Source organism: Salvia hispanica, chromosome 2 (genome assembly GCF_029641045.1).
Source record: "Salvia hispanica isolate PSC_SH4W2 chromosome 2, Shi_PSC_v1, whole genome shotgun sequence".
Lineage (NCBI taxonomy): Eukaryota > Viridiplantae > Streptophyta > Magnoliopsida > Lamiales > Lamiaceae > Salvia > Salvia hispanica.
This window is the reverse complement of record NC_142693.1, coordinates 58,937,351-59,009,439: the sequence shown is the minus strand read 5'-3', so window position 1 is coordinate 59,009,439 and position 72,089 is coordinate 58,937,351. Positions and strand designations below refer to the sequence as shown.

The following is a 72,089-nucleotide window of genomic DNA, read 5'->3' as shown; positions in this document are numbered from 1 at the left end:
TATTACACACTCCACCATCTCACTTCACCATCTCACTTCATTTATTACACACTCCACCTCTCACTTCATTAATTACACACATCACCAATTCCTTAAAACCCGTGCTATAACTGAATGTGACTATAAATGTGGGACGGAGGGAGTACATCTTAATTTTATATACTATCAACAGGGAAGTACTATGGTGACACCATAGTTAGAGTGACAACATAACAATAATGATATCCGCCAGATCCTTTATATAGACGCACAAGATTAATTTTCAGAAACAGAGTATGGATTGCTTGTTAGTGTATCATATAATGCTTGTTTGGGTATTTTAGGAATTACAAAATATTTTAAACTGCCACATATTTGGTATATCCCACTAATATAGGGCGTTTTTTTTTTCATAATCAATTTTATAATTTTCAGCGTCCTTCTCTCTCCCCACTAATCGATTAATCTCCGATCAGCAATTCCTAAAACCTAATCGTCTTCTAAGTCGTCCTTCTCTGTACTCCATTACTCCAACTTCGACATTGTTGATTGCGTCTAGTGAAGGGGGCACTGTCTACAAGTCGTAGCTGGTTATCCGACGCTATTGATTCCTACTCCAGCGCGAGAGGGTCAGATGTAGATTTGATTTTCAGATCAAATATATGATAATCTGTGTATGCAATATTTTGATTGGTTATTGCTTCTAATGGATGGATAATTGCTACTGCAGTTTGGCCATTTATGAATTCTTAGTTTCCTATTCGTTTATTGCTTGATATTAGCTTGATAATTGCTTGATAATAGCATTATAATTGCTTGATATACATATTGTTATTTGCATGCCTGTTATGTGACATACTTGGATTTTACATGGTTTTAGAGGGTGGTTTTGTATGAATTGGAGCATATTTCGTCTATTATTAGGCGTGTTTATATCTACTTCTCTATTATGTTGGTATGTTGACCATTTTGTTAAGAATGTGTAGAAAAAGGTACAAAATATGTGGATGTGCAGCAGCCTTGGTTTGAGACAATATTTACGGGAGATTTTAAAGTCCAATCAGCCCCTAATGCATACCAATCTCTTCGTCTTCGAAAGAGCTTCGCGTGGGTATCTCGCACGCCTCAATCGGAGTTCGGTAGAAGAAGTTATGGCCGTTATACGAACACTGCGCTGTCCAGAAAATCTCACCCGGCCGGGTGAATTATTACCCTATAATTCCACCCGGCCGGGTGGCGTAATTATGCCTGCGAGATTCAAGAGTACCAAAGAAGTCCCACCCGGCCGGGTGAATTTCCAGTGGATTAATTCCACCCGGCCGGGTCCGTCAATCTGACGTTTTTCAAAGCAGAAACGCTATTTTTGAAGAGGGGAATAAGAAGGAAGAATTAGGTCAATTCTAGGATTCTCTACAAGCGACAAAACACATCTCTCTCTTGGTGAAGAACTCTTGGAAGAAGATTGAAGATTCAAGCTTCAATTCTTCCGCCAATTGCAATTCGGATCATGATTTCCACTGTTTTTCCTTGTTTCTATTTGTTTTCTACCATGAACATGAGTAGCTAAACATCTTTTATGTAGAATTCTTGGTGAAGATGCATTGATTTATAGTTTTAATCCAATTGACTTCGTTTTTATCTTGCTCTTGCAATTGTTTGAATTATTCTTGTGCTTTTTCCTAACAATTGCTTGATCACCAATTGGGAGTGTAGGGTTTCTTAGACTAATCGGGAGATGAAATATTTAACCTTGAAAGAAGAATTATTCACACCTTAATTCAATAAAACTCGGGAGAGTTGAGGTTTTGAGTGGGATCTTTAATCTAATCGAACTATTAGGAGTTAGGTCTAAGAATTAGAAGGGGACTTCAATTATTACACCTAATCTACGGATTTCTCACCTCGGGAGGGGGTTTAATCTATATTTGTGATTGATTCCACAATTCTGGAGACTTTAAATGGTAAATCGATTTCAATTGGGTTAGACTATGAGTTGTGCATCGGATCCTTGAATTCTGCATATTTCTTCATCTTTATCTGCAACTTGTTTCTTTGTTCTCTTGTTTAAGTGTTTTATTTTAATCTCTGTTTTTATATGTTTTTAGTAGTTGTTAGTTTAAAACCAAACTTCTCGATCGTCTGGATAGTAGTTGAAATTGGTTCGTGGTACTTAGGTTTACACTTAATTGTCTCTGTGGGATACGATATACTCTTGCTTGCTGTTTGCTACGATAGCCCCGTACACTTGCGGGTATTATTTGGGTAAAATAAAGTTGAGTCAAGTTTTTGGCGCCGTTGCCGGGGATGATTTTTGTGTTATATAGCTTGATATCGTGATAATAATCAAGACTACTACTTCAGACATTACTGCTTTATTTTTTTATTTTTTCTTTTCTTTTAATTTTTCGAGTTCTCACAATTGTGTTTCTTATTCAGGTGTATGCACACACGTTCTAAAGGCTTGCCTCTAGAACCTTTCGACTCTGAGATCGAAGCATCGAACCGGAAGAGGAACGCATATAGGAGACTCACAAGGAAGATTCAAGCTTCTTCGCCAAACCGCGTAGGAGCATCTTCAGATCGGAGGGACCTCTCACCTATTCGATCACCAGTTCAGGATCATCTTCAGCTTGATCCCGATTCTCCTTTTCTGATGGAGAACGAAGAAGGGAACAACAACGGAGGCAACAATGGCCCACCACCCCCTCCTCCCACTAATGCTGAGCTCCTACGACAGCTGGAGGAATTGCGTCGACAGGTTAATCGTGAACCAGCTGTGCCGGTGCAGAATCAATATGTATACCACGGAGTGGCAAACCCAACTGTATTTAACAATATTGACGCCAACAACTTTGAGCTGAAACCAGGACTGATCCAGATGGCGGAAAATAATGCTTTTAGGGGAAAATCCTCAGATGACCCTAACAAGCATATTACCAAGTTCATTCAGATCTGCAACACGACGAAAATGAATGGAGTGACAGATGATCAGATCCGATTGAGACTGTTTCCTTTTTCTTTGGAAGACGCGGCAAAGGATTGGCTCGAGAGTTTGACACCGGGGTCCATTAGAACATGGGACCAGATGGTCCACAAATTCCTGGAGAAGTTCTATCCCCCTAGTGAGGCTATTAAGAGGCAACACGAGATCATTGCCTTCCAGATGATTCCTGCGGAGACTATTAAAGATGCATGGGGGAGATTCAAGGCCCTGCTGAAGAGGTGTCCCAATCATGGCTTATCCCCAACAGTGCAAGTCATTACATTCTTCAAGGGATGTATACCTGAAGCACAACGGGAGTTAAATCTCAGCGCGGGAGGTAATCTTCTCAAGAAAGGAGAGGAGGAGGCGATGGAGGTGATTGAAGAGCTTGCATCCAGTGATGAAGGATGGAGCAATGAAAGGAGTAAGGTGCATAGGGTGGCTTCTACCACGGATCATGATACAATGAGCACCTTATCTGACAAGCTGGATGCCTTAACCATGAAATTTGACTGCATGGCGATGAGGCAACCGTCACAAGAGCCCCAAGGAAGTATGGAGGATGTGAATTACGTGCAGCAGGGGGGCAACATGTATTACAATAACTCACGCCCGAACTTTAATGGTGGAGGATACAACCAGTATGGGAACAAGGGGCATCCAAATCTCTCTTACGGGAATCCAAATAATGCTCTGCAGTCTCCTCCGGGATTCACAGTCTCTGATGGGATGGTGAACGACCCCAAGAAGATGACCACGGAGGACATACTCAAGTCCTTCATGCTACAATCTAATAAGGTCATGGAGCAGAATAATCAGAGGATGGAGAAGGTCGAGACAGATGTACAAGGAATGGCCACTCATTTGAAGAACATTGATATTCAGATCAGCCAGATTTCCCAGACTGTGAGTACTCTTACTCAACCGGGAAAATTCCCTTCTACCACCATTGTCAATCCCAAGGACTGCAAAGCTATACATCTGAGGAGTGGAACAAACTACGAGGGACCTTCAATGCCATCCGAGAATAAGGGTAGAGTAGCAGAAAAGAGAGCTGAAGAGGAGGAATTGGTCGAAGAAGATGAGACCGTGCAAATTTCTACTCCACCTAAGGAGAACACGACCATACCTTCACCCACACCACCTACAGCTCATACTCCAGCTGAAGTGAGGATCCCTTATCCTCAACGTGTTCAGAAGAAGAAGACAGATGCTCAGTTCTCGAGGTTCTTAGACATCTTCAAGAAGGTGAACTTGAATATCCCATTGGTGGAGGCACTTCAAGAAATGCCTACATATGCAAAGTTCCTAAAAGATGTGCTCTCCAAGAAGAAGAAGAAGTGGACTGACTATGAGACGGTGAACATATCTGAAAACTGTAGTGCCATAATTCAGAAAAAGATGCCGGCCAAGCTTAAAGATCCTGGGAGTTTCAACATCTCATGCGTCATTGGAAATGACAGACAGACAAAGGCACTTTGTGATCTGGGGGCGAGCATAAATTTGATGCCATTATCGTTTTTCAGAAAGATGAAGATCGGCACTCTCAAGCCGACTACAATCACACTGCAGATGGCAGATAGAACCGTCACATATCCTAAAGGAATTGTTGAGGACGTTCTTGTGAAGGTACACGACTTCATATTTCCCGTCGATTTTGTAGTGTTGGATATGGAAGAAGACGTGAATGTACCGCTTATCCTGGGGCGTCCATTCCTTGCAACGGGAAAAGCATTGATAGATATAGCGAGGGGAGAGCTCACTCTTCATATGGGAAACAAACGCCACATCTTATCTATCTACAATGCTATGAAGAGTCGTGAGGAAGAGGAACTGGTTACGAAGAAGGAGTGCAAAGCTGTGCATGTTGTAGAAGTCCAAAAGGCAAAAGAAATTGCGTCCACATTTGGGGATTTTTCTTTGCCGCAGTGGATGTTTGGATCATGTGGTGGATCAATTTCTAAAGGAAAGACTGCATCAAATGCCAAAGTGAAGGAGAAGAAAACAAAAGCTGAAAATTCACCCAAAGTGGAAACCAAAATTTCTGATGGAGCTCTGAAGAATACTTGGTGGAAGAAGAGATTGGCGAGATCCTATGCTTCCAAGATTGGCAGAAAATCCAACACCACCATTTATGGCGTGACATGATGCAGCTCATGGAGGACGTCGAGCCAACGACGATAACCAAAGGCACTGTAGGGGAGGTAACCCCTAGTAGGTAACTTTTAGTTTTATCGTTTTAGTTTATTTTTGGTGTGTTTTGTGTTGCTTTCATACCATGTAAGTCTCTCTTCTCCACCAACTTTTCAAACTTATTCTTGCATAGCTTTGAATAAGTTTGGGGGGATGATATGGTGGATAGGGATACTAACGAGGTACTTATCTTATTGCTTTAGATTGATTAGTTGTCTTTTGTTGCTTTTTATTTTGTTTTAGGATAGAATTGTTTTGTTTGGTTGTGATTGATTGAAAATTTAGAGGCTTGAAGTGAAAAAAATTTGGTTTCTTGGGGTAAAGACTAGTTGTTAATGATAAAAACATCATCCATCTTTTAAGCTATCATGGTCTTTGACTTAAGAGTTTGAGTAATAGGTGCATAAGTAACGAATTGCTTGTTTGCCTTGATTCATGCTATTACCTGAGTGAGATTTGAGCCAAAACTTCTTTTTTATGTGATTTTTTATCATATGTTTGTTGTTGTTTCTAGAACTTGCTCCTAATCATATTAAATCTACATAGTGAATGTGAATTTAGGAGATGACGTTAGGCATTCTTTGTTCTCCCCTTCACAAGTGTATATATTTTTGTCTTAATCCCTAGTTAGCCCTCCTAGCCTAAAAAGTGTCACAATGTCAAATATTTGTTAAGTCACCGTCAAGAGTGATAAGCCTACAAACTTGGAAGCACATATGGGGCGTTGTAAAAAAAATAAAATGTAATGGAGGTATAAGCTAGACGAAGTCTAGAGGAATAAGGAAAAAAAAACAATAAATTTGTGGAGGTATAAGCTAGACGAAGTCTAGAAGAGTTATTGGTTGGGTTTCTAAATAAGTGGGGACCGGATGGGAGGAAGAAGTTCGACAAAGTCTTACTTATCTGAGATTTGTTATGAGAAATGGTCTTTTGTTGGGATTTGTAATATGAGAGTACTTGGGCTTCTCTTACTTCTCAGCCACTTTAGCCAAAATGTTCCCTACCGTCCAAAAAGCCACATTACAACCTTAATAAAGTCCTTTCTGATTTTAGATTCACTTTCACATTCTAGTAGAGAAGATGTTTGATTTTGAGCAAGCATATGGTAAACACTACTTGTATTTTGATTTGAGAGTATTATTTCTATACATACACCTTTGAGAGTGAGATACACATACACATATCTTGAGAGAAGCATGAATCCAAGGTGATATACGAGTTAGTAGTAAAAGTGCACTCGACGGCTTGACTTTATAGAATTTGTATTGTGATATGCTCTTGTCTTCCATACTCTTTGAAACAATGATGATGTCTAAATCCCTTTAAATCCAAGTCTTCTTTTAGTTCTTTTTTCTTCATTGCTCGAGGACTATCAATTATGTAAGTTTGGGGGAGTTGACATACTTGGATTTTACATGGTTTTAGAGGGTGGTTTTGTATGAATTGGAGCATATTTCGTCTATTATTAGGCGTGTTTATATCTACTTCTCTATTATGTTGGTATGTTGACCATTTTGTTAAGAATGTGTAGAAAAAGGTACAAAATATGTGGATGTGCAGCAGCCTTGGTTTGAGACAATATTTACGGGAGATTTTGAAGTCCAATCAGCCCCTAATGCATACCAATCTCTTCGTCTTCGAAAGAGCTTCGCGTGGGTATCTCGCACGCCTCAATCGGAGTTCGATAGAAGAAGTTATGGCCGTTATACGAACACTGCGCTGTCCAGAAAATCTCACCCGGCCGGGTGAATTATTACCCTATAATTCCACCCGGCCGGGTGGCGTAATTATGCCTGCGAGATTCCAGAGAGTACCAAAGAAGTCCCACCCGGCCGGGTGAATTTCCAGTGGATTAATTCCACCCGGCCGGGTCCGTCAATCTGACGTTTTTCAAAGCAGAAACGCTATTTTTGAAGAGGGGAATAAGAAGGAAGAATTAGGTCAATTCTAGGATTCTCTACAAGCGACAAAACACATCTCACTCTTGGTGAAGAACTCTTGGAAGAAGATTGAAGATTCAAGCTTCAATTCTTCCGCCAATTGCAATTCGGATCATGATTTCCACTGTTTTTCCTTGTTTCTATTTGTTTTCTACCATGAACATGAGTAGCTAAACATCTTTTATGTAGAATTCTTGGTGAAGATGCATTGATTTATAGTTTTAATCCAATTGACTTCGTTTTTATCTTGCTCTTGCAATTGTTTGAATTATTCTTGTGCTTTTTCCTAACAATTGCTTGATCACCAATTGGGAGTGTAGGGTTTCTTAGACTAATCGGGAGATGAAATATTTAACCTTGAAAGAAGAATTATTCACACCTTAACTCAATAAAACTCGGGAGAGTTGAGGTTTTGAGTGGGATCTTTAATCTAATCGAACTATTAGGAGTTAGGTCTAAAAATTAGAAGGGGACTTCAATTATTACACCTAATCTACGGATTTCTCACCTCGGGAGGGGGTTTAATCTATATTTGTGATTGATTCAACAATTCTGGAGACTTTAAATGGTAAATCGATTTCAATTGGGTTAGACTATGAGTTGTGCATCGGATCCTTGAATTCTGCATATTTCTTCATCTTTATCTGCAACTTGTTTCTTTGTTCTCTTGTTTAAGTGCTTTATTTTAATCTCTGTTTTTATATGTTTTTAGTAGTTGTTAGTTTAAAACCAAACTTCTCGATCGTCTGGATAGTAGTTGAAATTGGTTCGTGGTACTTAGGTTTACACTTAATTGTCTCTGTGGGATACGATATACTCTTGCTTGCTGTTTGCTACGATAGCCCCGTACACTTGCGGGTATTATTTGGGTAAAATAAAGTTGAGTCATTATGCCTTAGTATACTCGCTTGTTTATGCCTTAGTACTTGCTTGCTCTATGGTTGCTACATTTTGGATATGTAATTCCTTGCTGAGAAGTTGCTTGTTAATACGTTATTATCTGATTGCTTTGTAGTTGCTAAATTTAGGGAATAAAAAGAAAGACATTTCTGTGCTTAATAATATGACATATTGCTTGTTTATAACTTATAGGATGCTTGTTGTATAATTGACAAATGTGGGTTCTTATCCTTGATTGCTTGACTCATGTTTGATTAAGTGACTTTTGCTTGATATGCCTGTTAATTGTTCAATGTAATTAATTAGATTGGTAATTGCTTCTTCAGTACTTTAGAATTGCTTGTCCATTGTGTTAGAATTGCTTGATACAATTCATTGGATCGATAATTGCTTGTTTAGTATTTTAGCATTGCTTGTCCAGTGTGTTAGAATTGCTTGATAAACGTATCGCTTGTTTGGTGTGTTATAATTGCTTGATAAGCATTGAAAATGTGGGTCAAAAGACAATTCTTTTTCAGTGTGTTTTAATGGCTGGGAATGCGCTTGTTAATACATTAGTATTTAGCTATTTCGAATTGTATGCCCGTTGGAATTGCTTGATAAATGTATTGCTTGTTCAGCGTGGTAGAATTTCTTAATAAATCGGTTGCTTGTTCAGAGTGTTCGAATTGCTTGTTCAGCGTGGTAGAATTTCTTAATAAATCGGTTGCTTTGTTCAGAGTGTTCGAATTGCTTGTTCAGTATGTTCGAATTGCTTGTTCAAGCTTATTAATTGCTCCTTTAATGTTCGATTTAAAAAAACATTGAAAATATGTGAAAAAAACATGTGCATGATAAGTGTAATTGTTTACATCGTGCAACACATGACACAATTAAACAATGGCTAAGAGAGGAAGGCAACTGGAGTCTCTGTAGAAGAGGAGGACTCTCGAAGGAAATCTACAGAAGATCATAATAAGTTCGTGGATGACGTAATGAGTGAGACAATACACCACTATGAAGAGGCACAAAAGAAAGGACGTGTTGATGTTGAAAAGATGGTTGCAGAGTATCCCGGACCTTGAATAGTGAATGATATTGTTTTAGGACAATGAACGTCACTGTGTTTTGTATTAAATTTTTTTGAATAAACTAATTCTTGATGGTCGATGATTGTTGGTTTCTTTTGGAGTATACATTGATGGTTTTTGGATTTCTTTTTTGTTTGGTGTAGACATTGAATGTTAAATACGCATAAGACATGATTTATAATGGTAAACAAATTTTGACACATTGGTAAGCAAAACAAACTCTTGTAGCAAATTCTAATACATTGGCTAGCAAGAAATACGAATTCTGAGTTGATTATAAAAAACTTCAAGCACTAATCTGTTTAAATCATTGGTACTACCAAGCACTAAATTATAAATTGACATGCAATACATTTTAAATTGACATGGCATGCAATATGTGATGCAATTAAATTATAAAGAAGAATATGGAATTAATGGCAAGATATATTATTTCAGATTATGAAGCAAGCAATCCAACACATGCAACCAAGCAATTACATATTCCGAGACAAGCACTGATTGAAATTTTATGATAGTATGTGAAAAAACTTGTTACAGACAAGCAATGCCGAGGAGTTTCTCTCAACTCTTTCGGTGTCTACATGCGGTCTTCCAATGAAATAAAAATCTTCTTCCACTCTTTTCCTCTTTTCAGTATCACGGAGTTGCTCTCAACTCTTTCCCAAAATCTAGCATTACATCTTAAAACTGACATGCAATTTAATACCCATAAGTAAGCCATGTCACATATTTAAACAAGCAATATGGCATACAAAATCTATATGGAGAAATAAAAACAATCAATCAATAAATTACAATCATTCTTTAAATCTGAATTCCATGAAATTTAATTACAAATACATAAATTTCATTTGCAAGCTTATGAAATCAGAGAATTTCTTCAATCGTCTAGGAATCCCCAAACACTGACATGCAATTTAGTAAACATAATCAAGCAATATAACATATTCAGTCAAGCAATCTGATAGACGAAATATGTAAGGCAATACAAACATTTAATCACTAAATTGTAGTAAGTTATGAAATATAAAACCCACGATTCAATTCCCGATACATAAATTTCATTTACAAGAGAAGATACAAATTCGTGAGTCCAATAACATATCTAATTCGCAAAATTCAGTCATCTATCAAAATCCTTGATCTGTAATAAGCAATTTAACAATCACGTGATTATAAGTAAATATTTACCGTTTGCGAAATTAGTGAATTGGACTTCAACAGAAACATTATTCTCCATGGATTCAATGAAGATGGAAGATTTAATGAAGAATTACAGAGATTGAATATCTGCGGAATTGAAGGAAGAATTACACAGATTGAAATAAGTAGAATGAAAGTAGCGCAAGCGATTGAGAGAACAGGAGATTGAAGGCGATTTTTTGCTTAAGATTTGATGGATTAACTACTGAAATTGAAGAAAGAAATTGAAGAAAGAGGGGAGGAGGAAATACTGTGATCTACGTTTGGAGAGAATCTGCTAGAATGTTGATTTCCAATTATAGCCTTTTGCATTATTTCTAATTTTTTTATTTAAAACCCAAGACTGCCACATGGCAGACTAAGGATGAATCTGGTTGAGAATCTAACGGTTCTAGTTAGTGGTACAATGTCAGTTAAGTTAGCGTTGTCATTTTAGCAATTCCCCTATCAACATTCATAAAAATAATTACTCCTTTAACTAAAATTAGTATTTATCTATTTTATAAATATATAAATTCTCCATTTAATGAGTTTAACCTCATTTTTTACTAACAATACTTAAAACTCATGTCCCCAAGTTATTATCAATGGACGAGGTAATAGTTGTTTTATAGTAAAATATAAATAGAATAAACTAGCGAAATATAAATAGCTATTGAAGTCATCTGCCCGAAAAAAATTGTGGCGGCCGACCTAGGGATTGATGGTCGTCACAGCTCCCTGATTTTCACCTCATTTCATCACTCCTTCACTCCAGTCTGATCTTCTCATCTCAAGCAAAAAATGAATCCTGCTGGTTTTCAATGAATCCCGACGGACCTCTGATGTTCCCCGGCGGTTCCTTCTCTGGTGGTCCTTCCTTTGTGCTCCCTTTGTCCCATAAAAATAAGGACGTTTTCCATTTTGGGATGTACCATAAAAATATGTCATTCTATTTGTTTTAACATCTTTCTCTCTAATAAGATGGGCTATGTTCTCCACTAATAATATTATAATTATTTTTTCTTTCTATCTTTCTCTTACTTTACTAAATGTGCATTAATTTTTTTGTCGTCCCAAATGTCCATATTTATATGGGATGGAGGGTGTAACTTTTTTTATTAAATTAAATATGTTTTGGAATTGCCTTTTATTTATGTTAGTTTGCTATTCCATTTTATTTGATACTGGTAAAAATGAAAATAGTGGTGAAATGCCCTTCATATGCTTGATGGTATTTTCGTCCAAAACAAATTCGAAATAATGAAAAAGTAGTGCAAATGATATTACATCGAAATTAATAAACATTAGAAGACATTTTCAAATGTTACGGACCAAAATTAATACGTTGGGAAAGTTCGCCAATATTTTTTTTTCAAGGATTGTGTGGTCAATGTTCAATAACACGACATAGTTTACTATTATAGGTCACTATACAATATAGGTTCCCGCTATACTTAGTTTTTGTGAGCTATGCCTAATCTCTTGAATATTAAGGTCAGCTATGCAAATGCCTCACCAATTTCCTTTTGCTACATATGTTGATGAAATCTCATCGGATCCACATAGCAAAAGCAAAATATCATCGAACATTAAATAATCTCACTATCAATGGCGGATGCAGGTGTCAGGTATGCATTAGTCACAGGTGGGAACAAAGGAATCGGTTTGGAGATATGTAAGCAGTTAGCTTCCAAAGGAATTACAGTGATATTAACTTCAAGGGATGAGAAGAGAGGCCTTGAAGCACTGCAAATGCTCAAGGACTCTGGTCTCTCTCATCATGTGGATTTTCTTCAACTCAATGTCGTCGAAACTGCAAGCATCGCTGCTGCTGCCCAATTCCTCACCACAAAATATGGGAGGCTTGACATTCTGGTATCAATTCATTGTATCAATATATCTAATCATATTCATTTTTGAAAGCAATTTTTGTGCAGGTGAACAATGTAGGCGTATTAGGAGTAGGACTGGAGGGAGATGTTTCAATTCTTCAAGAGGTGGTAGAAGCAATTGCTGAGGCTGTCTTTGCTAACTCAAAGGCTGAGACGTCGATGAAAGCAAGTGGAACTATAATCCAGACATACGAGGCTGCACAAGAGTGCTTGCAGACAAACTTCAACGGTGTAAAGAGAGTGACAGAAGCCTTCATCCCTCTCCTCCAACTATCTGATTCACCAACTATTGTCAATGTCTCCTCCATAGTAGGCCACCTTCAGCACTTGCGGAATGAGCGCGCGAAAGCCGTGTTGACCAACGAGGCGGGGCTGACAGAAGAGAGCATTGATGAGGTGGTGCAAGAATTCCTCACTGATTTCAAAGAGGAAAGATTGGAAGAGAACAAATGGCTGAGTCATGGTGCGGCCTATCAAGTCTCTAAGGCAGCTTTGAATGCATACACAAAAGTGTTGGCTAAGAGGCACACTGATTTCATCATCAACAGCCTCTGCCCTGGCTTTGCAAGAACGGATTTAACTGGCAATCTCGGGGCCATCAGCGCCGAGGAGGCTGCTCAGAGGGTGGTGAAAGTGGCGCTGCTGCCTCGTGGAGGGCCGTCGGGCGCCTTCTTTTATGACAAGGATGTGTATGGTGTTGCAGTGTTGCTACTTGATGGATAGTGACTCTGTGTGGAAGACTAGTCATCGCCATTATAGTAAAGGATGAATATATGATATACGGATATACCTTTCCCTATAATATAAAGTATAAAATGCTCTATAATTTATTAACAATATTTAAACCTTAAATAACCATAGTATATTAGTATTAGTTGGTGTTTTAGTATTGGATCCAAGCATGTTTTTCTGAGACGAGTCATAGAAATGATCGAATGGAAAAGAAAACACAGATATCCTAGATTCTTAATCTTAAAATTTATCAGTAATTGAAGAATTGAATTTGGGGAATCAATTGTTGTAATATTATTGCTCACTTTGAATTACAGAGTCTACAGCCTTTTATAGGCAAAATACCAATTTACATATGGTAATACAATCAAGGAGATCCTATTCTATTTTCGGAGAATGATCAATTAGAATAAATCATATTAATGCTATGATTTCTTTCCAACACTCCCCCTCAAGTTAAGTGATGGGATTTTCAATACTTAACTTGCCCAATACTTCTCTAAATGTTTGGAGTTCACTGCTTTAGTCAGAATATCCGCCAACTGATCTTCTGACTTAACAAACGGCAACTCAACAATCTTAGCTTCAATTTTTTCCTTGATGAAATGCCTATCTACCTCCACATGCTTTGTTCTATCATGCTGGACAGGATTCTCGGAGATGCTGATAGCAGCCTTATTATCACAAAATAGCTTACACGGCTTGGGTATGTCAAGATCAAGTTCTGTCATGAGTCTCTTCAGCCAAAGTATTTCAGTGAGACCACTCCTGATTCCCCGGAATTCCGCTTCGGCACTTGAGAGTGCAACTACCTTCTGTTTCTGGCTTCTCCAAGTGACTAGGTTGCCTCCAACGAAAGTGAAGTACCCGGCAGTGGATTTTCTGTCATTCGGGTTTCCTGCCCAATCTGGATCAGTAAAGCCATTAATCTCCAAATGCCCATGTTTCTCGAACAATATCCCATGTTCGGCAGTGCCCTTTAAGTAACGAACGATCCGCAGTGCAGCTTCCCAATGATCCTCCTGTGGTGAGTGCATAAACTGACTTACTACCCCACGGCATATGCTATATCTGGTCTAGTATGGGAGAGATAGATAAGCTTCCCAACTAGTCTCTGATATCTCCCCCAGTCGGTGAGTCTTGCTCCTTCGAGAATCTGTAATCCATGATTCTGTATCATAGGAGTGTCGGCTGGCTTGCAATCTATCATCCCAACTTCAGCTAGAAGATCAAGAATGTACTTCCTTTGATTGATGAAGATTCCCCGATCTGATCTTAAAACTTCAATTCCCAAAAAATATTTCAGGAGGCCAAGGTCCTTCATTTCAAACTCCTTGAATAGATTCTTCCTTAGTTCGCTGATTTCTTCTTCATCATCCCCTGTGATGATCATGTCGTCAACATAGATGATAAGACATGCGATCTTCCCATTCTTCTTCTTGATGAACAATGTATGATCCGAGTTGCTCTGTTTGTAGTCATATTTCTTCATCACTTCAGTGAACCTACCAAACCATGCCCTCGGAGACTGCTTCAATCCATACTTCTTGAGTTGACATACTTCCCCGGGCTGGAACTCCTCAGTGAACCCCGGAGGGGGAACCATGAATACCGGCTTTGGTAACTCACCATGCAGAAATGCGTTTGTCACATCAAACTGGTGGAGGGGCCAATCCTTGTTCGCCGCAATTGAGAAGAGAACTCTCACTGTATTGATCTTTGCTACTGGCAAAAAGGTCTCCGCATAGTCAACTCCATATGTCTGAGTATACCCTTTTTCCACAAGTCGTGCCTTGTACCTTTCGATTGAGCCATCTGGTCTTCGTTTGATTGTAAACACCCATCTACATCCAACGGCTTTGACTCCTTTCGGTAGCTCTCCTTTTATCCAGGTATTATTCTTCATTAATGCTTTCATTTCAGTGAACATGGCTTCCCTCCATTGCCTATGCTTCATTGCCTCTTCTGCGGTTTGTGGGATTTCCTTTTCCTCATATAGTGCCGCTTCAAAGGCTCGAGCAATCTTGGTCAGATTTCCTTGCACAAGTTTTGCCACTCCATATCGGCTCTTTGCACCAATCTTCTCGGGAGAGTGTCTCTTCGGGGGATTGCTTCGAGTGCTTCTATATGGAAGGATGTATCTCCCAGTATCACTAACAGTGTTATATGTTGGGGAAAAACGCAGCGGAAATTGCAATAACAAATAAATCCACAAAATAATCTATTTAGGTGATTATGTGGATCGATTCAATTTCATGCTTGAACATGTAGAGACATATTATTGCTCAATTAATCACATAATTTAGAATTAAATTATGATGTTGAATACTTACAATTATGATTCTCCAAAGAATCGAAGTGGCTCGCTACTTCTCCACGTGTAGATCTTGAAACTTGATATTGATTGCAAGACCAAAGATCTTCGAACCTATGGCCCTTAACTCTATAGATCTAAATTCCTTGTGGGAGGAATCTTTTAGAAATTATAAGGATCTTGAAGGAGAAGACAAGAAAACCAAGAACACACTTAGGAATTTCGATTCCTCTATTAGAGAGAGAGGGTCGAAAATTCCAAGTGTGGAGGCTAGGGTTTTGTGTTGTGTTATTGTTTCCTCTCCTTAAATCCTTATTTATAGAGTTTATGATGGGCTGGGTTAGGGATCTATGGGGCTTGGATTGGGCCTCCCCAATTGGACCTTCTTTACTAATTAAATTATAACCCATAATTCAATATAAGGCCAATGGAATATTTCTTGTGCCACTATCGAAGAAATACTGACCGCCCATCCAATCCGTGATTACAAGCAATCCGGGTTAACCTCTTTAATATATTATTTCCCGTGTCTAAGACTTTCTATATCCATTAACTAATTTGTAGTCTGCTATAGACTTTAAATTAATTAATATCTTTTTATTTCCAAGAGTTTGTCTAGTACGAGATGTATATCAAAATATACTTTTCCTTTTCTATATATTCTTGGATTAAATCCAAACCGGTCGGGTTTTCGAATAATAGAACTTCTCTAGAACACCTCTTGAGGATATATTCAAACCACACAGGCACACGATTCAATGTAATAATAAAACTGACACCATACTAGTTATTAATTACTACTACCCAAGATATCAGGAATAATGGATTGCGAAAAACCCGCACCTATTGATAAGTCAAAACAGCGTATGATTAAATAACGTGTGTCCTATATTATTACAAAGATTAGGAAATATTAAATCTCCAAGACATCATCTTACAGTAGATAGCAACAAAGACGTGTCTATGCTTAAGATCCATTCAATGCTATACCACACCAGTATCACTAGTCATTCTCAAGGTAAAGACGACTTTCGGATGGACACTGCAACCTTTCACGATAGGTAGCCAAGGCCTATATAGGTTGTGAAAAAGTTTTACTTCTACAAGGTACCGGTTGGGCCACCTATTGTGATGACCTGTTCCACGACCGAACCTTCAATGTAGAAGACTTAGACTGATTTTACTTTTCGGCATTTTAATTATATAATTTAATATATAATTAGATACGGTCAATACCCATTAAAGTAAAATACACAGTATGAAGAAAACATTTATTATTCTCATTAAATGAAGAGTGTATACAATATACAAGCAATTTATCAAATTCAAAATAAACTCGAAAAATGCTTTTTAGTATATATGTTCCAACATTATCCCCATTCTCTGCACTGTTAGTAACAACTGTAGTAATCTTCTCAGTCTCAGGTTCGGGGTTTACCTCAGATATTCTTGGAGAAGGATCGGGAGGCAATGGTTGAGGAGACTCTTGTGGAGAGGCTTGCTTGGCGGCAGTGACAACTGCCTCTGTTTGATCCCCAATCAAAGGACTTGGAGGTAGCACAAACCAACTTAGACAGTCCCCGTGATTAATTTTAGGATTTTGCTCCCCCTGACTGTTAAGGTGGTGTGAGTAAAAGAACTCAGTTTCCAAGAAATTGCAGTTTATGGTGGTGACAATTTTCTTAGTGGATGGATCAAAGTATCTGTACCCTTTCTGGTTTATCCCATACCCAACCAAGGCACATTTGGTTGCACAAGGGGAGAATTTGGTTCTCTCGTGTTTAGGAATGTGGACGTAGACTGTACACCCAAAAACTTTTGGTATCATGCTAAGGGATTCAGGTATTTTGGCTTGCGTGGAAAGAATATCGAGAGGAGTTTTCTTGTTCAGGATTTTTGTGGGCAATCTGTTGATAAGGTAGACCAAGGTTGCTATAGCTCAGGCCAAAGAAAGGATGGGCCTTTAGATTCAATCATAAGGGCACGAGTAACTTCTAAGATGGTTCGGTTTTTTCTCTCAGCCACCCCATTTTGTTCGGGTGTATAAGCACATGAGGTTTGATGAATAAGACCTTTTTCTCTAAAAAATTCAAACATGGTGTTGTTGACAAATTCCCTTCCGTTATCAGACCGAAGGATTTTTATGGGGGTTTGGAACTGGGTTTGAATCATATGGAAGAAAAGGATAAATTTATCGGTCACCTCAGATTTGTGTTTTAAAAAATAAATCCAAGTCATCCTAGTGCAATCATTGATAAAGGTAACAAAATATTTGTAACCATTCCCCCCAATAATAGGTGCAGGACCCCAAACATCAGCATGCACTAGATTAAACATAAATTTCACACGAGTATCTGAAGGTTTAAAAGATTGTCTGTGGCTCTTGGCCAAAACACATGTCTCACAACAAAAAATTTTAGGAAGTGTAAAATCAGGAAACAAAAGCTTAAAATAACCAGGGGAAGGGTGTCCTAGTCTTCTGTGCCACAACCAAGCCTCTTCTTTCGTGGATCTGTGAACCAGCATCGCACTACCATGTTGAGCTACCCCATCCACATAGTAGAGTCCTTGGTTCTCAGTGCCACGCCCAACGATCTTCTTCGTCTGAATATCCTGTAAAATACAAAAACTCGGATGCATTAGGAGTGTACAGTTCAACTCTCTAGTCACATGACTCACAGACATCAATCTCTGAGATAAACTCGGAACAAATAAGCAATTTGACAATCGAAGATTTGGAGAAATCTCTATAGTTCCAGTTCCGGCCACTGTAATTAGTTCCCCATTCACAATCCGAATAAAAGTTTTAGTAATTTCACCAAAATCAATAAAATCAGCTCTCTCCGGAGTCATAGTATATGTGGCCCCACAATAAAAAATCCAACCCTTCCTATTTATTCTATCACCATTTTGCACGTTAAATGCAGCGGAAAAATTTATCAAGGGTGCAAAACGATTCTTGGTAACAATAACATCATTTTTTGGGGCCAAACTAGAATTATCAACTTTTGTAGGTGATTTATCATATATCAATAAATCTGGGGGCTTAAATCTAACATGGGGTTTCTGACGGAATTTAACCAAACTTGGAGGAGTAAATTGAAAATTGAAAGTATTATTAGGCTTTGGTGTTAAACCAAACCCGTTACCTCCTGAGAAACCGCCGCCTCCCCATTTCGTCGCCTCCCCTGCTCCGGCTCTCTCCACAAAATTTCTGACCGGGACTTCACCGCCTCCGCCGCTGCTGTTACTGCCGCCACCACCAGCGTTAATTTCGGTGTTGTTCCCGTCGCCAATTGAACCTTCTCGTTGTGCGATTTGGGTGTTTTGCCGCTATCCCGTCTCTGCGATGTTGGCGGCGGCGAACTTCGCCTGAGCCCGTGCCCTCTGCCTCTCGTCCCACCATTCCGGGTATCCCACCCGTAGGAAGCAATTCTCCCTTGTGTGTTTGTTCTTCCCACAGTGGGAGCACCATAGCTTACTCTTGTCTGGTTTTGTTCTGGTTTGGTGGCTGGCGCCTCCGGCAGGTGGCGGTCGCGGTCCATTCCGGTTATTCGGCCGGTCTTTTTGTGCTCCGAATCCGTATCCTATCTCCCCCGATGATGCATCGGCGCTTCTCGCGCTAGAGGGGTCTCCGGTGAGTGAAGAGGATGCCGGTGGCATGATCTTCCGTCGAGCCGCTTCCCTCTTCACATACACATAGGCTTCTTCGACTGAGGGGTATGGTTCCAGTTTGAGTATGTCTCGCCGGATCCCGTCGAATTCCCCATTCAATCCAGTGAGAAATTTAATCAATCGCTTTTCACTTGAAAATTGCCGGAACTGCCTAACTCCTTTATCACAGCACGTCACCGGCGATTTTTGGGTTTCGTCGACACTTACCCACAAACCGTGGATTCGACGGTAATACGTTTCGAGATCCATATCCCCTTGTCTAATTGAGATTACCTTGTCTTCCAGGTCATATATGAGGTACGGATCAGCCTTGCTCTCGAAGGTGATCTGTAAGTTGTCCCACAGCGCTTTGGATGTCTGGTGATGGGCAAAATCAGCGAGAATATCGGTTTCGATATTGTCGACGATCCATGAGAAAACCACGAGAACAGTCTCCTCCCACTCGTGGTATCCCTTGCTATCTGGTTCGGGCGGTTCGTCAGTGATATGGGAGAATCCCCTTCTACTCCCTATCGCGACCTTCATCAGTCGTGACCACAATGGGTAGTTCCTCCCGCTCAATTTGAACGCCACGGTAACGTTCCTGGTCGTTCTTAGTCTTGATGTTGGTTCGGTTGTTGTTTTCTCCTCCTCTGAGTCTGACATCTTTGTGTATAAGGGTTGGGATTGATACTGTGTTTGGTTTTAGTTTTGTTGGCCGAGAATTGGATATGAAAAAACAGGGGCTATGATGAAAGATTTCTGAGCCGGAATTTCTCCTGCTCTGACGCTATGAAGAATTGAATTTGGGGAATCAATTGTTGTAAATTGTTGTAATATTATTGCTCACTTTGAATTACAGAGTCTACAGCCTTTTATAGGCAAAATACCAATTTACATATGGTAATACAATCAAGGAGATCCTATTCTGTTTTCGGAGAATGATCAATTAGAATAAATCATATTAATGCTATGATTTCTTTCCAACAGTAATAATAATATTATAAAAACTCACTATTTATAAATATTTTGAAAATCCAAAAAACTCAAAAGTAACTAAAATGAAATTATAGAGATTAAAAATAAAGTCAGAAAAAGAACAAAACGACTATTCCGCCCTTTAAACGATGTCTGGTAGTCAAAATTCCATCGTACGTCATGGTGTAACAATATCTTTGAATCCTAAGTCAATTTCACAAATTCAATATGAATTTCAAGTCATTGTAATACGGTTGATGACTTCAAGTCGATAGACCGTGTCCACTATTAGAGTTGGACTGAGTTTTTGATGGGCCGACCATATTGATCTGTGTTGGGGTGAGCCAATCCAACTCAATTCACAACTCTACAAGGAACTGCCTCATCAAGAGCCCAAAATAATGAAAGACATGATTAAACAACAACTAAAGAGATAAATTGTAAAGCTTACTCACCTATAATTCTCTTTATTTCTATGTAACATTGCATACATTAAAGAAAATCATCCAATTTTTGAAATGAGTGAACTAAAAAAACATCTATATACTCCTTATTTGAAATTATAGAACAGAATGGGGGAATGAGATGTATTTCTATTTCAATTCCAATTCTAAATAACCTTTGGGGTTGAAATTATACACATGGCTACAATTTCATAGTACTGCTACTATATGTCCCTATCAGACAGATATAGGTAATATGTTCCGTCTAAAATTATGAGTTTTTGTAAGATATGAATAGGCTGGCCTTATCATTAATTTGACTATTGTGTTGTACTATTGCCTCACCCACTTTTCCTTTTGCCACATATATACTAGTAAGTAGGCTTCTGAAATCTGATCACAGCCACAAAGCAAAAGCAAATCTCATCGAACTAATTAATTCACTATCAATGGCAGATGCAGGTGTCAGGTATGCATTAGTCACCGGTGGGAACAAAGGAATCGGTTTGGAGATCTGTAAGCAGTTAGCTTCCAAAGGAATTAAGGTGATTTTAACTTCAAGGGATGAAAAGAGAGGCCTTGAAGCACTGCAAATCCTCAACCACTCTGGCCTCTCTCATCATGTGGATTTTCTTCAACTCAATGTTGTCGACTCTGCAAGCATCGCGGCTGCTGTCCAATTCCTCACCACAAAATCAAATGTTCATTGCTCGAGATTTTATATAACTTTATTTTGTGGATTGATGGATAGAGAACCGTTAGAAATCCATGCAATTTTATCCTAAAATCAACCGGTGATATATAGGAGGAGTAGCCAATGAGATTTTACTTATATGGTTTTAGTTTTCTCTTGGCACCGTGAAAACTACCATGCATTCCTTAAACCTTCAAGGTTAACCTTGGAGAGATTGGACTTTTTTTATCGGTTGGACCATTGATCCAAATCTAAAGCCAGCTATTCTTTGGGGCGTCATTTTTTTTCGATTTCAATCCAGATATACTCTTGGATCAGTTAAATTTGTCCTACAGTCACCATGTTAGAAATTCATGGATAAACTTATTTTTTGAATGCATATTATGTTTATCTTGAAAGCAATTTTTGTGCAGCTGAACAATGCAGGCATACTAGGAGTAGAACTGGAAGGAGATATTTCAATATTTCAAGAGCTAGTAGAACCAAATGCTGCTACAGTCTTTGCTAACTCAGAGGTTGAGACGCCGCTGCAGCTTAAAGCAAAAGGAACTATGATCCAGACATATGAGGCTGGAGAAAAGTGCATACAAACAAACTTCTACGGTGTAAAGAGAGTGACAGAAGCCCTCATTCCTCTCCTCCAACTATCTGATTCACCAACTATCGTCAATGTCTCCTCCATCTTAGGCCACCTTCGTCTCTTGAGGAACGAGCGTGCAAAAGCTGTGCTGAGCAACGAGGCGGGCCTGACTGAAGAGAGCGTGGATGGGGTGGTGCGAGAATTCCTCAAAGACTTCAAAGAGGGGAGATTGGAAGAGAGCAAGTGGCCGAGTCACGTGCCGCCTATAAAGTGTCTAAAGCGGCTTTGAATGGATACACGAAAGTGTTGGCTAAGAAGCACGCTGATTTCGTCATCAACAGCCTCTGCCCTGGCTTTTCCAGAACGGATATTACTAGCAATCTCGGCGCCATCAGCGCGGAGGAGGCTGGTGGGAGGGTGGTTAAGTTGGCGCTGCTGCCCCGTGGAGGGCCGACGGGGGGCTACTTTATTGACAAGGATTTGTATGGTATTACTACTTGATGGATAGTCATTGGATGTATGTGGAATTCTTGCAATCACCAGTATAGTTAGGCTAAATTCTATAAATGGGGTGTTCTGCAAAAATCGTTCCACCAATAGGTAGGTTTTTTTTTTATTTCTGGAAATGGGTGTTGCGCATTCTAAGAATGCGTATTTGAAATACGCATTAGAATCCGTATTTCAAATACGTATTCTTAGAATGCGCAACTAAGCTGAATCGGCAGTCAACAGAAAAGTCAAAATTAAAACTACTCAAATACGCATTCTTAGAATGCGTATTTCAAATACGCATTCTAAGAATGCGTATCTCACGTGAATTAAATTGGGCAAACCGGCCAGAACAGAACTCACAACAGACACAACCTTCTGCTGCTTCTTCGCCGCCGCCGTCGCTCCTCCCGTCGACCTGCCGCCGCCGCCGCCGCTCCCGTCGACCTGCCGCCACCGCCGCCGCTCTCTCCCCCTCCCCCCACGGTATGTATACGTACCTCTGCCTCTATCCCCTTGTTTCCCCTTTGCTTAGGGTTTGTGCAATCTTTTGTAATTGATTTTTTTTTTTGGAAGAATTGAAACAAGAATGTGTGCATTGTGAGATTAAGTTTGTAATTGTCTTTATTGTGCATTGTTAGTTGATGATGAAGCTTTGTTTTTAGTATATGTGAATTGATTCTTTAATTGAGATTTGAATAGCAAATAGAACAAGCTAGTTCACTTCATACATGAAATTAATGGTGGAATTGGAAAGAGTAAAAAAAACAATCTTTGGGTTTCACTGTTCTGGAAAGCCCGGTTTAATTCAAGTGAGATACGCATTCTTTGAATGCGTATTTGAAATACGCATTCTAAGAATGCGTATTTGAGTAGTTTTAATTTTGACTTTTCTGTTGATTGCCGATTCAGCTTAGTTGCGCATTCTAAGAATGCGGCGTATTTCAAATACGCATTCTTAGAATGCGCAACACCCATTTCTAGAAATTAAAAAAAAACCTACCTATTGGTGGAACGATTTTTGCAGAACACCCCATTTATAGAATTTAGCCCTATAGTTATGGTTGCATATGCCTTTTCCTATAAAATCAGTAGCATGATTATGCTCAAGAATTACTATATTAATGTTATAATTTCTGGTATAATTACTACATAATCGTGGTATTATAGTATTTACCAGCTTTCTCTTCCCAATAGACACCATCGTTGATCATACAGCACACAGAAGCCTTAGAACAACAAAAACACAATTATCGATTTCTTAAATTCAAAATTTGTTATTAATAATAACTAATAATAAAAACGGACGGTAAAACAATGAAACGCACAATTGATTTGTGGTTTAAATATCCTTAAAAAAGAACTACTATCTCGTTGCAAATTAAATACTCCCATCACTCCACAAATTTTAAGAAATATAAATAGAAACATAATACAGTACATCTTATTTTTATATACTATCTACATTCATAAAAATATGATAAAATGCAAACTTATATATTGTACAAACTCAAAACTCCTCAACACAGCTTCAACACAGTTTCAATATAATATCAACACAATATAAAATTTCAAGATTTTAATGTCAACACAGTATCAACACAATATCAACACAATATTAACACAACATCAATCATTGACTACTGTTGAAATTCAGTTGACATTTTCCTGTTGATGCTTTTTTGTGATCTGTTGACATTTTTCAGTGGTCCAGATCATAGTTTTGAGTTTGTACAATATTTAGAGTTTTCATTTGATCACATTCCCATAAAAATAATTATATTTTTATTCTTTTTGGCCATCAACTAAAATTAGTATTTATCTATTTTATATAAATATAAATTTTCTATTTAATGAGTTTTCATTTTTTACTAACAATGTCACCAAGTAATTTTTAATGGAAGGGGTGATAATAGTTTTATAGTAAAATATAAGTATAATAAACTAGTGAAATATTGAATTTATTAAAAATAATAAAAATGTAAATAGGAACATTTAATTATGGATATTAAAAAGGACAATATAATCTATAATCTATCTAAAATGGAAGTTTTGGTGATATTTACAAGAATGCCATTTTGATTTAAATTTTATATATTTTTAAAATTTGTCAGTTTATAATCGTATTTGCATTATGTTGACTCATGTTAAGGAAATAAATTATCATAATTGCATAGCAGGAAGAGGAAATAAAAATTCCCATTTAGTGTTTCACGAGTAAAAGCATGATTAACTCTTTTAATGTTGGACAGTTACAAATATTGGCCTAAATGTAGTACACGATTTGATAGATTAAATTCATGCGGTTATCCAAATATTTAAGGGGTTTAATTGTTAGAAATGAATGTAATGGGATTATGGGACATGGCCATGGTGTCGTTTCTATACCTCTTGAATTACTATAAATAGTGGTATAGCGGTTGATAATGGTTTGGATGGATGATTGCAAAATGTCTTGCTGGTGCAGGTGCTGAAATTCTTGTCGCAACAAAGTTAAGAACTCGAACGCAGTGGTAAAGTCAAGAACTCGAACGCAGTGGTAGCACAGAAAGATGGCCTTCATGCCAGCACTTGCATCGCGGCTATTACGACTGGCCCGGTTGGCATAAGGAGTAGGATGCCGCGTGGATCATGAATCCATCGAGAAATGGAAACGGGATTGTTGTGTTGATCCTACAAATTGTGCAGTTTATATTTTTCAACATGAAATTGTTTAGTTGCATGTTTATTCTTTCGTGCGGTAATTAGAGTTTTATTTCTCAAGCTCAGAATCTTTATATATAGTTTTTCTCTTAGAAAAATTCATCCAGTTTCATTAGTAAAAGTTATGTGTATTATGGAACATATAATAGATGTTTTAAATTTTTTTATTTGCGTGTAGGATGCATGGAACTGCTCCAGTGTGTTCGACCTACCAGATTGTCACCTTACTTTGGATGCAGAATCGAAATGGAGTAAAATATTATTTTTACATTTGAGATGAGTATTGTTTATTTTATATTTCAAAGTACAAAATTTTTTAAATGACCTCAGAGTTTAGAGTTTAGGGAAGATATTCTTTTAAATTTATGACAACTAGATGAAATTTTGTTTAACATGTAATTCAAACAACTTTATTATAAAAACTTAAATTATCAATGATTTATCAAAATTATTATGCAAAACCTTCACACTACGGTGAGTTTAAGCTTTTCAAAATATGAAACAAAATTTATATTTATTGTTATCATGAAACAATATATTTATATTTATTGTTATCATGTTAAATTTCATATGAAACAACTTCATGGAGTAGTATTTATTTACTTTTACAGTTTGAACATTATAAATTTTGAGGTTAATTATTTCATATGGATAGTCTTTTAGTAATGAACTATATATGTTGTTAGGATAATGATAGCTCCTTCAATAGTATAAATCCAAAAATAATCTTATTAACATATGTGCTTTTATTATTTTTATTGTAAAATTATTTAATTTTTTGTTTTTAGTTGTCTAACAAAATGTTATGATAGGAGTATTTATTTATTTTAAAATTGCATATAATTGTATCGTTTCTCATTTTAGTTACCACGAGAAAATTAAATATTTCGTGTAACACGCGTGGGTGATACTAGTATATTTAATGACTAAGGATAGAGTAGTTGGTTAGCCTCCATTCGCTTCCTAGCTAATCACATCGATTGAAAATTTTAAATTATTATAATAATCTATTATCAGCATAGAAATTGTTTATTAAATGATAAATCGTGATGTAAATATAGGAAAGAAAATCAAATAGGAGTACAAGTATACAAGTATTAAGCACAATAAGTAACATGTTGTGATTCGTTCGCGATTCGACTTTTTGGGAATTTTGTTTGGAAACGAATGTTATTATGGTTGTGATTCAAAGTTCAACACATGCAATAACTTCAATATATGACTTGCTAATTTGTGGAAGTATGAATGCAGTGGAATGACAGTCGATCGGGGGCCTACTTTTATGATGTGTATGCAATAACTTGATTGATAGTCGTTGCGTATATGTGTGGATGACTTAGCATCACCATTGTAGATTTATAGTAGGGGCATTTGGCAGTAGCGTCTATAAATAATATAATCTTTTTTTCTAACTTTCTCTTACTTTACCAATTATCAATAATTTTCTTGTCATCCCAAATGTCTATATTTTTATCCATTGAGGGAGTAACATTTTTTATTAAATTAAATATGTTTTGGTACTGCTTTTAATTTATGATATTTTGCTATTTTTTTTAATCCAATATTTTTTTTTTCAGGGACTCTGTTCAATGTTAATAACAAGATATAGTTTACTCTATTATTATAGGTCACTAGACAATATAGGTCCCCACCATACTTATGAGTCTTTGTGAGCTATGCCTAATCTCTTGGATGTAGTCAGCTATGCAAATGCCTCACCAATTTCCTTTTGCTATATATGTTGATGAAATCTCATCAGATCCACATAGCAAAAAACAAAATATCACCGAACTAAACAGTTTCACTATCAATGGCGGAGGCAGCAACTAGGTATGCATTAGTTACCGGTGGGAACAAAGGAATCGGATTCGAGGTCTGTAAGCAGTTAGCTTCCAAAGGAATTACAGTGATATTAACTTCAAGGGATGAGAAGAGAGGCCTTGAAGCAGTGCAATCCCTCAAGGACTCTGGCCTCTCTGATTATGTGGTTTTTCATCAACTCAATGTTGTCGATTCTGCAAGCATCGCTGCTGCTGCCCAATTCCTCACCACAAAATATGGGAGGCTTGACATTTTGGTATCATTAACAATAAACAACATATATCTTCATATTCATTTTGAAAGCAATATAAGTACTATGTAGGTGAACAATGCAGGCAACTATGTCAAAAAATATTAGTCTTGTGACGTGTGTGACAAAGTAGGACATTAACTAATCGGACAAACAATATAAGTACTATGTACTAGGCAACTCTACCAACTCTACTCCTCTTATGATGTCAAGTCAACTCGTTAGCCTAGCGGGAGGTGAAATACAGATAAAATGCATAAAAATTAATGTCACCATATATATAAATTAGTTGGGTAAACTAAAAGGTACGCCCTCTGTTCGCGAATAGGAGTTTCATTATTCCATTTTATTCCGTTCATGAATAGGATTCTCGGTTCACTTTTACTATAAATGGTATATAGACCTTACATTTCATTCACATTTCATTTAAATTTAAATGAGACTCATATTCTCTTAATTTTTCACCCACCTTTTTTAATATTTATTAAAATTTGTGTTGAAAATAAATGAAACTACTACTTGCGAACCGAGGGAGTAATTCTGTATGGTTTACATTGGACACGAAATTTTACTCCAAATAAACACTTTTAAAGAGCTTAATTTATGGATCGGCCCGCTTCATGGATTACGATATGTCAAACAATATCATATATGAGGGAAGAATTCAACACAATGAAAGCATAATCGGCATCAATCATGGTAAAATCATATAAACGTGATGAATAGGAAGGTCGTTTTTTACTACCTTAGAGCATCCGCAATGGTCGGCTAGCGACCGGCTAGCCGATTCGTCGCGCTGGCCGATCGGCTAGCCGAACCATTGCAGTCGGCCAGCGCAAAATCGGCGAGCGGATCGGCGTGGGCTCGCCGATCGCTCGTCGCTGGCCGAAACGCTGGCCGATCGGCTAGCCGCCATTGTGGAGGCCCGATCGGCCAGCGCCGATTTTCGATTTTTTTTTTATTAAAATCATATATAAATGCGATTTTCGTTTTATTTTCATTTGCACCACTTGTTTTAACGAGTTTTCTCTCTCTCTAACTTTCTGTTCAAGAGCATCATCGAGCGATAGATCACGCAGGTGGTAGCGGTAGCGGTAGTGGTGGGGATCCTGAGGAGTACGAACGGAGGATGAACGAGGCTATGGAGGCCTACATGAACCGCGGGATGGAGCGGTACATGCGTATGGTGGAACAGCAGGCGATACCTCGCCCTCCACGAGTTGTCCACCACCGAGCAGTGATTGATCGGGATCACGCCGCTGCACATCAGCGGCTGTACGACGACTACTTTTCAGAGAACCCGCGGTTTCCCGCCAACATGTTCCGGCGGCGTTTCAGAATGCGCAGGGAGTTGTTTATGCGCATCGTTAGGGCATTGGAGCGTCAATATATGTGTTTCCGCTTCAGGCACGATGCGGCTGGCAGACCCGGCCACACCCCTATCCAAAAGTGCACGGCGGCAATCAGGCAGTTGGCCTACGGAGGCGCGGCAGACATGTGGGATGAGTACCTCCACATCGGTGAGACGTCAGCCCTGAAATGTCTGAAGGAGTTCTGTGGGGGCGTGATCAGCATTTTCGGTGAGCAGTACCTTCGAAGCCCTACTCCCGAAGATTGTCAGAATTTGATGCAGATGCACGGGGAGAAGCATGGGTTCCCCGGGATGTTAGGCAGCATAGACTGTATGCATTGGGAGTGGAAGAACTGTCCGACTGCCTGGAAGGGGGCCTACACGACCGGCTACAAGTCAAAGAACCCCACAATAATCCTCGAGGCTGTAGCTGATTACCGGCTGTGGATCTGGCATGCGTATTTTGGGGTAGCCGGGTCGAACAACGACCTCAACGTCCTGAACTCGTCTCCCCTCTTCAACGAGAAGTGCCAGGGCGTCGGTCCAGCCGTCTCATTCGTGGCCAACGGCAACCGGCATGATATGGGCTACTACTTGGCGGATGGGATATACCCTCGGTGGCCGGTCTTTGTGAAGACGATCCGACAAACAAGTGATGAAAAGAAGGCCTACTTTGCGCAACGACAGGAGTCGGCGCGCAAGGACGTGGAGCGCGCATTTGGTGTGCTCCAGTCTCGATGGGCGGCAATCAAGGGCCCAACGCGTTTGTGGGATGTCGGATGCGTTTCCGAGATAATGTACGCCTGCATTATCCTGCATAACATGATCGTCGAAGACGAAGGCGTACAACTGACTAGTTTGGTCAGTGACGATGAAGCTGGTCCAAGCCATGGAACGGCCACCCCTAGTGTACGACAGGGGTACCCCTCGATGAAGCCGGCCGACTCAAGGAATTTGCCAGCATGCGCCAAGTGGATGCTCATATTCAACTCCAAAAGGATATAATTGAAGAGTTGTGGGCACAGAGGATTGCACGGCGATAGTTTTTTTTCTTTATTATGCATGTAATTTTTTTTTATCTATGTAACTTTTTTAAATGCAATTAATGAATTTTCCCGTATATGTGTCGTAAATTTAATTCCGTATTTTAATCGTAATTTTAATTCCGTAAATGTAGTATATTTTGAATTGTTTTTATTGCGGCTGGCCTATGGCTGGCCTAAATCTGACGTGGCAGGTGGTTTTTTTAGTGTTGCTGACGTGGCAGATGGCTGGCCTATGGCTGGCCTAAGCACCATTGCGGATGCTCTTATGAAATGAAGGAGTCAATTAAACGAATCTGCGATGATATTATAGGGAGTAGAGACATTGGTCAGTGAAAGCGATTCTTGCGTATGATAGAGAATGAGTGGAGATTTGTTAACTGGACCGGGCTAACCCAGCCCAGTACAGATCAGGTTTGTATAGTCAGCCCAAGTCTAGCCCATTATATATGATGGGCCTGACTTAGGCTGAGTCCGAATTTATAAAATGAAACCCAGTCTAGCTCAATTCGCTTCATGATGGGCTGGGCCCATGCTGGCTCCGCCTCCATAATTTCATTTTAATTTTATGGAGTGTCTAAGATTTTTACTCATGAATACTGAGTTTCATTGTTTTATACTTCTTCCATCTTGCTGTATGTGATTGAATTTCCGATGTCCAATTGCAAGTGATTGATTTATATTTAAAGTGTTAAAGAAAGGAAAAAGAAAGTTGTTAGATGTTTAAAAGTAGGAAGATGTAAATAAAGTAAGAGAGATAAATGGTCATTGATTGTTTAAAAGTAGGAGACATGCAAAAAGTAGGAGAGAAAGAAATAGTTGTTGGGTTTTTAATTATTTCATAAATAAAAAATGAGTAAAAAAAAAAAGTGAACCATCTTCATTGGGACGGAGGAATACTTTATTCCCTCCACTAAACTTAATAAATACTCCCTCCGTCCCTTAAATTTTGTCACATTTTGACTTGACACGGATTTTAAGAAATGTAAAAGAAAGTGAGTTGAAAAAGTTAGTAGAATGTGAGTCCTACTTTTAAATATTAGTTTTACAATAAAATGTGAGTGACAATGAGTTAGTAGAATGTGGGGTCCACTACCAAATATGGTAAAAAGTAAAATGTGACAAATTTTATAGCACGGACGAGAATGGAAAAATGTGAAAAAATTTCAAGGACGGAGGGAATATAATTTTCTTAAATTACGTATAAAAAAATCAATCACTTATGGCAGGAAGGAGGAAAAGTTAATCACTTACCGCAGGAAGGATAGAAAGTTAATACTATTATTATTATTATTATTATTATTATTATTATTATTATTATTTTCTTAAATTACATGTAAAGAAAATCAATCACTTACAGTAGGAAGGAATCCCAGTGAAAGTTAATATTGATTATTATTAATAATCAATTCTGGAATTTAATTAAGAAACTTGGATATCATTATTTTTTATTAGTTCGTTCATTTTTGTGACACGTGTGTATTATTGGAATATATTGGTTTTTTTTTGCTTCTAAAAACATCTCCAAAGGAAGAGGTAAATGAGATGGTAAAGAAGAGAGATTCTAAACTAGGCTGCCAAGCTCTTTGTTCATCATAGGTTGAAGTAGTAGTGATTTAGTAGTAGTATTTATTTGCTCTAATTGCTTGTTCTTAACTTTTGGAGTTCTTTTGCACCAATCTCATTTTTAGCTATTGTTGCAGTTCTTGTTTAAAAAGCTAATTTCAAGTATAATTTCTCTAAGCGTTTGTTTATTTAATGCGCGTTAAGTTTAGCTCTTGTTTGATTTCCGGTTTTAGCTTGTTGTTTAGTTCTAGTGTTGGTTATGTTCAAAAAAGGAAATGTGATATCTTTTATGGGACAAATTAAAAAGGAAAGTATGACATCTATTATGGGACAAAGGGAGTAGTATTTTGGAAAGTGATAACTTATAAATCTTGTTGGATAGGTAGGGACACGTGCAAACGACACGCTTGCAAAAACCCCTATCTTTCAGTTATCTATGGGCTGAGATTAATTAATTAATTGACTAATTATCAATTATCACTACATGTATGCAAAATAAAATAAAAATCATAAATAAATCAGAAACAAAAACTATTGCTGAATGAAAAGGCAAAATCTATTGGACAAATATGGTTCAATCAAATGCATTGCAGCAGCAACAATTCTCAAAAAGTTTTGAAATATTTATAAATAGCTCTACCAAGAATTAAGGCTACATTTAAGACTTCATGTGAACTAATGTGAATTAATACCTCTAATTGCTGGCTGATCTCGTGGAGGTGAATTTGCCCGGATTGTGACGATCACTACAGTGAAAAATGGGGTGATTCTGAGATTGCATTTATGACTTCATGTGAACTAATTTTCTGAATGCAGGTCGTTTATGACTTCATGTGAACTAATGTGAATTAATATCTCATAAGGTCGTTTCTTGCTGCTCGCAATCCACCAATATCACATAATAAACATTTGTTGGAGTATTTATTGGGTCACTAGCATAACACAGGTGTTAATACTAGTAATACTAATTAGGGCTGGGGAAAAATACCGAAAAAATGATATATCGTTCGTATCGTATTGAAAAATATCGAAAAATTATCGAATTTTCGATATATCGTAATTTTCGATACGTATCGTAAGTTTTCGATACGATAACGATATGAATTTTCTTATATCGCGATATATCGTTTTATATTGAAAATACGATATATATCGAAAATTTTCGATATATCGATATTTTCGATATATATCGATATATATCAAAATTTTCGATATATATCAATATTTAACGATATATCGAATTTCGGTACGATATATCGAAATATCGATACGATAACGATATGAAATTTTTTTATATCGAAAATTCGATATATCGAAACTTTCGATACGATAACGATATGAAATTCTTTCATATCGATATTCTCGATACGATACACGATACAACGTTTTCGAGACGATATATCGTATCGACCCACCCCTAATACTAATAACACGATTATGTAGTGTCCATCGATCTGCCCACACTTATAAACAGAAATTATAACATTAATATTTTAACATATGATACTTATTTTATAGGAAAAGGCATTTGCATCATTTACCATTAATGGTGATGCCAAGTCTTCCACACAGCACTATCCATCAAGTAGCAACATCATACACATCCTTGTCATAAAAGAAGGCCCCCGACGGCCCTCCACAAGGCATCAGCGCCACCTTAACCACCCTCTGAGCAGCCTCCTCGGCGCTGATGGCGCCGAGATTGTCAGTTAAATCCGTTCTTGCAAAGCCAGGGCAAAGGCTGTTAATGATAAAATCAGTGTGCTTCTTAGCCAACACTTTTGTGTACGCATTCAAAGCCGCTTTAGAGACTTTATACGCTGCACCATGACTCAGCCACTTATTCTCTTCCAATCTCCCCTCTTTGAAATCAATGAGGAATTCTTGCACCACCTCATCAATGCTCTCTTCTGTCAGGCCCGCCTCGTTGCTCAACACAGCTTTTGCGCGCTTGTTCCGCAAGTGGTTAAGGTGGCCACTTATGGAGGAGGCATTGACAATAGTTGGTGAAGTAGATAATTGGAGAAGAGGGATGAAGGCTTCTGTCACTCTCTTTATACTGTAGAAGTTTGTCTGCATGCACTCTTCTGCAGCCTCATAGGTCTGGATCATAGTTCCACTTGCTTTCAGCTGCTGCAACGACGTCTCAGCCTTCGAGTTAGCAAAGACAGCCGCAGCAATTGCTTCTACCACCTCTTGAAGTATTGAAACACCTCCCTCCAGTCCTACTCCTTGAAGTATTGAAACATCCGCGAGTCTATGTGATAAGTAATGCTTGATGAGTCAATGACGACGGTTTGAGTTGTAGGATCAATGTTTGGACTTATTTTGAAGTGCACCTTGACTTGAAGTTCTAGGTCGATGAGTGATGGTTCATGAGAGTGGGAGATTTTGATTGGAAATGTTGAGGGTTTAGATTTTGTCATTCATGTCCTTACATGATTCTTTGTGATGAAAAACCTTTGTGAATTGAACTTTGAAATATAATGCTTTGAGTGATCTTGTTCGAGGGCGAGCAAGTAAATAAGTTTGGGGGTATTTGATGTGAATCAAATGATACTAATTATACTCCAAGTTTTCTCCTATTTTGTATATTTAAATCATCTATCAATTGATCATTAAGGTTTGATTACTATATATTAGTTGATAGATGTACATGTGGAGTAGGGTCTGATTGAAACTGTTCGTTGCCTATGAAGATGGTATCCAAATCCTTTTATCTTACCACCATTATCTTCGTCTTTAAAATAGCTTCGCGTGGGTATATTGCACGCCTCAATCGGAGCTCGGATGAAGAAGTTATGACCATTTGACGAAGGTTGCGCGAAGCAGTCAAAACCGGCAAAAACGCCCGGGTCGGGCGTTTTCAGCATTAAAAACGCCCGGGGACAGTGGAAACGCCCGGGTTGGCATCAAAAACGCCCGGGTTGGCACCATTTTGCCCGGTCGGGTGTTTTTCTCAAAAACTGCCGAATTTTAGGTTTCAAATTGGTTTCCGGGGCGGTTTTGGAAGATATTCAGACATATTCAGACACGAGAAAAGGGAGAGGAAAAGAGAGAAAGAGAGGAGGAAGAAGAAAAGGAAGAAATTCCGGCCAACATTCCGACGATCCATCTCCAAATCCCAATTCCACTCAACGAGAGCATGTTTCCTATGGATTTTGTTGCAAATTCCACCATGTGTTTAGGCTAAACTCTCTATGTTGCTCCAAGTTGTAATCTAGGCTTTGTATGGATGTTTCTACACCTTTGAACTCATGTGTTTGTTACTAACAATGTGCTTAATGTTTATACACTATGTTTTTGGCTAATAATGTAGTGTTGTTCTTTCCTTTGCTATTGTCTCTTTAACGTAGTTTAGGAATGATTGATTGTTGGTATGCTATCGAATTAGAATTGTTCAGAGGATAATTTGATAGTGGATTAAGTAGGTGATTATAGTAGATGTTTATTTCTCTAGCGCTTCCGCAAGAGTTTATAGACATTGAAGATTGGTTCATAGGTTATGTGTTCAGCTAATTGTGAACTACTCATTGTGTACATGTTCAGTGTATGTGATTAGGTTGATGTTTTAATCCCTTCATATGTTTCGTTGATAAAGGTGTAGAACAATACAAGCCAAGTGAGTAACTTCGAGTGGCATATTTTCTCATTTGAATAGTCTCTTTCGTTTGTTAACTTGTAGTTTTACTTGTCATTAACTTTCAGAAATAAAAAAAAATCAAATCATTGTATGCTTTTATATGTTCTTAAGTGTAAACAATCTTTACCTCCCTGTGGATCGACACTTGAAATACTACTACGACGCTGTAATCTTGCAGTATCGTAGTATTATTAGAGTTAATTAATTAAACTTGATATCCTGTGTGCACTGAATTAGGTACTCTAAAATACGCATCAGCTTGACTGGCCAGTCTATGGAAATAATTTTTGTGATACTCGTGATATTCTCTTATAACTGCTTAAAACTCGAGTTCACTATGGTAAGGGTGGCATAACTTATAAAATGATTTGGCAACGAGTTCACTGAGTATTTCAAAATACTCAGCCCTTCATGTGTTTTCCTTATGTGCAGGTTGAACGACGACGAGCGGTGGCGGGTGTTGAGCATGTTAACTAATTAAAATGGATGTTTTGAACTTCAAGCGTAGTTGTGTCTTCATACATAGCTTCACTTTCTCTTGGCCGTTTTCCGCTCAATTTTCTTTGAAACACTTTAACATTATCTGGATATTTTGCACTTTTCCTTTCGGTTTAGAGGCTTTAGACTTCTTGTGGTATTTCTTGGAAACTATGTCAAACTCTTGAGATTTTTTATCGTAATTTATGGTACCTTTCTTTTACTTATTAAAGTTTCTAGGTTAAGATGTTGATTTATTGCTCTAATAGTCCCTTTAAATACTTTGGTCAAAACTCTTTTGAAACCCTAGCCTACGTTAAATTCTTTTAAGTCCGTTTTGGTAGCAGTCGCCGCATTTATTGTACCCTAGAAGGGCGGGCTGTTACAATTAGACTCCCAAAAATCGTCACCACTACACATTGCAGCAGCAGAAGGGCACGTCGAGATCTGCCAAAAGTTGTTACCAGTAGGCGCCCCCGAGACTTGCTTTTGGCGAGACAGTCATGATATGAACCCGCTTCATGTTGCAGCCATGAAAGGGCGTGTTGAGGTATTAGTATATTTTCTTCAAGTGAGCCCTTTCCCTGCTATGGAGAGGCTGCGCACCGGAGGGACTGTGCTGCACTTATGCGTGAAACACGGTCAACTTGCAGCATTAAATTGGGAGAGTTTGTGTATGCAACTGATGAGAATGGGGAGACAATATTGCATTTGGCTGTGAGGTGCAATCAACTTGAGGTAACATCTCTTCCATGTCTATCATTTTATTGTATGCACGCATACCCACATTGTACACCGTGTTTTCTTATACAATTGATGATGGTATTAATTATTTTATCAAAATCACAGACTACAAAATATTTGGTGGAAAACAAGAAAATAGAGAAGAGAACTCATAATTCTATGGGTAAAACACCGTTAGATATCTTAGACGAGAGCCCTCCTGGCACAACTAGAAGCTGAGAATCATTGATCAGTTTTATGGTACCTTCCAAATTGACAAAAACGACGATGGCGGTGGCAGTGCTGATAGCAACAGTTGCATTCCAGACGACCGTCAACCCACCAGGTGGAAGGTGGCAGGATGACACATCAGCACATAAGGCTGGTGATGCCATATTAGCATATAATCATCCCAAAGATTTTGAAACTTTGATATCAGCTAACACCTTAGCATTCTTTTCATCCATCGTCACAATTTTCCTCATTGTCAGTGGATGGGCCATGATTAACCGTTTTTTCACGTTTTTTGTCTGGTCTTCTGCGTTTGTGTCACTGATTGCTGTCACAATGAGTCTCGAAGCATCGAAAATGTTGATCACTAGTAACGGAAAATCACTCGAGATCAATAGTTGGAGTTTTGTAATAATATTCTATACGATGTTTCTAATTGTTATATTCGGAGGGTGCTTTTTCGATGTGCTACAGTGGTACTTGTACTGGAAGCCAAAACCACGGCGGCAGGAATTGCTTACAACCGGTTCTGTATTTCATCGCTTCTTTTATTGGATTTTTCTACGTTTGGATGCATGGTGTGTTTATGTTAGAAGTTAGAGGAAAACAAAGTTCATTATCAGCAATGATCAAGTACGAAACCGAAGCTACAAATCAACTTACCAAAATAAGTTGTAGGATATAGTATGTATTATTGCGTTTAATCCTCTTTTTGTAATAACACAGCAAAATGTAATCAACCGTTTGTGCTCAATCTCAATGCAATGTTTATAATATCTTGCATTTCTTTCTACCTCTTGATCCATGGATAATATAGTTTGACACCTAAAATGTTAGACATTTTATGTATAAAGATTTTAATTACTCTATTTAGTGTTGTAAATAGAATCGAAATGTAGTTTGACCGGCCGATTTGCCACTATATCTCCAATGCTTTATGGGATAGCGCTTCGATTGGGCAGCCGGTTGCAACACCTGATCGGGTGTCTTAGCAGCAGTGTAGAAGATGTCTCCAAGCTTGTTTCAACTCCATTCTTTCACTCCATTCCACTTTCTAAAAAACATCTGTATACTCTAGGGTCCTTATTTGAAATGATAGAACAGAATGGGGGGAATGAGATGTAGGGTCCGTTTGGTATACGGAATTGGAATTGAATTGGAATTGGAAGGAATTGAATTGGAATTCAGTTCCAAATCCTTTGTTTGGCAAAATGAAATAATTAATATGGAATTGAATTTAAAAAATTGAATGTGAGTGTGTTGTGTGTGTATGTGTGTGAATGTGTGTGTGCATGTGTGTAAGAATTATACATTGTGTGTGTAATTTAATAAAAATATTTGGAATTCTACTACTTTTGATATGAAATTCAAATTGTGGAATTGGAGGATTTGGAATTGTAATTCAATTCTAAATCCAAAAATTTTTATGATATCAAACACTAGATTTGGAATTGAAGGCTCCAATTCTAATTCCACACCTCCAATTTCATATACCAAACACAGCCGTATTTCTATTTCGATTCCATTTCTACAATTTTAAGAGAAAAATAACCCTTGGGGTTGAAATGATATTTTGGTCCCAAAAAAGTGCAAAAATTCTTCCGTTAATATTGATTGAAAATTCAGAGTCGTGGGACATATTTTTAAAAAAATAAGAGCCCCAAATTATATTATAAACAAAATTTGAGAATTAAAAGTTTTGTTTTTCTCTATAATAAAAGTATGATTAATATTTTTATATTTTTATTTACGTTACTACAACAATTTTTGCAATATCTATCGTTGGTATAACCTATAGGATACCTCCTCAACCAATTTACTCGCCTGATTTTAATGGATGTTCTTATGTGTTTTTGTGAGCTATGTATGTGTAGAAAAACTTAAAAGAGGATTCATACGATCCAACTACAAATATTAAGGAGAAGAAAAAGATCTTTATTGATAATAGCTTCATTAAACTGCAGAATACAGGAAGCTAGCTATTTATATCGAAACCTGCTATACACTTTTTTTTTTTTTGCTAAGATCCACAAGCTCTATGCTTGACTAATCTATGACTAACTCCTCGATCTCATCTAATTGCTGACTAGATGCTGAGTCATTCAGCTGACTAGATGCTGACTCAGCTCACACACACATTCCTCATTGCTTCGGCTTTCATCACTGCATTCTTCATGTTTCATGCACATGTACTTTATCAGATCACCATGTTTCACAGCATGGGCTCGCCTTATCTTTTTGACTGTTGTATTCAGATACACATTATTGCCTCACCCACCTTCCTTTAGCAACATATGATGATGAAATCTAAAAATGGCTATCATTACTGAAGGAATTATTCACATGGCTATAATTACACAGATATAGGTTCAGTCTAAAATTATGACTTTTTGTAAGATATGAATAGGCTGCCCTTATCTTTAATTTGACTATTGTGTTGTATTATTGCCTCACCCACGTTTCCTTTTGCTACATATATAGTAAGTATTCTTGTTTCGGAAATCTTATCAGAGCCACAAAGCAAAAGCAATATTAATCAGATCGAATTACTAACTAACCTCACTATCAATGGCGGATGCAGGTGTGAGGTATGCATTAGTCACAGGTGGGAACAAAGGAATCGGATTGGAGATCTGTAAGCAGTTAGCTTCCAAAGGAATTAAGGTGATATTAACTTCAAGGGATGAGAAGAGAGGCCTTGAAGCAGTGGAAACCCTTAACCACTCTGGCCTCTCTCATCATGTCGATTTTCTTCAACTCAATGTTGCCGACTCTGCAAGCATCGCTGTTGCTGCCCAATTCCTTACCACAAAATATGGGAGGCTTGACATTCTGGTATCAATACATATCTCATCTTCAACTTCCCACCATTAGGCTAACTTATCAAAGCAATTGTTGTGAAGGTGAACAATGCAGGAATACTAGGAGCAGAATTGGAGGGAGATGTTTCTATTCTTCAAGAGCTAGTACAAGCAAATGCTGCTACAGTCTTTACTAGCTCAGAGGTTGAGACGCCGCTGCACCTGAAAGCGAAAGGAACTATGATCCAGACATACGAGGCTGGAGAAAAGTGCATAAACACAAACTACTACGGTGTAAAGAGAGTGACAGAAGCCCTCATTCCTCTCCTCCAACTATCTGATTCACCGACTATCGTCAATGTTTCCTCCATCTTAGGCCACCTTCGTCTCTTGAGGAACGAGCGTGCAAAAGCTATGCTGAGCAACGAGGCGGGCCTGACCGAAGAGGGCGTGGATGCGGTGGTTCGAGAGTTCCTCAGCGACTTCAAAGAGGGGAGATTGGAGGAGAGCAAGTGGCCGAGTCATGGTGCGGCCTATAAAGTGTCTAAAGCGGCTTTGAATGCGCACACAAAAGTGTTGGCTAAGAAGCACGCTGATTTCGTCATCAACAGCCTCTGTCCTGGCTTTGCGAGAACGGATATTACTAGCAGTCTCGGTGCCATTAGCGCCGAGGAGGCCGGTGGGAGGGTGGTTAAGGTGGCGCTGCTGCCTCGTGGAGGGCCGACGGGTGGATACTTTATTGACAAGGATTTGTATGGTATTGCTACTTGATGGATAGTCATTGTATGTATGTGTGGAATTCTTGCAATCACCACTATAGTTATGGTTGCGTATGCCTTTTCCTATAAAATAAGTAGCATGATATGCTCAAGAATTACTCCCTCCGTCCGCGAATAGGAGTCCCAGTTGAGTTAGGTGTGGGCTTTAAAAAAAATTTGAGTGTAATAATTTAAGTGTGTGATAGTAAAATGTGGGACTCATTTATATTATTATTTGCAATAAAAGTGGATTAAAATTAATTGCAGCTTCTAAATTAAGGGAAAAGTTAGGTCATTTTTTATACTCCCAAGATAAAATGTCTAACCGGGACTCCTAATGGCGGACGGATGAAAATAGCCAACCGAGACTCTTATTCGCGGACGAAGGGAGTACTATATTAATGTTATAATTTCTGTTATAATTACTACATAATCGTGGTATTAGTATTAGATCCAAGCACGTGTCTTATTTACCAGCTTTCTCTTCCCAATAGACACCAATCCATCATTGATCATACAGCACACAGAAGGAACTACGCTCTCGTTGCAAACTAAATACTCCCATCACTTTACCTCTCCACAAATTTTAAGAAATATAAATAAAAAAATTAAGAAATACATCTTTTTTTTATATACTAGCTACATTCATAAAAATAATTATCTTTTTATTCATTTTGGCCATCAAATAAAATTTGTATTTATCTATTTTATATAAATATAATTTTTCTTTTTAACGAGTTCGATCTCATTTTTTACTAACAATACTGAAAACTCATGTCACCAAGTTATTTTTAATGGACGAGGTAATAATAGTTTGATAGTAAAATATAAATAGAATAAACTAGTGAAATATAGAATTTATTAAAAATAATAAACATGTAAATAGGAACATTTACAATTAAAATGACAATATAAGATATTTAATGACAAAGAATAGAGTAGTTAGTTAGGTCATCCGCATCTCTGTCTCTTATCCGTCTCTTAATCATCTCATCTCTTCATTATTTATGGGCTCCACTGTACTTTTCAGCCCATCTCTTAACTAAGGGACAACACGTGCATACCTCCTATCTCTTAATAATCTCATCCCTTAACTATTCATTCAATTTCATTTTTAATTTTTATTTCCAACAAATTCAATTAATAAAAACACACTTCATTAAATAAAATAAAATTACAATTTAAAATCATAAAAAAATAAAATAAAACATAATTAAAATCCTTAAAAAATTAAAAAATACATAATTTACGCTCACTCTCTCTAAATTCAAAATCTCAAAACTCAAAGAAGTAGAAGGAGTTCTCTAATGACGATCATATGCGTCTACCAGTTGCCAAATTTTGCCCAAATGTGCTCCATTAGATCCTCCTGGAGTTGGGCGTGGGCGGTAGAATCACGTGTCCTTGCCCGAACACACAGCCGCTCTTGCAAAGACGGATGCACTCCACTGCGAGGCGGACTACTTGCGGTAGAGCTTCCCAGGTTTCAGGTTCGTACCAATTTCCCGCCCCAGGTCCTTCATTGGCGACAATCATGTTATGCAAGATTATGCACGTATACATGATGTCGACCATATTCTCCATAAACCACGTACGAGTGATGCACTATTTTTTTAGCACTAAATAAACCTACAAGTACATAGAGTATATATATTATAGCTAAAGGTCAGTACCAAATATCGAACACGGGGAAAACAAACACAGACTGTCTATCTTCTACTAAGACTCAATTACTATTGTAAAATCGAAATATTTTGAAAACTTTTGAAAACAAAAAATAATAGATAGCAAATAACAACTAATTGCAAATAAATCACATAGATAAAATATAGAGATAAGGGGAATTCTAGGGATGTGCGTTCACAATTATGGTTATACAAATTCCACACTACAATACCCTAGCACAGTTATTGCTTTGATAGAACGAGTCACCTAGCTTATGCTCACGCTATACAAACGTTGATTACAATATTAGGGTTCTCAATCCTAACACGTAACTCCAAAAAACTCCTAAGACCCTTGAAAAGCCTTCATTCTCAATTAACAGTGTCGTTTTAAGGGAAGCTAACTGTAGCGTCTACTAAGTGGATCTACTCTGAAAATTTCTCATATTTTTCCATTTCTGCCCGTCCTACAAAATTTGTCACATTTCACTTTTTACCATAATTTGTAGTGGACCACATTCTACTAACTCATTCTCACTCACATTTTATAGTAAAACTAATATTTAAAAGTAGGACTCACATTCATTCTACTAATTTTTTCAACCCACTTTCTTTTACATTTCTTAAAATCCGTGTTAGGTCAAAATGTGACAAAATTTAAGGGACGAAGGGAATATTTATTAAGTTTAGTGGAGAGAATAAAGTATTCCTTCGTCCCACTGAAGATGACTAACTTTCTTTTTCCGTCCGTCCTAACTAAGATGACTCCTTTTTTATTTATGAAATAATTAAAATACTCATCTCATATTTTTAAACACCCAACAACGTTTTTTTTCTCTCTTGTCTCCTCCTTTTCTGTCTCTCCTACTTTTAAATAATCAACAACCATTTATCTCTCTTACTTTATTTATCTCTTCCTATTTTTAAACATCTAACAAATTTCTTTTTTCCTTCTTTAACACTTTAAAAATAAATCAATCACTTGCAATTGGACATCTCCTAATGAAAATTCAATCACCTACGATGAGATGGAAGAAATATAAAACAATGAAACTCACTATTCATGTGTAAAAAACTTAGAAACTCCATAAAATTAAGGCAAAACACATCCTTAGGTCCTTGTACTTTAATTGTTTATTTCAGTAGGTCCTTATACAATTTTTTCGTTTTAATTAGTCCGTGTACTTTTATATTTGGTATATTTCAATCCTTATTTAACGGAACCGTTAACTTTTCCGTTATAATTGGAAAATATAAACATAACATGAATATAAATTAATACTCCACTCCGGATTGTGCCTATTCATCTCAATGAGTCACTGTTTGCACTTTCCAGTAAAATGGCGTCTTCCTCTATCTCCTCATCCTCACTCTCCACTCTCCGAAAATCCATCGCCATTGCTAATTGCACCCCCAATTCCAACTTTCCTTCAATCTCATTCCCAAATTTTCAGCAAAAAATCCTACCACAAACCCTAACCATTCATCACAAACACCTGACGCACTCCTCCACCACCTCCACCGCCGTCCCCGCCGTATCTCCACCGCGATCCCTCAAATCCCGCCTCAAGAACGGCGAGACTCTGTACGGCATCTTCCTCCTCACCTTCTCTCCTACGCTCGCCGAAATCGCAGGTCTCGCCGGCAACGACATCGCCGTGGTGGACTAGGAGCATGGCCACGGCGGAATCTCCGACGCCCTAAATCTAGGCCCGCAGGGCATCATGTTCCCGATGATCAACAGCCCGAAATCGGCTCGGAAGGCCGTGTCGTACTGCCGGTTCCCACTCAACGGCGTGCGCGGGTCGGACTACGGGATCGACGAGAGGTGTTTGAGTAATTTCGAGGAGGAGCTGCTGGTGATGTGCCAGGTGGAGTTGGAGGAGGGGTGAAGAAGATCAAGGAGATTGCGGCGGTGGAGGGAATGGAATATTTGTTGTTTGATGCGCCAAATAGTTCATTTATATTTATGTTATGTTAAATAATTAACATATGATGTGTTATTTTTAACGGAAAAGTTAACGGTTCCGTTAAATAAGGATTGAAATATACCGAATATAAAAGTACAAGGACTAATTAAAACGAAAAAATTGTATAAGGACCTACTGAAATAAACAATTAAATTATGGAGGCGGAGCCAGCATGAGGCCAGCCCATCACTGAAGCGAATTGGGCTAGACTGGGTTTCGTTTTATAAAATTCAGACTCAGCCTAAGTCAGGCCCATCATATATAATGGATCAGACTTGTGCTGACTATACTAAGCCTGATCTGTAATGGGCTTGGTTAGTCCGGTCCAGTTAACAAATCTCCACTCATTCCCTATATTCTCGCAGATTCAATTAATTGACTGCTTCATTTCATAAGGTAGTGAAAAACGACCTTCCTATTCATCACGTTTATATGATTTTACCATGATTGATGCCGATTATGCTTTCGTTGTGTTGAATTCTTCCCTCAGATATTTATATTGTTTGACATATCGTAATCCATGAAGTGGGCCGATCCATAAATTAAGCTCTTTAAAAGTATTTATTTGGACTAAAATTTGGAGCCCAATGAAACCATATCGAGTTACTGCCTCGGTTCGTGAATAAGAGCTTCATTTCTTTCCGGATTTTAAGAAATATTAAAAAAAGTGGGTAAAAAAATTAAGAGAATATAAGTATAATTCAAATTTGAATGAAATATGAGAGAAATGAGTTTGTGAAATGTGATGTCTATATACCATTTATAGTAAAAGTGAACCGGAAATCCTATTCATGAATGAAAGAGGGAGTAACCTTTTTGTCTACCCAAGTAATTTGTTTATATGGTGTCATTTGTAAGTTTTATGTCTCATATGTGTGATTTGTGATAGGATCCTAAATAGAATTAGATTTTGAATGTAATACATTAACTTGGTACAAGACACATTTTCCCTAAATTACTTATTATTATTGGGACGTTTCTTAATCATGTGATTAATTAGCTATTAATTGACAAAATCAATTAGTAGCAAATCGCATATGATTCTTATTATAATTAAGGAAATGAATATATTATTATTAGGGATGTCAATCGGGCTAACCCGTTCGGGTTCGGGCCAACCCACTCGGGTCGCCGGGCTATTTGGGTGCGGGCCATTCAGGTTATGGATTTTTCGGGTCATAAATTTTCAACCCTAATCCTAACCCGTCGGGTTTTGGGCTAACCCATCCGGCTATTCGGGCCTAAAAGCTTTCGAAAATAATCTCTTGTATCAAAATTTTCTTCTATAAAATGATTTTAAATTTTAGATACTTTTCTTCTTAGTTTCGAATCACATAAAATCTTCAATTTTTCATAGTTTTCTTCAATAATACTTGAAAAGAAGCCTTTCATCTCGATCAACTACAATATAAATTAAAACTTATATTCATGTCATTATTATAGCGTTGTTCGTAACTAATTCTTTATGAAAATTAAAAATCATATCTTACATGAATCATTATTAAAATGATAAATATGTTAAGATTTTGATGGGTTAGTTCTTAATTTTGCCTTGATTGGCTTTGGAGGTGGTAAGACACTAGTAGCAGATGATGAGACGGTGCAATAATGAGTTGAGATGGAACTTGAAAGCTGATATTGTGAGATCGAGTGGAAAAGTGTAGAATGAAGATTGAATAAGACTAATGTAGGGGTGGGAATACGGGTATCCGTGGATACTCGACCGAAAAACCGGGTACCCAAACCCGAAAATCATCTAAATGTCTATCCAAAATCCGACCCGATATATTTTCGGGTACTCCAACACCCGCCCCGGGTATCCTATCAATTTTAACTACACTAGTACGATTTAGTTCTAATAACATAATATATCGTAATTAAACACATGCATTAATAATGAATATTTATGCAACAACAATTATTTAATCTTCCCATAATTGGATAAATGCTTTTAATTAATAAATAAAATTTTAATTTTAACTAATTTTTCATTTAAAATACATTTAATCATAATATTCAAGTAACTTATAAATATTGGTATTAATAAATATTCGAGGAAGATTATTTCACTTAAAAAAATAATGTCATACTGATATTATCATTTAATTTATTATATATGTATATAATATTATAATTTATATATAAATATTATTATTGATATTTGTAATATTTCATGATATAGTGTGTATATATACTGATTAGTGTATACATTATAGTATTATGCCACTGTATACTTGCTAGTCAAAAAATATATTCTACTATAAATTCAAATGTTGTTTTGTTTTTTATTCATTTTTTAGTTATTGAAAAATTTTTTACAAAATGAAGTTTGATTTTTAAGCAACTTATAAAAGTAATGAGTTCTATAACTTTTACCAAATCTGCCTTTCTTTCACTCAATTATTTTTTTGATTGATCTCTTATTAAATCAATCGATTCCCAATTCAATTTTCTATGCGAAGATTTAAATTAAGTTCATATTTAAATGTTGGATCCATACATAGTTAAACTAGATGTTTTAATTAATTTTATGATGAATTGATAATTTCAATTAACCTTAAATTCGTTTGAAAAATTAAAAAAAAATAACAAACATATTACAATAGTAGTTAGATAACTTCATCATTATCTTGATAATATTATGTTTATTTTGCAATCACCAAAGTGAGGTAAAATAAGGAGAGTCTATTATCAAATTCATATGAAAATATGTTTAAGCAATTGATCATTATACGTTTTGATTAGACTTTATAATCAAAGTGAAATCTGCTCAAACAATTAGTATGATTCATATTTTTATATTTTTATTTACGTTGCTACTACAATTCGTAATATCTATCGTTGCTATAGGATACCTCCTCGACCATTATTTATTTGAAGCATGCATTTACATTTACTCGCCTGATTTTTGACTGTTGTATTCAGATATGAATTATTGCCTCACCACCTTCCTTAAGCTACATATGTTGATGAAATCTAAAAATGGTAAATTGGTAATTGAGATACTTATTTTAGGATGGAAGAAGTACCTTCCAACATTATTGAAGGAATTATTCACATGGCTACAATTTGGTAGTACTGCTACTATATGTTCCTCTCTTTAATTATGGGTTTTTGTAAGAAATGAATAGGCAGGCCTTATCTTTAACTTGATTATTGTGTTGTATTGTATTATTGCCTCACCCACTTCTCCTTTTGCTACATATATAGTATAGTATGTTTCTGAAATCTCATGATCAGAGCCACAAAGCAAAAGCAAAATCAGATCGAACTAACTAATCTCACTATCAATGGCAGATGCAGGTTGCAGGTATGCATTAGTTACAGGTGGGAACAAAGGAATCGGATTCGAGGTCTGTAAGCAGTTAGCTTCCAAAGGAATTACAGTGATATTAACTTCAAGGGATGAGAAGAGAGGCAATGAGGCAGTGCAATCCCTCAAGGACTCTGGCCTCTCTGATTATGTGGTTTTTCATCAACTCAATGTTGTCGATTCTGCAAGCATCGCTGCTGCTGCCCAATTCCTCACCACAAAATATGGGAGGCTTGACATTCTGGTATCAAGACACATCTCATCTTCAACTTCCCACCATTAGGCTAACAATTTTTGTGCAGGTGAACAATGCAGGAATACTAGGAGTAGGACTGGAGGGAGATGTTTCAATTCTTCAAGAGCTAGTAGAAGCAAATGTTGCTACAGTCTTTGCCAACTCAGACGTTGAAACTGTTGGAGTATTTGACACACAAAATATAGGAACACTCAACAAAGATGATTTATGGAGGATAAATATTTATAGATTTCTCACAAAAGGATTACAAAATACAATCAAAGTGCTTCAGCACTACAAAGCTTTCTTCTCTCTTTCTCACTTGAGCTAAGGCTCTTTTCTCTCCAACTCACTCACGTTTTCTTTCTTGATTGATTCTTATGATACAATGAACTATAACTACACCTATTTATAGATTTTTGGAGATTGATAAACTAGCTACCTAGTATACACATCTCCACTACGTGTCATGATTAGCTTAATTAGAAAGGCCATCACATGTTAACCATAAATTCCACCGCCTATTACATATTGGATTTGTGGCTTCATTTTGACCATGAACAAATAACTATTCTTCCACTATATGACGTAGAGGACTTGTAAGCATCTTTTTAGCCATGAGAAATCACAAAATTTTCACCACTATTACGAGGTGGTGATGCAGCAGCTTCGTCATTTTTCTTAATCTTGAAGCAATTGAGTTTAATAAACTCAACATCCTCCCTTAAGCTCAATTCTTCAATGTCTTCATGCCGAGCATAAATTTCAATCTTCTAAACACATCCTGCTTTAGTGGCTTTGTAAATATGTCTGCAATTTGATCCTGTGACTTGCAGTATACTAACTCCACATCATTTTGGTTCACGTGCTCCCGAATGAAATGATAACGAGTATCGATATGCTTACTTCTTTCGTGGAACACCGGATTCTTTGCAAGTGCTATTGCAGATTTATTATCAACACGTATCTCCGTCGGGCCTTGTTGCGCGAATCCCAGAAAACTTAGTAAATTTCTCAACCAAATGCAATGGCACACCGTTGAACTTGCTGCAACATACTCAGCTTCACAGGTTGAGAGTGTTACTATAGCTTGCTTCTTGGACAACCAAGTGAAGGCAGCATCTCCAATATAAAAACAGTAGCCAGTAGTGCTTTTTCTTTCATCTAAGTCTCTTCCCCAATCGCTATCCGAATAACCAATAAGCTTAACATCTTGATTAGAGGGATAGAGCATACCTTCATTCAGCGTACCTTTAATATAGCGCAAAATCCTCTTGGCTGCATTCAAATGAGACTGTGACGGCGTTTCCATGTACCTGCTAATTAGTCCAACTCCATAGAGAATATCGGGCCTAGTGCACGTTAGATATCGTAGACTTCCAACCAGGCTTTTGAAGTAAGTTGGATCTACCTCTGCTTCACCATCATGCTTCCTCAATTCTTGACCAATCTCCACGGGAGTATTAACGGGATTGCAAGACTCCATTTTGAACTTCTCCAAGATTTGTTTTGCAAATGAACTTTGAGAGATAAATATCCCATCTTCCTTTTGCACTACCTCAATTCCCAGAAAATGTGCCATCAAGCCAATATCCGTCATCTCGAACTCCTTGATCATGCTCTTCTTGAATTTATGAAACATTGCTTCACAATTTCCAGTAAAAATTAGATCATCAACATATAGGCAAACAAACAATATGTTACCTTTAGCATCTTTCTTCAAGTATAGAGCATGTTCATATGCGCACTTCTCAAAACCATTCCTCAGAAAATATTCATTGATTCTGGAATTCCAGGCGCGAGGTGCTTGCTTGAGCCCGTACAAAGCTTTCTTCAATCTGTAGACTTTATTTTCGGCTCCTTGTTTCACATAACCTTCAGGTTGCTCTACGTAAATTTCTTCTTCAAGAAAGCCATTTAGAAATGCAGACTTCACATCAAGCTGATAGATCTTCCAATTGTGTTGAGCAGCTAGTGAGATAAACATTCTGATCGTCTCAAGACGAGCAACGGGAGCAAATACTTCACTATAATCGATTCCAGCCTTCTGCTTGTATCCTTTCGCCACCAACCTCGCCTTGTACCTTTGCACTTCACCATTGGCATTTTTCTTTGTTTTGAACACCCATTTCACACCAATTGCTTTTCGGCCTTCTGGCAATGTCGTCAACGACCAAGTATCGTTTTTCTCAATTGCATTGATTTCCTCGTCCATTGCAATCTTCCATTTCCTATCTTGCGCAGCATCTGCATAAGCAACTGGATCAGCATCCATAAAAAAACAAATAAGATTCACATTTTCCTCTCCAGCTCCATCAACTTCTTCAGTAGCTTCATATATATCATTCAGATTGCGCATTCTTCTTGGCCTTCCGACTGGACCTTGAGATGATGCTGGTGAATCTGGCTCTTCTACTTCACGTGCTTCTTCTTGCTGATCAGGTACAGTATCCGACGAGCTTGCAGCTTTCTTATCCTCCCAGCTCCATGTTTGATCTTCTTCAAACACCACATCGCGACTTATGATCACCTTCTTCGTGAGTGGGTTATACAATTTGTAACCCATTACTCGATCTCCATATCCCACGAAGATACACTTTTCACCTTTGTCATCAAGCTTGATTCTTCGAGCTTCAGGAATTTTGGCATAAGCAATACAGCCAAAAACTCTCAAGTGCGCAATACCGGGCTTGAACGAACTCCATGCTTCTTCAGGCGTCATGTTGCGAACACTTTTGGTTGGACATCGATTCAAGAGATACACTGCTGTTGCGACAGCTTCAGCCCAGAATTCTCGAGGTAAGTCTTTCCCTTTCATCATACTTCTCACCATATCAAGAATTGTTCGGTTCTTCCTTTCAGCAACACCATTCAGTTGAGGAGTATATGGAGGTGTGAGCTGGTGAACGATTCCATGCTCCTTGCAGAACTTTTCGAACAAATCGGATGTAAACTCACCACCTTGGTCGGATCTGAGAACTTTAATATAGTGCCCACTCTGTCTTTCAACAAGAATTTTGAACTCTTTGAAAATATCAAACACCTCAGATTTTCTTTTCAAGAAATATACCCAAGTCTTTCTGGAATAATCATCAATGAAAGTCAAAAAATACTGATTACCTCCATTAGAAACAGGCTTCAGAGGACCGCATACGTCTGTATGAACGATCTGCAACGGGCGTGATGCTCTCCATCTCATTTCTTTAGAGAAGCTTGGCCTATGATGTTTGCCAAGTATGCAACCTTCGCAAACTTCTTCAGGATGATCAATATATGGCAAACCTTTCACCATATTCTTTGTGGAAAGAAGCTTTAAACCACCAAAATTTAGATGTCCAAGACGCAAATGCCATAACCACGATTCATCTTTAACAATGGAATTCATGCACTTCAACGTATCATGTTTCATATTCAATGCAAATAATCTATTTTTGGACATCTTCACACAGGCAACCAAATTACCACGAGCATCATTGATAGTAAGGCGAGAATTCTTGATACTAACATCAAATCCTTTCTCCAGCAATTGACCAAGACTCAAAATATTACTTTTCATGGCAGGCACATAATAGACGTCATATATAAAACCATGATTTCCATTCTTCAGCTTAATCAGGATGTTACCTTTTCCTTGAACAGCAACTTTTGAGGAATCTCCAAAGGTCACGTCTCCATAAGATGTCTCTTTCAGCTCCACGAAGAGTTCTTTATTCCCGCACATGTGATTGCTTGCTCCAGTGTCCAAGTACCACATGCTGCACTGGTCACCTTCAAGTCCTTTGTGAATAAAAAGAGAGGTTGAAGTTACCTGCTCATTATCATCTCCACCATCGGCATAATTGACTTGTTGATTGGTCTTGGTATTTTCGGCTATTGGACACTCATAACTGTAATGCCCGAATTCGTGACAAGTATAGCACTCGACATTTGCTTTATCAAACCCTTGTTGATTGTAGGGTTGAGAATAACCGCCTCTATACTGACCTCTTCCTCGTCCTCGTTGTCCATAAGAATTTCGACCTCTGCCTCGATAGGTGAAATTCTGTCGTCCTCCCTTGTTTTGATAATTCTGACCTCGTCCTCCTTGGCTATGGTAATTCTGTCCACGTCCTCCATCATACTGGTAATTTTGGCCGCGTCCTCCTCGACCACGATAACCTCGACCTCGGCCTCGGTTGTATCCACCACGTGATGTCCCAGGCGCAGACTTCTTATCTTCTTGGATTGACATCTTCGCTTGTAGCATATGCTCAAGTGATGGAGTGGTCTTTTTCTTCATGCGTTGCTCGTGGACTTCCAAGCTGCTCTGCAACTGGTCGATAGACATGGTGTTGAGATCTTTTGATTCTTCGATAGCAGCAACGACGTGCTCAAATTTCGACGTCAAGGAACGAAGAATTTTCTCAATGACGCGAACATCTTCAATGTTCTCCCCTTGCCTTTTCATTTGATTCACAATAACTAATGTTCTTGTGAAGTAGTCTGAAATGCTCTCCGCTTCAGACATGGCCAAACTTTCGAACTCGCCACGTAGGATCTGCAGTCGAACTCGTATCGCCTTATCAACGCCGGTGAAAGCATTCTTCAGAATCTCCCAGGCTTGTTTTGACGTGGTGGCGGCACTTACTTTCTCGAACGTGGTTTCATCAATACCTTGATAGATATTGAATAACGCCTTCTTGTCTCGTTTCCTAGCGTCTCTGAGGGCGTTCCTCTGGTTGTTCGTCAGGGCATCTTCGGCTTCTTGGGAGGCAGGTTCGGTGTAGCCGTCTTGAACAATATCCCACAACTCTTGTGATTGCAACAAGACTCGCATATGAATACTCCAATTTCCATAATTGTGTTTCTCCAATTTGGGAATTTGGGGTTGGACCATGTTCAACGTTGCCGCCATAGGTAGGATCGAGTGGCTCTAGATACCAGATTTGTTGGAGTATTTGACACACAAAATATAGGAACACTCAACAAAGATGATTTATGGAGGATAAGTATTTATAGATTTCTCACAAAAGGATTACAAAATACAATCAAAGTGCTTCAGCACTACAAAGCTTTCTTCTCTCTTTCTCACTTGAGCTACGGCTCTTTTCTCTCCAACTCACTCACGTTTTCTTTCTTGATTGATTCTTATGATACAATGAACTATAACTACACCTATTTATAGATTTTTGGAGATTGATAAACTAGCTACCTAGTATACACATCTCCACTACGTGTCATGATTAGCTTAATTAGAAAGGCCATCACATGTTAACCATAAATTCCACCGCCTATTACATATTGGATTTGTGGCTTCATTTTGACCATGAACAAATAACTATTCTTCCACTATATGACGTAGAGGACTTGTAAGCATCTTTTTTAGCCATGAGAAATCACAAAATTTTCACCACTATTACGAGGTGGTGATGCAGCAGCTTCGTCATTTTTCTTAATCTTGAAGCAATTGAGTTTAATAAACTCAACAGAAACGCCGCTGCAGCTGAAAGCAAAAGGAACTATGATCCAGACATACGAGGCTGCAGAAGAGGTCATGCAGACAAACTACTACGGTGTAAAGAGAGTGACAGAAGCCTTCATTCCTCTCCTCCAACTATCTGCTTCACCAACTATCGTCAATGTCTCCTCCATGTTCGGCCATCTTCGCCTCTTGCGAAACGAGCGCGCAAAAGCTGTGCTTAGCAATGAGGTGGGCCTGACCGAAGAGAGCGTAGATGCGGTGGTGCGAGAATTCCTCAAAGACTTCAAAGAGGGGAGATTGGAGGAGAGCAAGTGGCCGAGTCATGGTGCGGCCTATAAAGTGTCTAAAGCGGCTTTGAATGGATACACAAAAGTGTTGGCTAAGAAGCACGCTGATTTCGTCATCAACAGCCTCTGCCCTGGCTTTGCGAGAACGGATATTACTAGCAATCTCGGCGCCATCAGCGCCGAGGAGGCCGGTGGGAGGGTGGTTAAGGTGGCGCTGCTGCCTCGTGGAGGGCCGACGGGGGGATACTTTATTGACAAGGATTTGTATGGTATTGGTACTTGCTGATGGATAGTCATTCCATGTGTGTGTGGAATTCTTGGGATGCATATGCCTTTTCCTATAAAATAAGTAGCATGATTATGCTCAAGAATTACTACTATATTAATGATATAATCTGTTATAATTACTACAAATTCGTGGTATTAGTATTAGATCCAAGCATGTGTCTTATTTACCAGTTTTAATTCTCTTCCTAATAGACACCATCATACAGCACATAGAAGCCTTAGAACACAACAAAAACACAGAATAATCAAACTAATAAAGAAAAACACAATTATCGATTTCTTAAATTCAGAATTGGTTATTGATAATAATCAAAACGGACAGTAAAACAATCAAACGTACAGTTTGATTAGTGATGTAAAAATCCTAAAAAAGAAAGGTAACTATTCTCTCATTGTAAATTAAATACTCCCATCACTTTGCCTCTCTCTACAAATTTTAAGAAAAATAAATAGAAAAACTAATACATCTTATTTTTATATACTATCTAATTCATAAAAATAATTATATTTTTTTCTTTTTGGCCATCAACTAAAATTAGTCTTTATTTATTTTATATAAATATAAATTTTCTATTTAAAGAGTTTGACCTCATTTTTTATTGGCAATTCTTAAAACTCATGTCACCAAGTTATTTTTAATGGACAAGGTAATAATAGTTTGATAGTAAAATATAAATAGAATAAACTAGTGAAATATAGAATTTATTAAAAATAATAAACATGTAAATAGGAACATTTAATTGTAGACATTTAAAATGAAAATATAAGATATTTAATGCCGAAGGTCGATAGAGTAGTTAATTAGCCTCCATTCGCTTCCTAGCTAATCATGTCGATTGAAAATTTTAAATTAATTATATTAATCAATTTATTAACATTGAAATTTTATATTAAATGCTAAATCGGGATGTAAATATAGGAAAGAAAATCAAATAAGGAGTACCAAGTATACAAGTATTAAGCACAGTACGTAACATGTTGTGATTCGTTCGCGATTCGACTTTTTGGGAATTTTGTTTGGACACGAATGTTATATGGTTGTGATTCCAAGTTCAACACATGCAATAACTTCAGTATATGACTTGATGCTTTTTGGAAGTTTGAATGCAGTGGAATGACAGTCGATCGGGGGCCTACTTTTATGATGTGTATGCAATACTTGATAGTGTTGCGTATATGTGTGGAAGACTTGGCATCACCATTATAGATTTATAGTAAAGGCATTTTGCAGTAGCGTCTATAAAACACCCGACCCGATTGTCGGGTTTATCAACGCTATTGCAGTCATCTGCCCGAAAAAATTTGTCGCAGCCGACCTAGGGTCGACGGTCATCACAGCTCCATGATTTCCTCGGTGCTAATGCGGTGGGTTTTGCCAACTTTCCTGCCGTAGTAATTTTAGTTTAGTTTTCTACTATTTAACTTCACTCTATAAATATCCTGTTTTTCACCTCATTTCATCACTCCTTCACTCTAGTCTAATCTTTTCATCTCATTTATTTTCCCTAGAAAGCAAAACCCGACGAAACTCCGATGTTCCCCGGTGGTTCCTTCTGTGGTGGTCCTTCCTTTGTGCTCCCTTCGTCTCATAAAAATAAGGACATTTTCCATTTTTGGATGCACTATAAAAATACCTCATTTTATTTATTTTAACATCTTTCTCTCTAATAAAGTGGCCTCCGTTTTCCACTAATAATATTATAATTATTATTTCTTTCTATCTTTTTCTTACTTTACCAATTGTGCATTAATTTTCTTGTTGTCCTAAATGTCCATATTTTTATGGGATGGATGGAGTAACTTTTTTTATTAAATTAAATATGTTTTGGTATTGCCTTTAATTGATGTTATTTTGCTATTTGATTTTATTTGATAACACAAAAACTTTTAGTAAAAATGAAAATAGAGGTGAAATGCCCTTGATGGTATTTTCATCCAAAACAAATTTGAAACAATGAAAAAGTAGCACAAACGATATTACATCGAAATTAATGAACCTCAAAAGATATTTTCAAATGTTACGTATCAAAATTAATACCTTGACAAAGTTCGCTAATATTTTTTTTTTTCAGGGACTGTGTTCAATGTTCAATAACACGATATAGTTTCCTCTATTATTATGGGTCACCAGACAATATAGGTTCCCACTATACTTATGTGTTTTTGTGAGCTATGCATTGTCTTGCCTAATTTCTTGAATGTAATGGTCACCTATGCAAATTCCTCACCAATTTCTTTTTGCTACATATGTTGATGAAATCTCATCGGATCCACATAGCAAAAGAAAAATTTCATCGATCACTAAATAATCTCACTATCAATGGCGGATGCAGGTGTCAGGTATGCATTAGTCACCGGTGGGAATAAAGGAATCGGTTTGGAGATATGTAAGCAGTTAGCTTCCAAAGGAATTAAGGTGATTTTAACTTCAAGGGATGAGAAGAGAGGCCTTGAAGCACTGCAAATCGTCAAGGACTCTGGCCTCTCTCATCATGTGGATTTTCTTCAACTCAATGTCATCGACGCTGCAAGCATCGCTGCTGCTGTCCAATTCCTCACTACAAAATATGGGAGGCTTGACATTCTGGTATCAATTCATTGTATCAATATATCTAATATTTATATTTATCATGCCATTGTTAGGTAACCATCGGGGTTTTAGCTTTTGAAAGGCCCGAGGCACCAAAATATTCCATGGTTCAAAATCACGACTCCGCAGTCATTTTCCCATAGACGTTTACCATATCTGCTCATACATGACTTGGAATGTGGCCACAAACCAAGTCACTAGACTGGCCAACCCGTACGCTGACACACGGTCTACCATAGGTGTACACTAATCCAAGTAGGGTTTGCGGCCCTACAAGGACCCGAATTCGATTTAAACAATAAATGGCAAAGCCATTTCAGATAGGCACGTTAAAACAAAAATTATGGCATGATAAACAATTTGCATTTCATTCCCATCGATAATATAGTTAGGACATTGTCCTTATTTAAAAAGAGAGCCCACCTCGAATGTTTAATCCGAAATTATATTCTTTCCCTTGCGATCAAGATTCACTTGCGATATATCACCTTTAGAATTTAAAAAGTAACACATAGATCAGCACAAGGAATTCAAACAAAATAAGATGCATGCATCCTAAGGCTTCGATTATTTTTATCGAGTAAATTACAAATTCTTCCCAATTAAAAGCTTAAGGATTTCGATCAATTCCGGCCACTCACGTCCCCGACAATTTTGCGAAAAGATAAGTCGACCCACAATAGATTTGTTAGCTCCAAATCATTAAACAAATGAAACTGCCCAGAAAATTTAGTAATTCTAGTTCAAAAACACTCAAGTAGTCCAAAACCAATTCATGTTTGAAGGAGCCCATCTAGAATAAAACAAGGCAGCCCAATGACCCATTTGGAAAAAAAACAAAATAATATACACAAAACTCCCTTTCCCAACACATACACGTATACTCCTCCACCTTACTTTAACAAATACTATCAACTGTATTAGAGAAATAAAACAAAGGATGCAAAATACTCCCATCCCAGAAACCGTCGCCAATCTCCGTTGAGAACCGCTGTCGCACAGCACCTCGGTGTCGCCAGTCGCCGCTGCTCCTGAATCAGCCGCTGCTGGCTCCAATTTGTCGCTCAGCGCCGCCGCAGCCTCGATCTCACCCCCGAACAACCCCGCACGATATAAGTTATGAATTTGGTTTCATGAATTAAGTTCGGTTCTTTATTTAGATTGTTTGAATTATCGAATTGCTTCGGTTGATAGTTCCATGAGATGCACAGGTATGGAATCGGATTTGGGAGGGAAAAGTGTATACCTTCAATTTGTTGATAGTAAATGAACAAACGATGTCCTCCTCCCTCGAGCTTGGTTTTCGATTATTCTGTCACGGAGAAGTAGTTTTGGAAGTTTTTGATTAGCAGCATTTGTTGCATGCATGAGATGTGCGTCTATATCAAGAGAGACATGCATGCAACGTATGATCCACATGAGTGATGCGATGGCGCTTATGTGGAGTGGGCACGTGAATAAGCTGTGGGGATCAATAAGGAGCACGTGTTTCATCCGAATGTGCATGAGTGAGATGGCGGGTGAGCTGGCAAGTGAGGCGTGGGATCCATGGAAAGCAGAGTATAAAAAGAGATCGCGCCATTTTCATTTCGTGTGTGTTGTGTGATTGTTCATGTGTTTTAGATCGCGGATCTGAAGCATTGTATCGCGTTTATTGCTTTCTTGTTGTTACCTTCATTATCCTTCCTAATTTCGTAATACAATTCCTCTTTTTAATCGCGTCAATATTATGAATTCGTTGTGATATTTGTGAGATCGTGGTGTTGCGAGCTAGCTCTGTTCATAATTGGGCGATCACGAGCTAAATTCGCATCAAGTGGTATCCAGAGCCTTCGTTCTCAGGACGTGGGATCGGTGACGCGAAGTATGGAGATGGAAAGGAAAGTGATGGATCTGGTGGAAAAGCGAGTGAGTGAGTTGTTGGAGAAGGCAACAAAAGCTCAGAACGGGAAGCTCGATCAAATTACCGATGCAATTGCAGCAATTAATCTGCAAAACCAAAAAAATAGAGCGGTGTTGGAGAATGGGGAAGGAGGTAGTGGCGGCGGTAGTCGGGAAGGGAGTGATTGGGGGCAATCCACACGATATGAGTTTCCGAAATTCGATGGGGATGGATTTGAGGGCTGGGTGATGCGAGCTGAGTATTTTTTTCAGGTGGCGAGGGTGCCGGAGGAAGAAAGAGTATGGGTGGCTGCGATCCATTTGGAGGGGAAGGCGATGCAGTGGCATAAAGGCTTTGAGAGTCTTCATGGTGATGTGGCGTTTGCAGATTGGAGAAATTACATCGATGGGCTAGCCGCTCGCTTTGGAGCGAATGCATTCGAAGATCCGTTGTCAGATCTTTGAAATCTCAATCAGAGAGGGACATTGCAAGCTTACATGGATGTTTTTGATGAGCTATACCCGAGAGCTGGTATTAGGGAGGATCATGCCTTAAGTTTTTTCTTATCTGGATTAGTGGATGAGTTGCAGATGCCAGTGAGAATGTTCAAACCAAAGAGATTAGTTGAGGCCTACTCATTAGCTAAGCTGCAGGAGCTCACAGTCAAGGCGTTAGGAGGAGGGAAGTCTAAGGGAAATCAGAGTGGGATATCCTCTGGTAGCAGCTATTACTCGAGCAGCAAACCATTAGCTGTGACAGCCACCAACAAACCGGTGGGAAACTTTGGTAATTGGGGCGAAAATAACAGGGATCACACTCATTCTGGGGGAGTCAGGGCTAGTGCAAATTTAACACCAAAAGAGTGGGATGAGAAGAGGGCAAGGAAGGAGTGTTTCTGGTGTCCTGAAAAATTCACACCTAATCACAAATGCTCAATAAGGAAATCCTTTGTAATACAACTACTACAGAGAGAGGAGCCAGTGGAACCAGAGGAAGCTGAGGAAGAGGTTGAGAATGGGGGAGAAGAGGAGCTGGATCTACAATTGTCCTTACATACCGTTTGGGGAAAGGATGGACCTCAAGTGATGAGGATTAGGGGGTTGTGCCAAAAGAAGGCCCTGAAAATTCTGGTGGACACAGGCAGCACACATAACCTTTTGAGCTCTAAGATGGCTAAGAGGATTAATTGTGAGCTGATACAGGTAGACTCAAGGGCAGTGGAAGTAGCTAAAGGGCAAAAGTGTAGCAGTTTTGAATGGGAAATGCAGGGCTCTACATTCCAAACTGAAGTCTACATCATCAATCTAGAAACATATGATCTTATTTTGGGAGGGGAATGGCTGTCTACCTTAGGAGAAATAAGGTGGAGGGAAAAGAGGTTAAGTTGCAAGGGGAATTGTGGTCTCCCAAAACTGAGCAGTTGCATTGCTTGCATGTTCTCAATCAGCAAGAAAGTGATGAGGATGAAAGGAAAATTAGCCAATTAATGTCAGGCTGTGGAAATTGATTGGGGTTGTTGTTATGAGGTCAGTGTAGAGGAGTTATGGCCTGGCTTTAAGGACATTCTGGAGAGAAATGCTGAAGTATTCCTGGAGCCCAAGACATTGCCACCCCAGAGGGACCAGGATCACAAAATTGTGTTGAAAGATGGTGCTGAGGCAGTTAATATTAGGCCTTACAAGTATGCAGCACAACAAAAGGATTCTATTGAGACCATGATTGCAGAAATGTTGGAAGCTGGGGTGATTAAGCATAGTGAGAGCCCTTTTGCTAGTCCAGTGGTGTTGGTAAAGAAGAAGGATCATGATAAGGCTAATTTCATGCATCGGTTATGTGGTGAAAAACACTTTATTTTACTGGGTCTAACGCAGTTTTTAAGCCAGGTGTGTGAAGGAGACGCTAGATCCAGGAAGAGCTGAAGGCAATGGACTAGCGAAGGAAAATGAAGGAAAGTGAGCAGAGTTGAAGAGAAAAAAATGGCTAGACGAAGGAAGTCAATAGCTGAGGGCAACAAAGACTACTCATACCTCGCTGGACCCACTTCTACGCCTATAAATAAAGGAGCATGCAGCACACGCCAGAGACATGATTTTTGCTCTCAGCTCACACACTCAAACACACACTTGGGAAAAAGGGGAATTATGGGGTAGTTAAGGGTTTCTAGGGGTTCATCTTCGGCGAAAGATTAGTCGTAACACCGTCCTCACGGAGGGCGAAGAAACAATCGGTTTACATTCAGTTTTCTGCACTTTTATTCCGTCGAACTTCAACATTTTGGAAGTCGATTTGGTTGTTTGCTATTACCGTTATCTATGCATTTGGTTTATGTCATGTTGGTGTTTATCTTGTGTTGATTTACGTTGATTCTGTGTTTTTGAGGTTTAATTTCGGAAGTTGAATGTTATTCTCTGTTTTGGATAATTTTGTGCTTGATTTGGGAAAGAGGTTGTGGATCTGTGTTCTTGTTGATCGGTGGTTGTTTGGCGAATCTGCAGCTATGGGTATACTTTTGGTCGGAGTTTGTGTTGGATGCTTGGATCCGGAGTGGATTTAGCATCCGAAGTTGGATCTGAACAGGAGAATCAAGTTGTGCATGGATTTCGAACTTTTTGGTCTCTTTTCATTTTACTTCGTCTAGTAGTCGCAGATCTGCTTAGTTTTAAATTGTTCTTCGTTTAAATGTTTTAAATTCAGTCTGCTTCGTTTCCGATTCACGTTCCATCTCTGTTTCTACTGAAATTTTTATGCAAATTGATTAGAGAAGATGATGTCGCTGTTAGTTGGTACTTTAGTTAGTTGTTTTTCAGCTTTTCATCCATACTTTACCTTTTCAGCAAATGGTCCCCACCGTCAGTTCATTTCCCAGGTCTAGGTAATTTAGGAAATAGTTTCTTAAATCTAGTGACTATCTCGTTTTTCCAGTTATATGCATGATTTCTGTTCAGCCTAGATCTAGCTGTTAGCGTAGCAGGTTTCAACTCCAAGTTTAGTTTAATTTTCTCAACCCAAAAATGCATGGCAACAGCCAACCCAAAAATAGTCCCGAATCCTTGAGCATGTTTAATTACGCATTCATCTCTGTGGGATCGATCCCTACTTCCCTGTGCTAATTTTAGTATACGTGGTTGAGGGTTTTGAAGCGATATTCTGTGTGTCTAACGACCGAGATCTTCCAACGTTCCGTGAGTTCCTAGACCTTATGATCTAGTGGATTCGCTGGACCTAGGAAACTTGTTATTCCTTTCTGTGCACGCAGTCTTTAAACAAGAAAAAAATTCCCAAGCTTCAGATCACTCTTGGAGGATGTGTGTGGACTACAGAGCTTTAAACGCTATCACTGTGAAGGATAAATACCTCATTCCTGTCATTGAGGAGCTTCTGGATGAATTGGGCTCAGCTTCTTGGTTTTCAAAGATTGATCTAAGGTCAGGATATTGGTAGGTACACATGAGGCCTGAGGATGTGTATAAGACTGCTTTTAAAACACATGCTGGCCATTATGAATTTTTAGTAATGCCATTTGGTTTAACCAATGCCCCTACTACATTTCAAAATCTTATGAATACGGTCTTTAGGGAGCATCTCAGAAAGTTTGTGTTGGTTTTCTTTGATGATATATTGGTGTATAGTTGTAGTAGAGAAGAGCATGAGCTGCACTTATCCACTGTCATGGACTTAATGAAGAAGAATAGTTTGTTGGCTAAAAGATCCAAGTGCACCTTTGGGTGTAGGAAGGTTGAATACTTAGGCCATGTGATCTCTGAGGAGGGGGTAGCCACTGATGAAGGGAAGATTGAGGTGGTAAATAACTGACCCCAGCCTAAGACCATTAAACATATCAGAAGTTTTTTAGGCTTGACTGGCTACTACAGAAGGTTTGTCTCTCATTATGGAACAATTGCTAAACCCTTGGTGGAGGTGATTAAAGAGTCAGTGTTTAAATGGACTAAGGAAGCACAACTTGCTTTTGAAAAATTGAAATCTGCTATGATTTCAGCTCCAGTTCTGGCCTTACCTGATTTTTCTAAAGAATTTATAGTGGAGACTGATGCATCTGGGATAGGAATTGGAGCCGTTTTGATGCAGGAAAAGCACCCAATAGCTTATATCAGTAAAGCCTTATCTCCCAGATATCAATCTCCGTCAGTGTATGAGAAGGAGTTGTTGGCTATTCTGATGGCAGTGCGGAAGTGGTATCATTATCTTCAATGTAAGAAATTTATTATTTTTACTGATCACCAGAGCCTAAAGTACATGCTGGAACAGAAGCTCACCACCCCTACTCAACAAGCATGGATGGCTAAATTGATACACTTTGACAATGAAATCAGGTACAAGAGAGGAGTTGAAAACTCTGCTGCTGATGCCCTATCTCGAGTTCCTGATATTATGACTTATGCTCTTACATCTTATATAATTCCTCTAGAGTTTATTGCCCAAATTAAAGCTTCATGGGAAGCTGATTCTCAGATTCAACAGCTGATCTCTGACATACAGCAAGATGCTACTACACATTCATCTTTCAGATGGAGTAATGGAGAGTTGGGGAGGTTTGGAAGGCTGGTGGTGGGGAATGATATACATTTGAAGGCTAAGATCTTGTCTATTTTGCATGATTCTGCATTGGCTGGACACTCGGGCACACTTGCTACTTATAAGAGAATTTCTGCCCTCCTCTATTGGCCTAAGATGGTGAAGGATGTGAGGGAGTTTGTACGGATGTGTGTCACTTGCCAGAGATACAAGCCAGGAAATTCTTCACCTGCAGGGTTATTACAGCCTCTTCCCACACCTACAACTATATTTACTAACCTCACCATGGATTTCATTGAGGCACTACCAGTCTCACAAGGCAAGGATACTATATTGGTAGTGGTGGACAGGTTGAGCAAGCATGCTGATAAGGCTAATTTCATGCATCGGTAATGTGCAAAAAAATGTTATAAATTGCTGGGTCTAACACGTTTCCTAAGCCAGGTGTGTGAAGAAAATCGCTAGATCAAGGAAGTAAGGAAGGAGATGGTCTAGCGAAAGAAAAGGACGAAATGAGCAGGATTTATAAGGAAAATTGGTGTGACGGGGGAGTCTACAGCTGAGGGCAACAAAGTCATTATCAATACCTCGCTGGACCCACTAAAGCGCCTATAAATAGAGAGGAGCATGCATCGTGATAGAGGAGTTTTTTCACTCTTCTTAGCTCATATATTTTACACACACTTGGGAAACATTCTGGGGGATAATCGTGATAGGGGGGGTACTTTCTAGAGATCTCGAGTTTGGTAACACCGTCCCAGTGAGGGCGAAGATACATTTGTTTTAATTTTGGCTGTTTTTGCTAGTTTCCACCGTCGAACTTCACTTTTGGGAGTCGACTTTGATGTTGATGATGTTTAACTGTTTATCGCTCATGGATCTGAGTTTAGCTGTTTAATTTCAAGTTACTTTTGCTTAGATCTCTCTACTGTTAGCGTAATTCTTAAATTGCTATGTCGATCTCTGTTTATTTCGTTATTGAGGTGTTTGATGTGGAATTGGGTGACAGATCTGTGGTTGATTGAGTGTTCGGAGCTTAAATTTGTAAATCTGACGTGATGGAGAATTTCTTCTGTTTGGAGTCCGTATCGGGCACTTGGATCCGGAGTGGATTTAGCGTCTGAAGTTGGTTTTGGCGTGTGAAAGAAACAGTAGTGAATAGACTTGTTTTATTTCCTTGTTTTCTATTTCCCTTCGTCTAGGTATGCAGATTTGTAAGTTCTTCGTTATTTATGCATAGATTTGATTCCAAGTTAGTAGCTCTGTTTTTGATTTGCTTATGTGTTTTTTCTCAAGAAGTTTTATGCGAATTTGGTTGTAGAAGACGATGTCACTGTCAGTTAGTACTAGAGTTAGTTATTCTGCCACTTTCCAGTCGTACTCTGCTTTTTCTTAGATGTGGTCCCATCGTAAAATTATTTCCTAGGTCTAGCTGTTAGGTTGAGTTTCTTTCTAATATTCCCAAGTCAAGTTAATTTTAATTTTTCCTCAACCCAAGAAAATGCGTGGCAGCAGCCAACACCAAAAATACTCCCAAATCCTTGATTACGATTCTTACGCATCCTTCTCTGTGGGATCGATCCCTACTTCCCTATACTAGGTTTAGTAAAGTGGTTGAGGGTTTTTGAAGCGGGAAAGTACTTGTGTGTCCGACGACCGGGATTCCACGCAACCTACGAGTTCCTAGACCAAGTGATCTAGTGGACTTGCTGGATCTGGGGAACCTGCCTTATTTGAATTTCGCAAACACTGCACACACACCACACTTGTACTGTCACACCCAGAGATAAGAAGCTTCATATGCCCACTTCATGGCATTATCACACCCTTTTACAGCTAAGAAAGTGGCTGAGGTTTTCTTGGATTCGGTTTTCAAGTTACATGGGATGCCAATCAAGATTGTCAGTGATAGAGGGGCTATATTTGTGGGAGCTTTTTGGAAGAAGTTCTTTGCCTTATTGGGTGTTGATCTGCTATACTCTACTGCTTACCACCCTGAAACAGATGGCCCATCTGAGGTAGTTAATAGGTGTCTACAATGCTACTTAAGATGCACAGTTGGTGAAAAACCACACTCATGGATACATTGGCTAGGATTGGCTGAATATTGGTACAACATTACATATCATTCAAGTATTAAAATGACTCCATTCGAGGCACTCTATGGATTTGCTCCTCCTCTGCATATACCCTACCTTCCTGGAGATTCTAGTGTAGAGGCTGTGGATATAGCTCTACGAGACAGAAAGAGTATGATTGAAGTACTTAAGAGGAATGTACAAAAGGCAGCTTCAAGGATGAAGCTACAAGCTGATAAGAAGCGAATGGATAAGGAATATGTCATTGGGGACTGGGTTTGGTTAAAGCTGCAGGAGTATAAACAGAAATCCATCCGAGGGAAACATCAGAAATTCGAGCCTAAATATTTTGGACCTTATCAAGTTGTGGATAAGATAGGCAAGGTGGCTTACAAACTTAATCAGCCATCCTTTGCTGCTATACATGATGTGTTCCATGTATCCTTGATGAAACCGGCAGCAGCTCCTACTGGACCTATAGTGGATATTCCTCCTCCATCTCACATTAATGATGCTACACCGCAGGCTATCCTTGAGAGGAAAATGGTTAAGAGACACAATGAAGTTGCTACGAAGTGGTTGATTCATTGGGCAGTCACCGGCAGATGCTTCGTGGGAATTTGCCGATGTTATTAAGGAAAGATTTCCATGGTTCCTTGAGGACAAGGAACCTTAAGGGGGGAGATTTGTTGCATGCATGAGATGTGCGTCTATATCAAGAGAGACATGCATACAACGTATGATCCACATGAGTGATGCGATGGCGCTTATGTGGAGTGGGCACGTGAATAAGCTGTGGGGATCAATAAGGAGCACGTGTTTCATCCGAATGTGCATGATTGAGGTGGCGGGTGAGCTGGCAAGTGAGGCGTGGGATGCATGGGAAGCAGAGTATAAAAAGAGATCGCGCCATTTTCATTTCGTGTGTGTTGTGTGATTGTTCATGTGTTTTAGATCGCGGATCTGAAGCATTGTATCGCGTTTATTACTTTCTTATTTTTACCTTCATTATCCTTCCCAATTTCGTAATACAATTCCTCTTTAATCGCGTCAATATTGTGAATTCGTTGTGATATTTGTGAGATCGTGGTGTTGCGAGCTAGCTCTTCATAATTGGGCGATCACGAGCTAAATTCGCATCAGCAATTTGAAAATCGCGAAGTGGAACGTAGTTGCGACAAAATTTACCGCAATTGACGATTGAAGTTGGGAAGAACAGGAATGAAATTGACGTCTCCTTCGCTATTCCCTCCTCTGCCGAATTTCTCTTCACAGTGGGAGTAGATGAAAATTTTCAATTGTGGAGTGTGTTGAATGTGGCGGCTGAGAGTGATTTGGGTAGAGGGTAATATAACCGTGTGACTTGCAGGAGTATAAGAAGTAATTGATTTCCAATCAATTAGAATATTAAGGATGATTGGTGGTTAATTTTGGAGCAGATTGAAGTGTGGAGGAAACGGTATGGAGGGGGTGTAAAAAGGGTAATTTATTTCACAATAATATGGGGATTTTATTATTGCCTATCACTGATTTCATATTTGTAGAATTATTTGGAAGAAGAGGAAAAACGCGTAAGGGGAGAGGAGGAAGATCTTTGTAAAATATTTATTAAATTTTTTTAACCAAGGGAAGTCTTGGTGATTAAGACAAGGAATAGGAATTCAATTAAAATTGATTGGGGATTCAACACTGGTATTTTATTTAAATTGTGTAGCCCCCAATTTATTCTTCACAATATTTAAGTTGTTCTATTTATTTAATTTATTGAATCCCACACGGAATTTAGTCCAATAAATATTTTTCATAGAAAGGAATTATTTATATATACAAAATTAATTCCGTCATCGCACATTCAAACCCTAAATCAAAAATAACCAAACTTTACTCGCCAATTAATCCACGGACTCCACGGCATTAAAAGCATTAAAAAAAATTAGGGTTCAAAAAGTGGGGCGCTACAGAAGTTGAGAAACAACTTGGGAAAAGTATCAAGACTCTTCGATCAGATCGAGGAGGGGAATACTTGAGCCGAGGATCTCTTGATTACTTGAAGTCAGATGGAATCTAATCAGACTGGACACCTCCTGGTACACCTCAAATCATTCTCATACGTTTCTTCGTCCATTTTGCATCATGACGGGGGACTATTTTATTGACAAGGATGTGTATAGTATTGTTACTTGATGGATAGTCATTGCATGCGTGTGGAATTCTTGCAATCACCACTATACATAGTTATGGTTGCATATACCTTGTCCTATAAAATAAGTAGCATGATTATGCTCAAGAATTACTATATAATTTCTGTTATAATTACTACATAATCGTGGTATTTGTATTTACCAGCTTTCTCTTCCCAACAGACACCAATCATACAGCACACAGAGGCCTTAAACGGACAACACAAGAATAATGAAACTAATAAAGAAAACACATTTATCGATTTCTAAAATTCACAATTTGTTATTAATAACAATCAAAACGGACAGTGAAACAATCAAACGGACAATTTGATTAGTGGTTTAAAAATCCTAAAAAATGAACGTAACTATTCTCTCATTGCATATTAAATACTCCCATCACTTTGCCTTTCCACAAATTTTAAGAAATATAAATAGAAAAATTAATTAATACTACATCTTATTTTTATATATTATCTAAATTCATAAACATAATTATATTTTTATTCATTTTGCGCATCAACTAAAATTAGTATTTATGTATTTTATAGAGGGATGTGATCAAATGCAAACTCTAAATATTGTACAAACTCCAAACTATGATCCGAATTGTTAGAAGATGTCAACAAATGACAAAATAATAGTAACAAAAAATATCAACACAGTGTCAACAGTTGATATTGTGTTGACATCTTTTGTTGCTGTTATTTTGTCATCTATTGATATTTTTTTACTGTCCAAATCATAGTTTAAAGTATGTATAATATTTACAATTTGCATTTTATCACTATCTATTTTATATAAATATAAATATTCTATTTAATGAGTTTGACTTCATTTTGTATTAACAATGCTTAAAACTCATGTCACCAAGTTATTTTTATGGATGAGGTAATTATATCCTCAGTTTGAGGATCGCTTGCAATGAGAGCCAGCGTGAGCGACACTTCCTTTTTTCATTTTTTTTTTATTATTAAAGCTTCGCCTCTTTCTTGACAAATCAAATCTCGAGCACTATCAATTAAAAAAATTCATCTGCAAAGGCTTTATAATGCAAAATATATCTGCTCAATTCCATCCATCGTTTTCTTCTCCAAATTGAGATTTCACAAAGTATTTTTCTCCAAACTCAAAATACATCTGTCACTCCTAGTTCAAAAATCTCAAATTTGCCGAGATGAAAACCATGAAAACCCCACACAGATAAATTGAGATTCCACAACTTTTTTCTCCAAACTCGAATTCTACGATGAATCAGAAGACAAGAGATATGAATCAGAGAAATTGAGATTCCACAACTTTTTCCTCCAACACAGAAATCTCTATGCTTGTAATTCCTTTATTTCCCTAAAATTTCAAAAATATCAAATTATAAGAAAGGCTATGAAATCTGAGAACTTTTTTGTTAAAAATAAAGTATCAAATTCAGATTTGAGGCTACTGAGTTCCAAAAATTGGAGAGCCAAAATTTGAGAATAAATCTGAAATTCAGCTTAGGGATTCCAAGTTATCGGTGAATTGCAATTGACAGAAACATTATTGAGAGAAAATTAGAATTGAGCAAGAGAAAATAGGTACGGAATTGAAACAGAAAATTCTAGAAGGAAAAAGATAAAAAAGAAAACGGAGAAATTGTGAATAAAAAGAATAAACTTGTGAAATATAGAATTTATTAAAAATAATAAAAATGTAAATAGGAACATTTAATTATAGACATTTAAAAGGACAATATAATATATTTAATGACTAAGGATAGAGTAGTTGGTTAGCCTCCATGTCGATTGAAAATTTTAAATTAATTATAATAATCGATTATCAGCATAGAAATAATCAAATAGGAGTAAAGTATACAAGTATATATTAAGCACAGTACGTTGTGATTCGTTCGCGATTCAACTTTTTGGGAGTTTTGTTTGGACACTAATGTTATTTCGTTGTGGTTCCAAGTTCAACACATGCAATAACTTCAATATATAACTTGATGCTTTGTGGAAGTTTGAATGCCGTAGAATGACAGTCGATCGGGGGCCCACTTTTATGATGTGTATGCAATACTTGATTGATACTTTTATGATGTGTATGCAATACTTGATTGATAGTCGTTGCGTATATGCGTGGAAGACTTGGCATCACCATTATAGATTTATAGTAGTAGCGTCTATAAACCCACCCGGCCCGACCCGATTGGTGGGTTTATCAATGCTACTGCAGTCATCTGCCCGAAAAAAAGTTGTGGCGGCCAACCTAGGGATTGACGGTCTTCGTGGCTCCATGATTTCCTCGGTGCTAATGTGGTGGGTTATGCCGATTTTCCCGCCGCAGTAATTTTAGTTTTGTTTTCACCTTATTTCATCACTTCTTCACTCCAGAGTCCAGTCTAATCTTCTTATCTCATTTATCTTTCTTTAGAAAGCAAAAAATTAATTCGGGTGGTTTTCAACATATCTCGACGGAACAGCGATGTTCCTCGGCGGTTCCTTCTCTGGTGGTCCTTCCTCTGTGCTCCCTTCGTCCTATAAAAATAAGGACATTTTCCATTTCGGGATGTACCATAAAATTTTCTCATAGTACTATTTCTTTTAACATCTTTCTCTCTAATATGATGAGCTCCATTCTACACTAATATTAATATAATAATTTTTCTTTCTATCTTTCCCGTACTTTACCAATTTTACATTTTCTTTTCATCCCAAATGTCCATATTTTTATGGGATGAAGGGAGTAACTTTTTTTATTAAGTTAAATATGTTTTGGTATTGCCTTTAATTTATGTTATGGGATTTTGGCACTTAATATCACGGAACTTTCAAAAAGTTGAGTTTTCCCACTAACTTTGAAATTGGTAAATAATATCACGAACTTTACCCTGAGTTTGTTATTTCCCACCAAATGAAAAAAATTCCAGGAAATAATATCATGATAGGGATTTTTTTTAACAACTTCGAGAGCTTAAAGTTTTTCAATCTTTGAATATAGTTTTTCTTGAAGTACACCCTCTAAAATTGCTATTCAATCTATTAATATAGTTGGAATTTTTTCATTGTTGGAGAATAATAAACTCCCGGTAAAATTCGTGATATTATTTGTCAATTTCAAAGTTCATGGGAAAAATCCAACTTTTTAAAAATTCCATGATATTAAATGTCTATATCCCCTATGTTATTTTGCTATTTCATTTTATTTGATAACACAATAACACAGATATAGTTTACTCTTTTATTATAGGTCACTAGACGATATAGGTTCCCACTATACTAATGTGTTTTTGTGAGCTATGCATTGTCTTGCCTAATCTCTTGAATGTTATGGCCACCTATGCAAATTCCTCGCCAATTTCCTTTTGCTACATATGTTGATGAAATCTCATCGGATCCACGTAGCAAAAGAAATATTTCATCGATCACTAAATAATCTCACTATCAATGGCGGATGCAGGTGTCAGGTATGCATTAGTCACCGGTGGGAACAAAGGAATCGGTTTGGAGATCTGTAAGCAGTTAGCTTCCAAAGGAATTAAGGTGATTTTAACTTCAAGAGATGAGAAGAGAGGCCTTGAAGCACTGCAAATCCTCAAGGACTCTGGCCTCTCTGATCATGTGGATTTTCTTCAACTCAATGTCGTCGATGCTGCAAGCATCGCTGCTGCAGTCCAATTCTTCACCACAAAATATGGGAGGCTTGACATTCTGGTATCAATTCATTGTATCAATATTAATATATCTAATCATATTCATTTTGAAAGCAATTTTTGTGCAGGTGAACAATGCAGGCGTATTAGGACTGGAGGGAGATGTTTCAATTCCTCAAGAGGTGGTAGAAGCAACTGTTGTTGCTGTCGTTGCTAACTCAGAGGTTGAGACGCCGCCGCTGCAGCTGAAAACGAAAGGAACTACGATCCAGACATATGAGGCTGGAGAAAAGTGCATTCACACAAACTACTACGGTGTAAAGAGAGTGACAGAAGCCTTCATTCCTCTCCTCCAACTATCTAATTCACCAACTATTGTCAATGTCTCCTCCATGGGAGGCCACCTTACCCACTTGCGGAACGAGCGTGCAAAAGCTGTATTGAGCAACGAAGCGGGCCTGACAGAGGAGAGCGTGGATGGGGTGGTGCAAGAATTCCTCATTGATTTCAAAGAGGGGAGACTGGAGAAGAACAAGTGGCTGAATCATGCTACGGCCTATCAAGTCTCTAAGGCAGCTTTGAATGCATACACAAAAGTGTTGGCTAAGAGGCACACTGATTTCATCATCAACAGCCTCTGCCCTGGCTTTGCAAGAACGGATATGAATGGCAATCTCGGCGCCATCAGCGCTGAGGAGGCTGCTCAGAAGGTGGTCAGGGTGGCACTGCTGCCTCGCGGAGGGCCGTCGGGGGCCTTCTTTTATGACAAGGATGCGTATGGTGTTGCTACTTGATGGATAGTGTCTGTGTGTGGAAGAATAAAATTATCATAAATAAAATTATAAAAATTAAAAATAAAGTCAGAAAAACAATAAAATAGCTATTTTACCCTTTAAACTATGTCAGATGGTCAAATTACATCATAATTCATGGTGTATCAATATCTTTAAATCCTTAGTTCATTTCGCAAATTGAATGCGAATATCATGTCATTGTCACACAATTGACGATTTCAGCATCGTCTACTGGACATAGAATTTTCAAACAGGCTACCCGCCCCCAAGCCCACCTCAAGCCATACAGTTTAGGGCCTAACCCAACATAGGCCACCACTAGAGCGGATTGTGTTGGACTAAGTTTTATTTCATAAATTCTGATTAGAACAGGCTAGGCCCATCCCATCTTAGGGGTCGGGCTTAAGCCAAACATATTGGATTTGAGCCGCGTTGGGGTGAGTCAGCCCAAGCCAATTGACAACTCTAGCTGGAACTGCATCAGCAAGAGCCCAACAAGGCGAAAGACATGATCAACAACAACAAACGAAATATGTAAAGCTTACTCGATATTAAAAACTAAATATGTGTATGTGAGTTGACCAAGTGGTAGCGTGGTGAATTATCACCTATAATCAATGATTCAACTCCCACCCTATTGTCTAATCACTACAAAAAAATCCCCAATTATCCGTCACTAAACAATGAAATTCCTTCACATAATAGATTAGTGGCAGATCAAAATTTTGGCAGAACCGTCAATAATAAACTTGTCAGTAAAATATTTTAGTGACGGAATTTCCGTCTCTAAAGTTTTTTTGACATAATTCATAAGCGACTGTTTCGCATTAGTGACGAAGTACTCTGTCACTAATTAGTGACAGACAAGTTTCAGTCACTAATTCTGTCACTAATTGTTGAGCTATTGAATTCCGTCACTATTTTGCATTTTTTTTGTAGTGAATATTGCTCAGATTATCTATCAACGTTTAACGTTTTTACTGAAAGATGGGTAGTTTGAGCAACAACTTCTCTACTATTTATTTGTGGATATATATTGCCCCTTGTAGATTGATGAGCACAACATACATGATCTAAAGGTGATTCATCGAAAAACGAATTTAAAGTGGCAAGCAACAACTTAAAATTCTCCTTATCCCTATACAACAAAAATGGAAAAAACACAACACTAACAAACTGAATCTCAAATTCTCACAGCACAGAGTCAATCCTGGCAGTCAACCTCCTAAAAAAGTTACTAGGAACATAAGGCAGCTTGCTCCTAAACCTTGGATGCCTTATCACATACAACCACATGTCACAGATGCAGAACACCAAAAACAAGCTCGTCGCCCTCGGATCCCTCCACCTCAACACCGAATGCAGCCTCTCCCCCTGCGTCTCCACATCCCCCACCACCGTCTGTATCCTCCCCGTCACGCTCCTCAGCCTGTCATACCTCATCCGCACCACCTCCCCCTACCTCGACGTTGGGAACGTGACAAACTCTTATTTTTGTAGTTCACTCTTTTGATTTTCTTTTTATGCTATTTTCAATCTATAAATACCTTATTTTTCACCTCATTTCATCAATCCTTCACTTTAGTCTCTTCTCACCTCATTTATTCTTTCCAGAATGGAAAAAAATAAATCCCAGTGGTTTCCAACAAATCCCAATGGAACTCCGATGTTCCCCGACGATTCGTTCTTCGGTGGTCCTTCCTTGGAGTAACTTTTTTTTTATTGAATTTAGTATGTTTTGGTATTGGCTTTAATATGTTATTTTGTTATTTTATTTTACATGATAACAC

General features: G+C 38.1%; 6 protein-coding genes, 1 long non-coding RNA gene and 2 pseudogenes across 7 annotated transcripts; 7 read left to right on the top strand and 2 right to left on the bottom strand.

The window, feature by feature from the left end:
* The first annotated feature begins 2,419 nt into the window (after positions 1-2,419).
* LOC148932788 (uncharacterized) lies at positions 2,420-5,110 on the top strand. The gene has a single exon (XM_089065226.1). The coding sequence runs from the start codon at positions 2,420-2,422 to the stop codon at positions 5,108-5,110; it is 2,691 nt and encodes an 896-aa protein (XP_088921352.1).
* Positions 5,111-11,777: 6,667 nt separating this feature from the next.
* On the top strand, positions 11,778-13,108 carry LOC125202473 ((-)-isopiperitenone reductase-like). Its single transcript, XM_048100874.2, has 2 exons — positions 11,778-12,128; positions 12,191-13,108. The coding sequence occupies exons 1-2, from the start codon at positions 11,862-11,864 to the stop codon at positions 12,866-12,868; spliced, it is 945 nt and encodes a 314-aa protein (XP_047956831.1). The 5' UTR covers positions 11,778-11,861; the 3' UTR covers positions 12,869-13,108.
* Positions 13,109-18,524: 5,416 nt separating this feature from the next.
* On the bottom strand, positions 18,525-19,511 carry LOC125198663 (uncharacterized). Its single transcript, XM_048096977.1, has one exon. It carries the CDS (start codon positions 19,509-19,511, stop codon positions 18,525-18,527), a length of 987 nt encoding a protein of 328 aa, XP_047952934.1.
* A 1,188-nt stretch (positions 19,512-20,699) lies between these two features.
* Positions 20,700-22,098, top strand: LOC125198134 ((-)-isopiperitenone reductase-like; annotated as a pseudogene).
* A 10,246-nt stretch (positions 22,099-32,344) lies between these two features.
* Positions 32,345-36,001, bottom strand: LOC148932787 ((-)-isopiperitenone reductase pseudogene; annotated as a pseudogene).
* Positions 36,002-38,328: 2,327 nt separating this feature from the next.
* LOC125222273 ((-)-isopiperitenone reductase-like) lies at positions 38,329-39,624 on the top strand. Its single transcript, XM_048124799.2, has 2 exons — positions 38,329-38,672; positions 38,741-39,624. Exons 1-2 carry the CDS (start codon positions 38,406-38,408, stop codon positions 39,407-39,409), a joined length of 936 nt encoding a protein of 311 aa, XP_047980756.1. The 5' UTR covers positions 38,329-38,405; the 3' UTR covers positions 39,410-39,624.
* A 6,690-nt stretch (positions 39,625-46,314) lies between these two features.
* LOC125198138 ((-)-isopiperitenone reductase-like) lies at positions 46,315-52,646 on the top strand. Its single transcript, XM_089063826.1, has 3 exons — positions 46,315-46,587; positions 46,646-46,749; positions 52,045-52,646. The coding sequence occupies exons 1-3, from the start codon at positions 46,321-46,323 to the stop codon at positions 52,610-52,612; spliced, it is 939 nt and encodes a 312-aa protein (XP_088919952.1). The 5' UTR covers positions 46,315-46,320; the 3' UTR covers positions 52,613-52,646.
* A 1,202-nt stretch (positions 52,647-53,848) lies between these two features.
* On the top strand, positions 53,849-55,319 carry LOC125198645 (uncharacterized). The gene is made up of 2 exons (XR_016135448.1): positions 53,849-53,979; positions 54,948-55,319. It is a non-coding gene; the product is annotated as an uncharacterized LOC125198645 (long non-coding RNA).
* A 13,853-nt stretch (positions 55,320-69,172) lies between these two features.
* On the top strand, positions 69,173-70,402 carry LOC125222284 ((-)-isopiperitenone reductase-like). Its single transcript, XM_048124809.2, has 2 exons — positions 69,173-69,566; positions 69,634-70,402. Exons 1-2 carry the CDS (start codon positions 69,300-69,302, stop codon positions 70,297-70,299), a joined length of 933 nt encoding a protein of 310 aa, XP_047980766.2. The 5' UTR covers positions 69,173-69,299; the 3' UTR covers positions 70,300-70,402.
* The last annotated feature ends 1,687 nt before the right edge of the window (positions 70,403-72,089 follow it).

What these genes read in the sequence shown, in the direction of transcription:
- LOC148932788 (XM_089065226.1), top strand. Translation starts at nt 2,420, where the DNA reads ATGCACACACGTTCTAAAGGCTTGCCTCTAGAACCTTTCGACTCTGAG.
- LOC125202473 (XM_048100874.2), top strand. Translation starts at nt 11,862, where the DNA reads ATGGCGGATGCAGGTGTCAGGTATGCATTAGTCACAGGTGGGAACAAA. An exon ending in ATGGGAGGCTTGACATTCTG is followed by an intron (nt 12,129 to 12,190) that starts GTATCAATTCAT and finishes ATTTTTGTGCAG; the next exon opens with GTGAACAATGTAGGCGTATT.
- LOC125198663 (XM_048096977.1), bottom strand. Translation starts at nt 19,511, where the DNA reads ATGTCAGACTCAGAGGAGGAGAAAACAACAACCGAACCAACATCAAGA.
- LOC125222273 (XM_048124799.2), top strand. Translation starts at nt 38,406, where the DNA reads ATGGCGGATGCAGGTGTGAGGTATGCATTAGTCACAGGTGGGAACAAA. An exon ending in ATGGGAGGCTTGACATTCTG is followed by an intron (nt 38,673 to 38,740) that starts GTATCAATACAT and finishes ATTGTTGTGAAG; the next exon opens with GTGAACAATGCAGGAATACT.
- LOC125198138 (XM_089063826.1), top strand. Translation starts at nt 46,321, where the DNA reads ATGGCAGATGCAGGTTGCAGGTATGCATTAGTTACAGGTGGGAACAAA. An exon ending in ATGGGAGGCTTGACATTCTG is followed by an intron (nt 46,588 to 46,645) that starts GTATCAAGACAC and finishes ATTTTTGTGCAG; the next exon opens with GTGAACAATGCAGGAATACT. An exon ending in GTCTTTGCCAACTCAGACGT is followed by an intron (nt 46,750 to 52,044) that starts TGAAACTGTTGG and finishes AATAAACTCAAC; the next exon opens with AGAAACGCCGCTGCAGCTGA.
- LOC125222284 (XM_048124809.2), top strand. Translation starts at nt 69,300, where the DNA reads ATGGCGGATGCAGGTGTCAGGTATGCATTAGTCACCGGTGGGAACAAA. An exon ending in ATGGGAGGCTTGACATTCTG is followed by an intron (nt 69,567 to 69,633) that starts GTATCAATTCAT and finishes ATTTTTGTGCAG; the next exon opens with GTGAACAATGCAGGCGTATT.